Raw genomic sequence first — 72,089 nt, 5'->3', positions numbered from 1 at the left:
TCATCATTGCTCCTTGTATATTCTTCATCGTTCATTCTACAATGCTCATTGATCCTGTTTCATTCTTCATCGTTCATTGTTCATTGATCATTGATCCTTGTTCATTCTTCATCGTTCATTCTTCAATGCTCATTGATCCTTGTTCATTCTTCATCGTTCATTGTTCATTAATCATTGATCCTTGTTCATTCTTCATCGTCCATTCTTCATCGTTCATTGTTCATTGATCATTCATCCTTGTTCATTCTTCATCGTTCATTCTTCATCGTTCATTGATCCTTGTTCATTCTTCATCGTTCATTCTTTAATGATCATTGATCCATATTCATTCTTCATCGTTCATTCTTCAATGACAAATTATCCTTGTTCATTCTAAATCGTTCATTCATTATTCATCATTGATCCTTGTACATTCTTCATCGTTCATTCTACAATGCTCATTGATCCTGGTTCATTCTTCATCGTTCATTGTTCATTGATCATTGATCCTTGTTCATTCTTCATCGTTCATTCTTTAATGATCATTGATCCATATTCATTCTTCATCGTTCATTCTTCAATGATCATTGATCCTTGTTCATTCTTCATCGTTCATTCTTTAATGATCGTTGATCCATATTCATTCTTCATCGTTCATTCTTCAATGATCATTGATCCTTGTTCATTCTTCATCGTTCCATCTTCAATGATCATTGATTCTTGTTCATTCTAAATCGTTCATTCTTCAATGCTCATTGATCCTGGTTCATTCTTCATCGTTCATTGTTCATTGATCATTGATCCTTGTTCATTCTTCATCTTTCATTCTTCAATGATCATTGATCCTTGTTCATTCTTCATCGTTCATTCTTTAATGATCATTGATCCATATTCATTATTCATCGTTCATTCTTCAATGATCATTGATCCTTGTTCATTCTTCATCGTTCATTGTTCATTGATCATTGATCCTTGTTCATTCTTCATCGTTCATTCTTCAATGCTCATTGATCCTTGTTCATTCTTCATCGTTCATTGTTCATTAATCATTGATCCTTGTTCATTCTTCATCGTTCCATCTTCAATGATCATTGATCCTTGTTCATTCTAAATCGTTCATTCTTCAATGCTCATTGATCCTGGTTCATTCTTCATCGTTTATTGTTCATTGATCATTGATCCTTGTTCATTCTTCATCGTTCATTCTTCAATGACAAATTATCCTTGTTCATTCTAAATCGTTCATTCTTTAATGATCATTGATCCTTGTTCATTCTTCATCGTTCCATCTTCAATGATCATTGATCCTTGTTCATTCTAAATCGTTCATTCTTCAATGCTCATTGATCCTGGTTCATTCTTCATCGTTCATTGTTCATTGATCATTCATCCTTGTTCATTCTTCATCGTTCATTCTTCAATGATCATTGATCCTTGTTCATTCTTCATCGTTCATTCTTTAATGATCGTTGATCCATATTCATTCTTCATCGTTCATTCTTCAATGATCATTGATCCTTGTTCATTCTTCATCGTTCCATCTTCAATGATCATTGATTCTTGTTCATTCTAAATCGTTCATTCTTCAATGCTCATTGATCCTGGTTCATTCTTCATCGTTCATTGTTCATTGATCATTCATCCTTGTTCATTCTTCATCGTTCATTCTTGATGTAGGATCACCTACATCTGGTTCTGATGAACTAACACGGATCAATACCATGATTCATCATATGGAAGATGCTCAAATTCAAGGTTCAAATGTTAAGTCTTTTAATTTTGTAATCATGAACTAAATCTTCTTCTTTAATTTTTATTTTGTATTTTCATTTTTATAATGAAACAAAGTCTTAGAGATGATTAAGCCAGGTTTAGGATCAAGCTTAATCATGTCTCATGTTTAGTTAGTCGAGTTGTAATTTTTATTTTATTGAGTCTAATATTTATTTTGCTCATGGGACGTTTTTTACAAAATTAAAATGCATGGATCAAAACAACCTGATTTTTACATTCTGAATACAAAACAACCCTTGAGCAAATCCCTTTGTTCTCTCTTTGCAATTTACTTTAACTTGGATTGGTTTTAGTAAGTTGAAGTTCCTATGCTTTTCATTCTTTTGGCTTAAAGTTTGAATGTGTTCTTAGGAGCCCTTGGTTTTAATTTGTGGTGAATCTGTATCAAATTAATCCTTGGATCAGCCATTTTCAAGTTGTTCAATTCAACATATCTTTTCTTAGTTCTTCTTATTACAAAACCTACAAAAATCACAAAAAAAAACATTTTACAATATCACCTACGCTTTCAGCCTTAATTGCTGAAATTTCGAAACCTCAAAACATACGTGTGCATATAGTTTGGTCCTTGTTCAAAACATAGCCAACCTATATCATCTTGGTATCAGAGCCAAGGCTACGCTCCTTGCCCTAATTTCGTTCATTCACAAAGCTAAACACCATGTCTCAAAGTGGTGAAGGAGAAACAAGTGATTTGAGCAGAATTGTTGAAGAGCAAAATGCCACCATTAAATACCTACAAACCCAACTTAAAGAGTTTTTAGATCTAAAACGCACCTTAAGGGAAGGTGGGTATTATGAATCTGAAAGTCCTAAAGTTAATAGGCAAACAAGCCGTGGAGATGATCTTAAAGTCGACATTCCAGAATTTGAAGGAAGATTAGATGGAGATGAGTTCCTTGAATGGGTAAGAACTGTTGAAAGAGTATTTGATTACAAGAATACAGATGAAGAAAAGAAGGTAAAGATAGTAGCCTTAAAATTGCGCAAATATGCTTCTACTTGGTGGGCTAGCAAATGTGCAAAACGAGAAAGAGAAGGGAAAGACAAGATTAGATCATGGGAAAAGATGAAGAAGCAAATGAAGGAAAAGTTTCTGCCTTCATACTACATGCAAGAGAATTTCACCAAACTTCAACATCTACAACAAGATGGCAGGAGTGTAGAAGAGTATGGTCGAGAGTTCGAGACAATGATCATGAGATGCGACCTGAAGGAGGATGATCATCAAACTTTGGTAAGATTTTTAAATGGTTTAGATTCAAAAATCAGAAACATTGTTGAATTACAACCTTATGCTTGCCTTGATGATTTAATTAACCTTGCACATAAAGTGGATAAACAACAAAGAACTAAAATGAAGGAAACCTCACGTTTCACTTCAGCAAGAACTACCAATTTCAATTCCTACCAAGAGAACACTCCCTATTCCTATTCTAAAGCCCATTCACAAGATTCAACAGCTTTGCAAAACAATAATTCAAAGCAGCCCCTAAGCATGCCCAATACACCCAAACCAAACACCAATTCATTCACACCTAGGAGATGTTTTAAGTGTCAAGGCCTAGGACATATTTCTTCCGAATGCCCAAACCGAAAAATGGTGAACTTGGTTGAATTTGATGATCATCAAGAGGAAAACGAGGAGGATTTCTGTGACGATGCTGAACTTGATGAGGAAATAATATATCCGGATGAAGGAGAATTATTAGTTATGCGAAGAGCTCTTAGTGGGGTCAAAGCCAAAGATCCAAACCCACAAAGGGAAGCAATATTCCACACAAAATGTACAGTTAAAGGTAAGATCTGTTCGCTTATCATTGATGGAGGAAGTTGCACTAATGTCGCTTCAAAGACTATGGTGGACAAGCTTAATCTCACCGCCACTCCACACCCCAAGCCATACATGATTCAATGGTTGAATCAAAACAAAGGTATTCCTGTAAACTCTCAAGTTTTGCTTTCATTTTCCATTGGTAATAGCTATAAGGAGAGTCTTTTATGTGATGTTATACCTATGGATGCATGTCATGTTTTATTAGGTAGGCCGTGGCAGTATGATAGGAAAGTTATGCATGATGGTTTTAAAAACACACATACTTTTGTTTTAAATAACAAACAGATAACTTTAGCACCATATGCACCTAATGCTAATTCTAAATTGCAAGCAACTTTAACTAATTTTCATTCTTTAATTCCTATACTTAAAAGTGAACAACATGAACTTGAGGAACGAAAAGAATTGTTATTGCTAAATGATGAAACTGAATCTGTTTTGCATGATCACCCTTTAATTGAACCTGTGCTTGATGAATTTGCATATGTTTTTCCTAATGAAATACCAAATGGACTTCCACCTAAAAGGGATATACAACATAAAATTGATTTCATTCCCGGTTCCTCATTGCCTAACAAACCAGCCTATAGGACTAATCCTAAGGAAACCGAAGAAATTAGGAGACAAGTTGATGATTTGTTAGCTAAAGGTTTGATTAGAGGATCCATAAGTCCTTGTGCCGTTCCTACTTTACTTGTGCCAAAAAAGAATGGAGAAATGAGGATGTGTGTGGATAGTAGAGCCATCAATAGAATCACTATCAAGTATAGATTTCCCATGCCTAGACTTAATGATTTGTTAGATGACCTATATGGCTCTAAAGTTTTCTCTAAGATTGACCTGAGGAGTGGATATCACGAAGTTAGAATCCATGAGCGGGATGAGTGGAAAACCACATTTAAGAGTAAGGAAGGACTCTATGAATGGCTAGTTATGCCCGTTGGTTTATCTAATGCACCTTCTACCTTTATGAGACTTGTGAACCAAACCTTGAAGCCTTTCTTAGGTCACTTTGTAGTGGTTTATTTTGATGATATGTTACCAAGCTTGAGGTCAAGCTTCTCCAAAGAAGGGGAGGATGATGTAGGATCACCTACATCTGGTTCTGATGAACTAACACGGATCAATACCATGATTCATCATATGGAAGATGCTCAAATTCAAGGTTCAAATGTTAAGTCTTTTAATTTTGTAATCATGAACTAAATCTTCTTCTTTAATTTTTATTTTGTATTTTCATTTTTATAATGAAACAAAGTCTTAGAGATGATTAAGCCAGGTTTAGGATCAAGCTTAATCATGTCTCATGTTTAGTTAGTCGAGTTGTAATTTTTATTTTATTGAGTCTAATATTTATTTTGCTCATGGGACGTTTTTTACAAAATTAAAATGCATGGATCAAAACAACCTGATTTTTACATTCTGAATACAAAACAACCCTTGAGCAAATCCCTTTGTTCTCTCTTTGCAATTTACTTTAACTTGGATTGGTTTTAGTAAGTTGAAGTTCCTATGCTTTTCATTCTTTTGGCTTAAAGTTTGAATGTGTTCTTAGGAGCCCTTGGTTTTAATTTGTGGTGAATCTGTATCAAATTAATCCTTGGATCAGCCATTTTCAAGTTGTTCAATTCAACATATCTTTTCTTAGTTCTTCTTATTACAAAACCTACAAAAATCACAAAAAAAAACATTTTACAATATCACCTACGCTTTCAGCCTTAATTGCTGAAATTTCGAAACCTCAAAACATACGTGTGCATATAGTTTGGTCCTTGTTCAAAACATAGCCAACCTATATCAATTCTACAATGCACATTGATCCTCGTTCATTCTTCATCATTCATCATTCATTGTTCATTGATCATTGATCCTTGTTCATTCTTCATCATTCATTCTTCAATGCTCATTGATCCTTGTTCATTCTTCATCGTTCATTGTTCATTGATCATTGATCCTTGTTCATTCTTCATCGTTCATTCTTCAATGACAAATTATCCTTGTTCATTCTAAATCGTTCATTCTTTAATGATCATTGATCCTTGTTCATTCTTCATCGTTCCATCTTCAATGATCATTGATCCTTGTTCATTCTAAATCGTTCATTCTTCAATGCTCATTGATCCTGGTTCATTCTTCATCGTTCATTGTTCATTGATCATTCATCCTTGTTCATTCTTCATCGTTCATTCTTCAATGATCATTGATCCTTGTTCATTCTTCATCGTTCATTCTTTAATGATCGTTGATCCATATTCATTCTTCATCGTTCATTCTTCAATGATCATTGATCCTTGTTCATTCTTCATCGTTCCATCTTCAATGATCATTGATTCTTGTTCATTCTAAATCGTTCATTCTTCAATGCTCATTGATCCTGGTTCATTCTTCATCGTTCATTGTTCATTGATCATTCATCCTTGTTCATTCTTCATCGTTCATTGATCCTTGTTCATTCTTCATCGTTCATTCTTTAATGATCATTGATCCATATTCATTATTCATCGTTCATTCTTCAATGATCATTGATTCTTGTTCATTCTTCATCGTTCATTCATTATTCATCATTGATCCTTGTACATTCTTCATCGTTCATTCTACAATGCTCATTGATCCTCGTTCATTCTTCATCGTTCATTGTTCATTGATCATTGATCCTTGTTCATTCTTCATCATTCATTCTTCAATGCTCATTGATCCTTGTTCATTCTTCATCGTTCATTGTTCATTAATCATTGATCCTTGTTCATTCTTCATCGTTCCATCTTCAATGATCATTGATCCTTGTTCATTCTAAATCGTTCATTCTTCAATGCTCATTGATCCTGGTTCATTCTTCATCGTTCATTGTTCATTGATCATTGATCCTTGTTCATTCTTCATCGTTCATTCTTCAATGATCATTGATCCTTGTTCATTCTTCATCGTTCATTCTTCAATGATCATTCATCCTTGTTCATTCTTCATCGTTCATTCATTATTCATCATTGATCCTTGTACATTATTCATCGTTCATTCTACAATGCTCATTGATCCTGGTTCATTCTTCATCGTTCATTGTTCATTGATCATTGATCCTTGTTCATTCTTCATCGTTCATTCATTATTGATCATTGATCCTTGTTCAATCTTCATCGTTCATTCTTCAATGATCATTGAACCATATTCATTCTTCATCGTTCATTCTTCAATGATCATTGATCCTTGTTCATTCTTCATCGTTCATTCATTATTCATCATTGATCCTTGTTCATTCTTCATCGTTCCATCTTCAATGATCATTGATTCTTGTTCATTCTAAATCGTTCATTCTTCAATGCTCATTGATCCTGGTTCATTCTTCATCGTTCATTGTTCATTGATCATTGATCCTTGTTCATTCTTCATCGTTCATTCTTTAATGATCATTGAACCATATTCATTCTTCATCGTTCATTCTTCAATGATCATTGATCCTTGTTCATTCTTCATCGTTCATTCATTATTCATCATTGATCCTTGTATATTCTTCATCGTTCATTCTACAATGCTCATTGATCCTGTTTCATTCTTCATCGTTCATTGTTCATTGATCATTGATCCTTGTTCATTCTTCATCGTTCATTCTTCAATGCTCATTGATCCTGGTTCATTCTTCATCGTTCATTGTTCATTGATCATTCATCCTTGTTCATTCTTCATCGTTCATTCTACAATGCTCATTGATCCTCGTTCATTCTTCATCGTTCATTGTTCATTGATCATTGATCCTTGTTCATTCTTCATCATTCATTCTTCAATGCTCATTGATCCTTGTTCATTCTTCATCGTTCATTGTTCATTAATCATTGATCCTTGTTCATTCTTCATCGTTCATTCATTATTGATCATTGATCCTTGTTCATTCTTCATCGTTCATTCTTCAATGACAAATTATCCTTGTTCATTCTAAATCGTACATTCTTTAATGATCATTGATCCTTGTTCATTCTTCATCGTTCATTCTTTAATGATCATTGAACCATATTCATTCTTCATCGTTCATTCTTCAATGATCATTGATCCTTGTTCATTCTTTATCGTTCATTCATTATTCATCATTGGTCCTTGTATATTCTTCATCGTTCATTCTACAATGCTCATTGATCCTGTTTCATTCTTCATCGTTCATTGTTCATTGATCATTGATCCTTGTTCATTCTTCATCGTTCATTCTTCAATGCTCATTGATCCTTGTTCATTCTTCATCGTTCATTGTTCATTAATCATTGATCCTTGTTCATTCTAAATCGTTCATTCTTCATTGCTCATTGATCCTGGTTCATTCTTCATCGTTCATTCTTCAATGATCATTGATCCTTGTTCATTCTTCATCGTTCATTCTTTAATGATCATTGATCCATATTCATTCTTCATCGTTCATTCTTCAATGATCATTGATCCTTGTACATTCTTCATCGTTCCATCTTGAATGATCATTGATCCTTGTTCATTCTAAATCGTTCATTCTTCAATGCTCATTGATCCTGGTTCATTCTTCATCGTTCATTGTTCATTGATCATTGATCCTTGTTCATTCTTCATCGTTCATTCTTCAATGATCATTGATCCTTGTTCATTCTTCATCGTTCATTCTTTAATGATCATTGAACCATATTCATTCTTCATCGTTCATTCTTCAATGATCATTGATCCTTGTTCATTCTTCATCGTTCATTCATTATTCATCATTGATTCTTGTATATTCTTCATCGTTCATTCTACAATGCTCATTGATCCTGTTTCATTCTTCATCGTTCATTGTTCATTGATCATTGATTCTTGTTCATTCTTCATCGTTCATTCTTCAATGCTCATTGATCCTTGTTCATTCTTCATCGTTCATTGTTCATTAATCATTGATCCTTGTTCATTCTTCATCGTTCATTCATTATTGATCATTGATCCTTGTTCATTCTTCATCGTTCATTCTTCAATGCTCATTGATCCTGGTTCATTTTTCATCGTTCATTGTTCATTGATCATTCATCCTTGTTCATTCTTCATCGTTCATTCTACAATGCTCATTGATCCTCGTTCATTCTTCATCGTTCATTGTTCATTGATCATTGATTCTTGTTCATTCTTCATCATTCATTCTTCAATGCTCATTGATCCTTGTTCATTCTTCATCGTTCATTGTTCATTAATCATTGATCGTTGTTCATTCTTCATTGTTCCATCTTCAATGATCATTGATCCTTGTTCATTCTAAATCGTTCATTCTTCAATGCTCATTGATCCTGGTTCATTCTTCATCGTTCATTGTTCATTGATCAATTATCCTTGTTCATTCTTCATCGCTCATTCTTCAATGATCATTGATCCTTGTTCATTCTTCATCGTTCATTCTTTAATGATCATTGATCCATATTCATTCTTCATCGTTCATTCTTCAATGATCATTGATCCTTGTTCATTCTTCATCGTTCCATCTTGAATGATCATTGATCCTTGTTCATTCTAAATCGTTCATTCTTCAATGCTCATTGATCCTGGTTCATTCTTCATCGTTCATTGTTCATTGATCATTGATCCTTGTTCATTCTTCATCGTTCATTCTTCAATGATCATTGATCCTTGTTCATTCTTCATCGTTCATTCTTTAATGATCATTGAACCATATTCATTCTTCATCGTTCATTCTTCAATGATCATTGATCCTTGTTCATTCTTCATCGTTCATTCATTATTCATCATTGATCCTTGTATATTCTTCATCGTTCATTCTACAATGCTCATTGATCCTGTTTCATTCTTCATCGTTCATTGTTCATTGATCTTTGATCCTTGTTCATTCTTCATCGTTCATTCTTCAATGCTCATTGATCCTGGTTCATTTTTCATCGTTCATTGTTCATTGATCATTCATCCTTGTTCATTCTTCATCGTTCATTCTACAATGCTCATTGATCCTCGTTCATTCTTCATCGTTCATTGTTCATTGATCATTGATTCTTGTTCATTCTTCATCATTCATTCTTCAATGCTCATTGATCCTTGTTCATTCTTCATCGTTCATTGTTCATTAATCATTGATCGTTGTTCATTCTTCATTGTTCCATCTTCAATGATCATTGATCCTTGTTCATTCTAAATCGTTCATTCTTCAATGCTCATTGATCCTGGTTCATTCTTCATCGTTCATTGTTCATTGATCAATTATCCTTGTTCATTCTTCATCGCTCATTCTTCAATGATCATTGATCCTTGTTCATTCTTCATCGTTCATTCTTTAATGATCATTGATCCATATTCATTCTTCATCGTTCATTCTTCAATGATCATTGATCCTTGTTCATTCTTCATCGTTCCATCTTGAATGATCATTGATCCTTGTTCATTCTAAATCGTTCATTCTTCAATGCTCATTGATCCTGGTTCATTCTTCATCGTTCATTGTTCATTGATCATTGATCCTTGTTCATTCTTCATCGTTCATTCTTCAATGATCATTGATCCTTGTTCATTCTTCATCGTTCATTCTTTAATGATCATTGAACCATATTCATTCTTCATCGTTCATTCTTCAATGATCATTGATCCTTGTTCATTCTTCATCGTTCATTCATTATTCATCATTGATCCTTGTATATTCTTCATCGTTCATTCTACAATGCTCATTGATCCTGTTTCATTCTTCATCGTTCATTGTTCATTGATCATTGATCCTTGTTCATTCTTCATCGTTCATTCTTCAATGATCATTGATCCTTGTTCATTCTTCATCGTTCATTGTTCATTAATCATTGATCCTTGTTCATTCTTCATCGTTCATTCATTATTGATCATTGATCCTTGTTCATTCTTCATCGTTCATTCTTCAATGACAAATTATCCTTGTTCATTCTAAATCGTACATTCTTTAATGATCATTGATCCTTGTTCATTCTTCATCGTTCATTCTTTAATGATCATTGAACCATATTCATTCTTCATCGTTCATTCTTCAATGATCATTGATCCTTGTTCATTCTTTATCGTTCATTCATTATTCATCATTGGTCCTTGTATATTCTTCATCGTTCATTCTACAATGCTCATTGATCCTGTTTCATTCTTCATCGTTCATTGTTCATTGATCATTGATCCTTGTTCATTCTTCATCGTTCATTCTTCAATGCTCATTGATCCTTGTTCATTCTTCATCGTTCATTGTTCATTAATCATTGATCCTTGTTCATTCTAAATCGTTCATTCTTCATTGCTCATTGATCCTGGTTCATTCTTCATCGTTCATTCTTCAATGATCATTGATCCTTGTTCATTCTTCATCGTTCATTCTTTAATGATCATTGATCCATATTCATTCTTCATCGTTCATTCTTCAATGATCATTGATCCTTGTTCATTCTTCATCGTTCCATCTTGAATGATCATTGATCCTTGTTCATTCTAAATCGTTCATTCTTCAATGCTCATTGATCCTGGTTCATTCTTCATCATTCATTGTTCATTGATCATTGATCCTTGTTCATTCTTCATCGTTCATTCTTCAATGATCATTGATCCTTGTTCATTCTTCATCGTTCATTCTTTAATGATCATTGAACCATATTCATTCTTCATCGTTCATTCTTCAATGATCATTGATCCTTGTTCATTCTTCATCGTTCATTCATTATTCATCATTGATCCTTGTATATTCTTCATCGTTCATTCTACAATGCTCATTGATCCTGTTTCATTCTTCATCGTTCATTGTTCATTGATCATTGATCCTTGTTCATTCTTCATCGTTCATTCTTCAATGCTCATTGATCCTTGTTCATTCTTCATCGTTCATTGTTCATTAATCATTGATCCTTGTTCATTCTTCATCGTTCATTCATTATTGATCATTGATCCTTGTTCATTCTTCATCGTTCATTCTTCATCGTTCATTGTTCATTGATCATTCATCCTTGTTCATTCTTCATCGTTCATTCTTCATCGTTCATTGATCCTTGTTCATTCTTCATCGTTCATTCTTTAATGATCATTGATCCATATTCATTATTCATCGTTCATTCTTCAATGATCATTGATTCTTGTTCATTTTTCATCGTTCATTCATTATTCATCTTTGATCCTTGTACATTCTTCATTGTTCATTCTACAATGCTCATTGATCCTCGTTCATTCTTCATCGTTCATTGTTCATTGATCATTGATCCTTGTTCATTCTTCATCATTCATTCTTCAATGCTCATTGATCCTTGTTCATTCTTCATCGTTCATTGTTCATTAATCATTGATCCTTGTTCATTCTTCATCGTTCCATCTTCAATGATCATTGATCCTTGTTCATTCTAAATCGTTCATTCTTCAATGCTCATTGATCCTGGTTCATTCTTCATCGTTCATTGTTCATTGATCATTGATCCTTGTTCATTCTTCGTCGTTCATTCTTCAATGATCATTGATCCTTGTTCATTCTTCATCGTTCATTCTTCAATGATCATTCATCCTTGTTCATTCTTCATCGTTCATTCATTATTCATCATTGATCCTTGTACATTCTTCATCGTTCATTCTTCAATGCTCATTGATCCTGGTTCATTCTTCATCGTTCATTGTTCATTGATCATTCATCCTTGTTCATTCTTCATCGTTCATTCTACAATGCTCATTGATCCTCGTTCATTCTTCATCGTTCATTGTTCATTGATCATTGATGCTTGTTCATTCTTCATCATTCATTCTTCAATGCTCATTGATCCTTGTTCATTCTTCATCGTTCATTGTTCATTAATCATTGATCCTTGTTCATTCTTCATCGTTCATTCATTATTGATCATTGATCCTTGTTCATTCTTCATCGTTCATTCTTCAATGACAAATTATCCTTGTTCATTCTAAATCGTACATTCTTTAATGATCATTGATCCTTGTTCATTCTTCATCGTTCATTCTTTAATGATCATTGAACCATATTCATTCTTCATCGTTCATTCTTCAATGATCATTGATCCTTGTTCATTCTTTATCGTTCATTCATTATTCATCATTGGTCCTTGTATATTCTTCATCGTTCATTCTACAATGCTCATTGATCCTGTTTCATTCTTCATCGTTCATTGTTCATTGATCATTGATCCTTGTTCATTCTTCATCGTTCATTCTTCAATGCTCATTGATCCTTGTTCATTCTTCATCGTTCATTGTTCATTAATCATTGATCCTTGTTCATTCTAAATCGTTCATTCTTCATTGCTCATTGATCCTGGTTCATTCTTCATCGTTCATTCTTCAATGATCATTGATCCTTGTTCATTCTTCATCGTTCATTCTTTAATGATCATTGATCCATATTCATTCTTCATCGTTCATTCTTCAATGATCATTGATCCTTGTTCATTCTTCATCGTTCCATCTTGAATGATCATTGATCCTTGTTCATTCTAAATCGTTCATTCTTCAATGCTCATTGATCCTGGTTCATTCTTCATCATTCATTGTTCATTGATCATTGATCCTTGTTCATTCTTCATCGTTCATTCTTCAATGATCATTGATCCTTGTTCATTCTTCATCGTTCATTCTTTAATGATCATTGAACCATATTCATTCTTCATCGTTCATTCTTCAATGATCATTGATCCTTGTTCATTCTTCATCGTTCATTCATTATTCATCATTGATCCTTGTATATTCTTCATCGTTCATTCTACAATGCTCATTGATCCTGTTTCATTCTTCATCGTTCATTGTTCATTGATCATTGATCCTTGTTCATTCTTCATCGTTCATTCTTCAATGCTCATTGATCCTTGTTCATTCTTCATCGTTCATTGTTCATTAATCATTGATCCTTGTTCATTCTTCATCGTTCATTCATTATTGATCATTGATCCTTGTTCATTCTTCATCGTTCATTCTTCATCGTTCATTGTTCATTGATCATTCATCCTTGTTCATTCTTCATCGTTCATTCTTCATCGTTCATTGATCCTTGTTCATTCTTCATCGTTCATTCTTTAATGATCATTGATCCATATTCATTATTCATCGTTCATTCTTCAATGATCATTGATTCTTGTTCATTTTTCATCGTTCATTCATTATTCATCTTTGATCCTTGTACATTCTTCATTGTTCATTCTACAATGCTCATTGATCCTCGTTCATTCTTCATCGTTCATTGTTCATTGATCATTGATCCTTGTTCATTCTTCATCATTCATTCTTCAATGCTCATTGATCCTTGTTCATTCTTCATCGTTCATTGTTCATTAATCATTGATCCTTGTTCATTCTTCATCGTTCCATCTTCAATGATCATTGATCCTTGTTCATTCTAAATCGTTCATTCTTCAATGCTCATTGATCCTGGTTCATTCTTCATCGTTCATTGTTCATTGATCATTGATCCTTGTTCATTCTTCGTCGTTCATTCTTCAATGATCATTGATCCTTGTTCATTCTTCATCGTTCATTCTTCAATGATCATTCATCCTTGTTCATTCTTCATCGTTCATTCATTATTCATCATTGATCCTTGTACATTCTTCATCGTTCATTCTTCAATGCTCATTGATCCTGGTTCATTCTTCATCGTTCATTGTTCATTGATCATTCATCCTTGTTCATTCTTCATCGTTCATTCTACAATGCTCATTGATCCTCGTTCATTCTTCATCGTTCATTGTTCATTGATCATTGATGCTTGTTCATTCTTCATCATTCATTCTTCAATGCTCATTGATCCTTGTTCATTCTTCATCGTTCATTGTTCATTAATCATTGATCCTTGTTCATTCTTCATCGTTCATTCATTATTGATCATTGATCCTTGTTCATTCTTCATCGTTCATTCTTCAATGACAAATTATCCTTGTTCATTCTAAATCGTACATTCTTTAATGATCATTGATCCTTGTTCATTCTTCATCGTTCATTCTTTAATGATCATTGAACCATATTCATTCTTCATCGTTCATTCTTCAATGATCATTGATCCTTGTTCATTCTTTATCGTTCATTCATTATTCATCATTGGTCCTTGTATATTCTTCATCGTTCATTCTACAATGCTCATTGATCCTGTTTCATTCTTCATCGTTCATTGTTCATTGATCATTGATCATTGTTCATTCTTCATCGTTCATTCTTCAATGCTCATTGATCCTTGTTCATTCTTCATCGTTCATTGTTCATTAATCATTGATCCTTGTTCATTCTAAATCGTTCATTCTTCATTGCTCATTGATCCTGGTTCATTCTTCATCGTTCATTCTTCAATGATCATTGATCCTTGTTCATTCTTCATCGTTCATTCTTTAATGATCATTGATCCATATTCATTCTTCATCGTTCATTCTTCAATGATCATTGATCCTTGTTCATTCTTCATCGTTCCATCTTGAATGATCATTGATCCTTGTTCATTCTAAATCGTTCATTCTTCAATGCTCATTGATCCTGGTTCATTCTTCATCATTCATTGTTCATTGATCATTGATCCTTGTTCATTCTTCATCGTTCATTCTTCAATGATCATTGATCCTTGTTCATTCTTCATCGTTCATTCTTTAATGATCATTGAACCATATTCATTCTTCATCGTTCATTCTTCAATGATCATTGATCCTTGTTCATTCTTCATCGTTCATTCATTATTCATCATTGATCCTTGTATATTCTTCATCGTTCATTCTACAATGCTCATTGATCCTGTTTCATTCTTCATCGTTCATTGTTCATTGATCATTGATCCTTGTTCATTCTTCATCGTTCATTCTTCAATGCTCATTGATCCTTGTTCATTCTTCATCGTTCATTGTTCATTAATCATTGATCCTTGTTCATTCTTCATCGTTCATTCATTATTGATCATTGATCCTTGTTCATTCTTCATCGTTCATTCTTCATCGTTCATTGTTCATTGATCATTCATCCTTGTTCATTCTTCATCGTTCATTCTTCATCGTTCATTTATCCTTGTTCATTCTTCATCGTTCATTCTTTAATGATCATTGATCCATATTCATTATTCATCGTTCATTCTTCAATGATCATTGATTCTTGTTCATTTTTCATCGTTCATTCATTATTCATCTTTGATCCTTGTACATTCTTCATCGTTCATTCTACAATGCTCATTGATCCTCGTTCATTCTTCATCGTTCATTGTTCATTGATCATTGATCCTTGTTCATTCTTCATCATTCATTCTTCAATGCTCATTGATCCTTGTTCATTCTTCATCGTTCATTGTTCATTAATCATTGATCCTTGTTCATTCTTCATCGTTCCATCTTCAATGATCATTGATCCTTGTTCATTCTAAATCGTTCATTCTTCAATGCTCATTGATCCTGGTTCATTCTTCATCGTTCATTGTTCATTGATCATTGATCCTTGTTCATTCTTCATCGTTCATTCTTCAATGATCATTGATCCTTGTTCATTCTTCATCGTTCATTCTTCAATGATCATTCATCCTTGTTCATTCTTCATCGTTCATTCATTATTCATCATTGATCCTTGTACATTCTTCATCGTTCATTCTTCAATGCTCATTGATCCTGGTTCATTCTTCATCATTCATTGTTCATTGATCATTCATCCTTGTTCATTCTTCATCGTTCATTCTACAATGCTCATTGATCCTCGTTCATTCTTCATCGTTCATTGTTCATTGATCGTTGATGCTTGTTCATTCTTCATCATTCATTCTTCAATGCTCATTGATCCTTGTTCATTCTTCATCGTTCATTGTTCATTAATCATTGATCCTTGTTCATTCTTCATCGTTCATTCATTATTGATCATTGATCCTTGTTCATTCTTCATCGTTCATTCTTCAATGACAAATTATCCTTGTTCATTCTAAATCGTACATTCTTTAATGATCATTGATCCTTGTTCATTCTTCATCGTTCATTCTTTAATGATCATTGAACCATATTCATTCTTTATCGTTCATTCTTCAATGATCATTGATCCTTGTTCATTCTTTATCCTTCATTCCTTATTCATCATTGGTCCTTGTATATTCTTCATCGTTCATTCTACAATGCTCATTGATCCTGTTTCATTCTTCATCGTTCATTGTTCATTGATCATTGATCCTTGTTCATTCTTCATCGTTCATTCTTCAATGCTCATTGATCCTTGTTCATTCTTCATCGTTCATTGTTCATTAATCATTGATCCTTGTTCATTCTTCATCGTTCATTGTTCATTGATCATTCATCCTTGTTCATTCTTCATCGTTCATTCTTCATCGTTCATTGATCCTTGTTCATTCTTCATCGTTCATTCTTTAATGATCATTGAATCATATTCATTCTTCATCGTTCATTCTTCAATGACAAATTATCCTTGTTCATTCTAAATCGTTCATTCATTATTCATCATTGATCCTTGTACATTCTTCATCGTTCATTCTACAATGCTCATTGATCCTGTTTCATTCTTCATCGTTCATTGTTCATTGATCATTGATCCTTGTTCATTCTTCATCGTTCATTCTTCAATGACAAATTATCCTTGTTCATTCTAAATCGTACATTCTTTAATGATCATTGATCCTTGTTCATTCTTCATCGTTCATTCTTTAATGATCATTGAACCATATTCATTCTTCATCGTTCATTCTTCAATGATCATTGATCCTTGTTCATTCTTTATCGTTCATTCATTATTCATCATTGGTCCTTGTATATTCTTCATCGTTCATTCTACAATGCTCATTGATCCTGGTTCATTCTTCATCGTTCATTGTTCATTGATCATTGATCCTTGTTCATTCTTCATCGTTCATTGTTCATTAATCATTGATCCTTGTTCATTCTTCATCGTTCATTCATTATTGATCATTGATCCTTGTTCATTCTTCATCGTTCATTCTTCAATGATCATTGAACCATATTCATTCTTCATCGTTCATTCTTCAATGATCATTGATCCTTGTTCATTCTTCATCGTTCATTCATTATTCATCATTGATCCTTGTTCATTCTTCATCGTTCCATCTTCAATGATCATTGATTCTTGTTCATTCTAAATCGTTCATTCTTCAATGCTCATTGATCCTGGTTCATTCTTCATCGTTCATTGTTCATTGATCATTGATCCTTGTTCATTCTTCATCGTTCATTCTTCAATGATCATTGATCCTTGTTCATTCTTCATCGTTCATTCTTTAATGATCATTGAACCATATTCATTCTTCATCGTTCATTCTTCAATGATCATTGATCCTTGTTCATTCTTCATCGTTCATTCATTATTCATCATTGATCCTTGTATATTCTTCATCGTTCATTCTACAATGCTCATTGATCCTGTTTCATTCTTCATCGTTCATTGTTCATTGATCTTTGATCCTTGTTCATTCTTCATCGTTCATTCTTCAATGCTCATTGATCCTGGTTCATTTTTCATCGTTCATTGTTCATTGATTATTCATCCTTGTTCATTCTTCATCGTTCATTCTACAATGCTCATTGATCCTCGTTCATTCTTCATCGTTCATTGTTCATTGATCATTGATTCTTGTTCATTCTTCATCATTCATTCTTCAATGCTCATTGATCCTTGTTCATTCTTCATCGTTCATTGTTCATTAATCATTGATCGTTGTTCATTCTTCATTGTTCCATCTTCAATGATCATTGATCCTTGTTCATTCTAAATCGTTCATTCTTCAATGCTCATTGATCCTGGTTCATTCTTCATCGTTCATTGTTCATTGATCAATTATCCTTGTTCATTCTTCATCGCTCATTCTTCAATGATCATTGATCCTTGTTCATTCTTCATCGTTCATTCTTTAATGATCATTGATCCATATTCATTCTTCATCGTTCATTCTTCAATGATCATTGATCCTTGTTCATTCTTCATCGTTCCATCTTGAATGATCATTGATCCTTGTTCATTCTAAATCGTTCATTCTTCAATGCTCATTGATCCTGGTTCATTCTTCATCGTTCATTGTTCATTGATCATTGATCCTTGTTCATTCTTCATCGTTCATTCTTCAATGATCATTGATCCTTGTTCATTCTTCATCGTTCATTCTTTAATGATCATTGAACCATATTCATTCTTCATCGTTCATTCTTCAATGATCATTGATCCTTGTTCATTCTTCATCGTTCATTCATTATTCATCATTGATCCTTGTATATTCTTCATCGTTCATTCTACAATGCTCATTGATCCTTTTTCATTCTTCATCGTTCATTGTTCATTGATCATTGATCCTTGTTCATTCTTCATCGTTCATTCTTCAATGCTCATTGATCCTTGTTCATTCTTCATCGTTCATTGTTCATTAATCATTGATCCTTGTTCATTCTTCATCGTTCATTCATTATTGATCATTAATCCTTGTTCATTCTTCATCGTTCATTCTTCATCGTTCATTGTTCATTGATCATTCATCCTTGTTCATTCTTCATCGTTCATTCTTTAATGATCATTGATCCATATTCATTATTCATCGTTCATTCTTCAATGATCATTGATTCTTGTTCATTTTTCATCGTTCATTCATTATTCATCATTGATCCATATTCATTCTTCATCGTTCATTCTACAATGCTCATTGATCCTCGTTCATTCTTCATCGTTCATTGTTCATTGATCATTGATCCTTGTTCATTCTTCATCATTCATTCTTCAATGCTCATTGATCCTGGTTCATTCTTCATCGTTCATTGTTCATTAATCATTGATCCTTGTTCATTCTTCATCGTTCCATCTTCAATGATCATTGATCCTTGTTCATTCTAAATCGTTCATTCTTCAATGCTCATTGATCCTGGTTCATTCTTCATCGTTCATTGTTCATTGATCATTGATCCTTGTTCATTCTTCATCGTTCATTCTTCAATGATCATTGATCCTTGTTCATTCTTCATCGTTCATTCTTCAATGATCATTCATCCTTGTTCATTCTTCATCGTTCATTCATTATTCATCATTGATCCTTGTACATTCTTCATCGTTCATTCTACAATGCTCATTGATCCTGGTTCATTCTTCATCGTTCATTGTTCATTGATCATTGATCCTTGTTCATTCTTCATCGTTCATTGTTCATTAATCATTGATCCTTGTTCATTCTTCATCGTTCATTCATTATTGATCATTGATCCTTGTTCATTCTTCATCGTTCATTCTTCAATGATCATTGAACCATATTCATTCTTCATCGTTCATTCTTCAATGATCATTGATCCTTGTTCATTCTTCATCGTTCATTCATTATTCATCATTGATCCTTGTTCATTCTTCATCGTTCCATCTTCAATGATCATTGATTCTTGTTCATTCTAAATCGTTCATTCTTCAATGCTCATTGATCCTGGTTCATTCTTCATCGTTCATTGTTCATTGATCATTGATCCTTGTTCATTCTTCATCGTTCATTCTTCAATGATCATTGATCCTTGTTCATTCTTCATCGTTCATTCTTTAATGATCATTGAACCATATTCATTCTTCATCGTTCATTCTTCAATGATCATTGATCCTTGTTCATTCTTCATCGTTCATTCATTATTCATCATTGATCCTTGTATATTCTTCATCGTTCATTCTACAATGCTCATTGATCCTGTTTCATTCTTCATCGTTCATTGTTCATTGATCTTTGATCCTTGTTCATTCTTCATCGTTCATTCTTCAATGCTCATTGATCCTGGTTCATTTTTCATCGTTCATTGTTCATTGATTATTCATCCTTGTTCATTCTTCATCGTTCATTCTACAATGCTCATTGATCCTCGTTCATTCTTCATCGTTCATTGTTCATTGATCATTGATTCTTGTTCATTCTTCATCATTCATTCTTCAATGCTCATTGATCCTTGTTCATTCTTCATCGTTCATTGTTCATTAATCATTGATCGTTGTTCATTCTTCATTGTTCCATCTTCAATGATCATTGATCCTTGTTCATTCTAAATCGTTCATTCTTCAATGCTCATTGATCCTGGTTCATTCTTCATCGTTCATTGTTCATTGATCAATTATCCTTGTTCATTCTTCATCGCTCATTCTTCAATGATCATTGATCCTTGTTCATTCTTCATCGTTCATTCTTTAATGATCATTGATCCATATTCATTCTTCATCGTTCATTCTTCAATGATCATTGATCCTTGTTCATTCTTCATCGTTCCATCTTGAATGATCATTGATCCTTGTTCATTCTAAATCGTTCATTCTTCAATGCTCATTGATCCTGGTTCATTCTTCATCGTTCATTGTTCATTGATCATTGATCCTTGTTCATTCTTCATCGTTCATTCTTCAATGATCATTGATCCTTGTTCATTCTTCATCGTTCATTCTTTAATGATCATTGAACCATATTCATTCTTCATCGTTCATTCTTCAATGATCATTGATCCTTGTTCATTCTTCATCGTTCATTCATTATTCATCATTGATCCTTGTATATTCTTCATCGTTCATTCTACAATGCTCATTGATCCTTTTTCATTCTTCATCGTTCATTGTTCATTGATCATTGATCCTTGTTCATTCTTCATCGTTCATTCTTCAATGCTCATTGATCCTTGTTCATTCTTCATCGTTCATTGTTCATTAATCATTGATCCTTGTTCATTCTTCATCGTTCATTCATTATTGATCATTAATCCTTGTTCATTCTTCATCGTTCATTCTTCATCGTTCATTGTTCATTGATCATTCATCCTTGTTCATTCTTCATCGTTCATTCTTTAATGATCATTGATCCATATTCATTATTCATCGTTCATTCTTCAATGATCATTGATTCTTGTTCATTTTTCATCGTTCATTCATTATTCATCATTGATCCATATTCATTCTTCATCGTTCATTCTACAATGCTCATTGATCCTCGTTCATTCTTCATCGTTCATTGTTCATTGATCATTGATCCTTGTTCATTCTTCATCATTCATTCTTCAATGCTCATTGATCCTGGTTCATTCTTCATCGTTCATTGTTCATTAATCATTGATCCTTGTTCATTCTTCATCGTTCCATCTTCAATGATCATTGATCCTTGTTCATTCTAAATCGTTCATTCTTCAATGCTCATTGATCCTGGTTCATTCTTCATCGTTCATTGTTCATTGATCATTGATCCTTGTTCATTCTTCATCGTTCATTCTTCAATGATCATTGATCCTTGTTCATTCTTCATCGTTCATTCTTCAATGATCATTCATCCTTGTTCATTCTTCATCGTTCATTCATTATTCATCATTGATCCTTGTACATTCTTCATCGTTCATTCTACAATGCTCATTGATCCTGGTTCATTCTTCATCGTTCATTGTTCATTGATCATTGATCCTTGTTCATTCTTCATCGTTCATTGTTCATTAATCATTGATCCTTGTTCATTCTTCATCGTTCATTCATTATTGATCATTGATCCTTGTTCATTCTTCATCGTTCATTCTTCAATGATCATTGAACCATATTCATTCTTCATCGTTCATTCTTCAATGATCATTGATCCTTGTTCATTCTTCATCGTTCATTCATTATTCATCATTGATCCTTGTTCATTCTTCATCGTTCCATCTTCAATGATCATTGATTCTTGTTCATTCTAAATCGTTCATTCTTCAATGCTCATTGATCCTGGTTCATTCTTCATCGTTCATTGTTCATTGATCATTGATCCTTGTTCATTCTTCATCGTTCATTCTTCAATGATCATTGATCCTTGTTCATTCTTCATCGTTCATTCTTTAATGATCATTGAACCATATTCATTCTTCATCGTTCATTCTTCAATGATCATTGATCCTTGTTCATTCTTCATCGTTCATTCATTATTCATCATTGATCCTTGTATATTCTTCATCGTTCATTCTACAATGCTCATTGATCCTGTTTCATTCTTCATCGTTCATTGTTCATTGATCTTTGATCCTTGTTCATTCTTCATCGTTCATTCTTCAATGCTCATTGATCCTGGTTCATTTTTCATCGTTCATTGTTCATTGATTATTCATCCTTGTTCATTCTTCATCGTTCATTCTACAATGCTCATTGATCCTCGTTCATTCTTCATCGTTCATTGTTCATTGATCATTGATTCTTGTTCATTCTTCATCATTCATTCTTCAATGCTCATTGATCCTTGTTCATTCTTCATCGTTCATTGTTCATTAATCATTGATCGTTGTTCATTCTTCATTGTTCCATCTTCAATGATCATTGATCCTTGTTCATTCTAAATCGTTCATTCTTCAATGCTCATTGATCCTGGTTCATTCTTCATCGTTCATTGTTCATTGATCAATTATCCTTGTTCATTCTTCATCGCTCATTCTTCAATGATCATTGATCCTTGTTCATTCTTCATCGTTCATTCTTTAATGATCATTGATCCATATTCTTTCTTCATCGTTCATTCTTCAATGATCATTGATCCTTGTTCATTTTTCATCGTTCCATCTTGAATGATCATTGATCCTTGTTCATTCTAAATCGTTCATTCTTCAATGCTCATTGATCCTGGTTCATTCTTCATCGTTCATTGTTCATTGATCATTGATCCTTGTTCATTCTTCATCGTTCATTCTTCAATGATCATTGATCCTTGTTCATTCTTCATCGTTCATTCTTTAATGATCATTGAACCATATTCATTCTTCATCGTTCATTCTTCAATGATCATTGATCCTTGTTCATTCTTCATCGTTCATTCATTATTCATCATTGATCCTTGTATATTCTTCATCGTTCATTCTACAATGCTCATTGATCCTTTTTCATTCTTCATCGTTCATTGTTCATTGATCATTGATCCTTGTTCATTCTTCATCGTTCATTCTTCAATGCTCATTGATCCTTGTTCATTCTTCATCGTTCATTGTTCATTAATCATTGATCCTTGTTCATTCTTCATCGTTCATTCATTATTGATCATTAATCCTTGTTCATTCTTCATCGTTCATTCTTCATCGTTCATTGTTCATTGATCATTCATCCTTGTTCATTCTTCATCGTTCATTCTTTAATGATCATTGATCCATATTCATTATTCATCGTTCATTCTTCAATGATCATTGATTCTTGTTCATTTTTCATCGTTCATTCATTATTCATCATTGATCCATATTCATTCTTCATCGTTCATTCTACAATGCTCATTGATCCTCGTTCATTCTTCATCGTTCATTGTTCATTGATCATTGATCCTTGTTCATTCTTCATCATTCATTCTTCAATGCTCATTGATCCTGGTTCATTCTTCATCGTTCATTGTTCATTAATCATTGATCCTTGTTCATTCTTCATCGTTCCATCTTCAATGATCATTGATCCTTGTTCATTCTAAATCGTTCATTCTTCAATGCTCATTGATCCTGGTTCATTCTTCATCGTTCATTGTTCATTGATCATTGATCCTTGTTCATTCTTCATCGTTCATTCTTCAATGATCATTGATCCTTGTTCATTCTTCATCGTTCATTCTTCAATGATCATTCATCCTTGTTCATTCTTCATCGTTCATTCATTATTCATCATTGATCCTTGTACATTCTTCATCGTTCATTCTACAATGCTCATTGATCCTGGTTCATTCTTCATCGTTCATTGTTCATTGATCATTGATCCTTGTTCATTCTTCATCGTTCATTGTTCATTAATCATTGATCCTTGTTCATTCTTCATCGTTCATTCATTATTGATCATTGATCCTTGTTCATTCTTCATCGTTCATTCTTCAATGATCATTGAACCATATTCATTCTTCATCGTTCATTCTTCAATGATCATTGATCCTTGTTCATTCTTCATCGTTCATTCATTATTCATCATTGATCCTTGTTCATTCTTCATCGTTCCATCTTCAATGATCATTGATTCTTGTTCATTCTAAATTGTTCATTCTTCAATGCTCATTGATCCTGGTTCATTCTTCATCGTTCATTCTTTAATGTTCATTGAACCATATTCATTCTTCATCGTTCATTCTTCAATGATCATTGATCCTTGTTCATTCTTCATCGTTCATTCATTATTCATCATTGATCCTTGTATATTCTTCATCGTTCATTCTACAATGCTCATTAATCCTGTTTCATTCTTCATCGTTCATTGTTCATTGATCATTGATCCTTGTTCATTCTTCATCGTTCATTCTTCAATGCTCATTAATCCTGGTTCATTCTTCATCGTTCATTGTTCATTGATCATTCATCCTTGTTCATTCTTCATCGTTCATTCTACAATGCTCATTGATCCTCGTTCATTCTTCATCGTTCATTGTTCATTGATCATTGATCCTTGTTCATTCTTCATCATTCATTCTTCAATGCTCATTGATCCTTGTTCATTCTTCATCGTTCATTGTTCATTAATCATTGATCCTTGTTCATTCTTCATCGTTCATTCATTATTGATCATTGATCCTTGTTCATTCTTCATCGTTCATTCTTCAATGACAAATTATCCTTGTTCATTCTAAATCGTACATTCTTTAATGATCATTGATCCTTGTTCATTCTTCATCGTTCATTCTTTAATGATCATTGAACCATATTCATTCTTTATCGTTCATTCTTCAATGATCATTGATCCTTGTTCATTCTTTATCGTTCATTCATTATTCATCATTGGTCCTTGTATATTCTTCATCGTTCATTCTACAATGCTCATTGATCCTGTTTCATTCTTCATCGTTCATTGTTCATTGATCATTGATCCTTGTTCATTCTTCATCGTTCATTCTTCAATGCTCATTGATCGTTGTTCATTCTTCATCGTTCATTGTTCATTAATCATTGATCCTTGTTCAATCTTCATCGTTCATTGTTCATTGATCATTCATCCTTGTTCATTCTTCATCGTTCATTCTTCATCGTTCATTGATCCTTGTTCATTCTTCATCGTTCATTCTTTAATGATCATTGATCCATATTCATTCTTCATCGTTCATTCTTCAATGACAAATTATCCTTGTTCATTCTAAATCGTTCATTCATTATTCATCATTGATCCTTGTACATTCTTCATCGTTCATTCTACAATGCTCATTGATCCTGGTTCATTCTTCATCGTTCATTGTTCATTGATCATTGATCCTTGTTCATTCTTCATCGTTCATTCTTTAATGATCATTGATCCATATTCATTCTTCATCGTTCATTCTTCAATGATCATTGATCCTTGTTCATTCTTCATCGTTCCATCTTCAATGATCATTGATTCTTGTTCATTCTAAATCGTTCATTCTTCAATGCTCATTGATCCTGGTTCATTCTTCATCGTTCATTGTTCATTGATCATTGATCCTTGTTCATTCTTCATCGTTCATTCTTCAATGATCATTGATCCTTGTTCATTCTTCATCGTTCATTCTTTAATGATCATTGAACCATATTCATTCTTCATCGTTCATTCTTCAATGATCATTGATCCTTGTTCATTCTTCATCGTTCATTCATTATTCATCATTGATCCTTGTATATTCTTCGTCGTTCATTCTACAATGCTCATTGATCCTGTTTCATTCTTCATCGTTCATTGTTCATTGATCTTTGATCCTTGTTCATTCTTCATCGTTCATTCTTCAATGCTCATTGATCCTGGTTCATTTTTCATCGTTCATTGTTCATTGATCATTCATCCTTGTTCATTCTTCATCGTTCATTCTACAATGCTCATTGATCCTCGTTCATTCTTCATCGTTCATTGTTCATTGATCATTGATTCTTGATCATTCTTCATCATTCATTCTTCAATGCTCATTGATCCTTGTTCATTCTTCATCGTTCATTGTTCATTAATCATTGATCGTTGTTCATTCTTCATTGTTCCATCTTCAATGATCATTGATCCTTGTTCATTCTAAATCGTTCATTCTTCAATGCTCATTGATCCTGGTTCATTCTTCATCGTTCATTGTTCATTGATCAATTATCCTTGTTCATTCTTCATCGCTCATTCTTCAATGATCATTGATCCTTGTTCATTCTTCATCGTTCATTCTTTAATGATCATTGATCCATATTCATTCTTCATCGTTCATTCTTCAATGATCATTGATCCTTGTTCATTCTTCATCGTTCCATCTTGAATGATCATTGATCCTTGTTCATTCTAAATCGTTCATTCTTCAATGCTCATTGATCCTGGTTCATTCTTCATCGTTCATTGTTCATTGATCATTGATCCTTGTTCATTCTTCATCGTTCATTCTTCAATGATCATTGATCCTTGTTCATTCTTCATCGTTCATTCTTTAATGATCATTGAACCATATTCATTCTTCATCGTTCATTCTTCAATGATCATTGATCCTTGTTCATTCTTCATCGTTCATTCATTATTCATCATTGATACTTGTATATTCTTCATCGTTCATTCTACAATGCTCATTGATCCTGTTTCATTCTTCATCGTTCATTGTTCATTGATCATTGATCCTTGTTCATTCTTCATCGTTCATTCTTCAATGCTCATTGATCCTTGTTCATTCTTCATCGTTCATTGTTCATTAATCATTGATCCTTGTTCATTCTTCATCGTTCATTCATTATTGATCATTGATCCTTGTTCATTCTTCATCGTTCATTCTTCATCGTTCATTGTTCATTGATCATTCATCCTTGTTCATTCTTCATCGTTCATTCTTCATCGTTCATTGATCCTTGTTCATTCTTCATCGTTCATTCTTTAATGATCATTTGATCCATATTCATTATTCATCGTTCATTCTTCAATGATCATTGATTCTTGTTCATTCTTCATCGTTCATTCATTATTCATCATTGATCCTTGTACATTCTTCATCGTTCATTCTACAATGCTCATTGATCCTCGTTCATTCTTCATCGTTCATTGTTCATTGATCATTGATCCTTGTTCATTCTTCATCATTCATTCTTCAATGCTCATTGATCCTTGTTCATTCTTCATCGTTCATTGTTCATTAATCATTGATCCTTGTTCATTCTTCATCGTTCCATCTTCAATGATCATTGATCCTTGTTCATTCTAAATCGTTCATTCTTCAATGCTCATTGATCCTGGTTCATTCTTCATCGTTCATTGTTCATTGATCATTGATCCTTGTTCATTCTTCATCGTTCATTCTTCAATGATCATTGATCCTTGTTCATTCTTCATCGTTCATTCTTCAATGATCATTCATCCTTGTTCATTCTTCATCGTTCATTCATTATTCATCATTGATCCTTGTACATTCTTCATCGTTCATTCTACAATGCTCATTGATCCTGGTTCATTCTTCATCGTTCATTGTTCATTGATCATTGATCCTTCTTCATTCTTCATCGTTCATTGTTCATTAATCATTGATCCTTGTTCATTCTTCATCGTTCATTCATTATTGATCATTGATCCTTGTTCATTCTTCATCGTTCATTCTTCAATGATCATTGAACCATATTCATTCTTCATCGTTCATTCTTCAATGATCATTGATCCTTGTTCATTCTTCATCGTTCATTCATTATTCATCATTGATCCTTGTTCATTCTTCATCGTTCCATCTTCAATGATCATTGATTCTTGTTCATTCTAAATCGTTCATTCTTCAATGCTCATTGATCCTGGTTCATTCTTCATCGTTCATTGTTCATTGATCATTGATCCTTGTTCATTCTTCATCGTTCATTCTTCAATGCTCATTGATCCTGGTTCATTCTTCATCGTTCATTGTTCATTGTTCATTCATCCTTGTTCATTCTTCATCGTTCATTCTACAATGCTCATTGATCCTCGTTCATTCTTCATCGTTCATTGTTCATTGATCATTGATCCTTGTTCATTCTTCATCATTCATTCTTCAATGCTCATTGATCCTTGTTCATTCTTCATCGTTCATTGTTAATTAATCATTGATCCTTGTTCGTTCTTCATCGTTCATTCATTATTGATCATTGATCCTTGTTCATTCTTCATCGTTCATTCTTCAATGACAATTTATCCTTGTTCATTCTAAATCGTACATTCTTTAATGATCATTGATCCTTGTTCATTCTTCATCGTTCATTCTTTAATGATCATTGAACCATATTCATTCTTCATCGTTCATTCTTCAATGATCATTGATCCTTGTTCATTCTTTATCGTTCATTCATTATTCATCATTGGTCCTTGTATATTCTTCATCGTTCATTCTACAATGCTCATTGATCCTGTTTCATTCTTCATCGTTCATTGTTCATTGATCATTGATCCTTGTTCATTCTTCATCGTTCATTCTTCAATGCTCATTGATCCTTGTTCATTCTTCATCGTTCATTGTTCATTAATCATTGATCCTTGTTCATTCTTCATCGTTCATTGTTCATTGATCATTCATCCTTGTTCATTCTTCATCGTTCATTCTTCATCGTTCATTGATCCTTGTTCATTCTTCATCGTTCATTCTTTAATGATCACTGATCCATATTCATTCTTCATCGTTCATTCTTCAATGACAAATTATCCTTGTTCATTCTAAATCGTTCATTCATTATTCATCATTGATCCTTGTTCATTCTAAATCGTTCATTCTACAATGCTCATTGATCCTGGTTCATTCTTCATCGTTCATTGTTCATTGATCATTGATCCTTGTTCATTCTTCATCGTTCATTCTTTAATGATCATTGATCCATATTCATTCTTCATCGTTCATTCTTCAATGATCATTGATCCTTGTTCATTCTTCATCGTTCATTCATTATTCATCATTGATCCTTGTATATTCTTCATCGTTCATTCTACAATGCTCATTGATCCTGTTTCATTCTTCATCGTTCATTGTTCATTGATCTTTGATCCTTGTTCATTCTTCATCGTTCATTCTTCAATGCTCATTGATCCTGGTTCATTTTTCATCGTTCATTGTTCATTGATCATTCATCCTTGTTCATTCTTCATCGTTCATTCTACAATGCTCATTGATCCTCGTTCATTCTTCATCGTTCATTGTTCATTGATCATTGATTCTTGTTCATTCTTCATCATTCATTCTTCAATGCTCATTGATCCTTGTTCATTCTTCATCGTTCATTGTTCATTAATCATTGATCGTTGTTCATTCTTCATTGTTCCATCTTCAATGATCATTGATCCTTGTTCATTCTAAATCGTTCATTCTTCAATGCTCATTGATCCTGGTTCATTCTTCATCGTTCATTGTTCATTGATCAATTATCCTTGTTCATTCTTCATCGCTCATTCTTCAATGATCATTGATCCTTGTTCATTCTTCATCGTTCATTCTTTAATGATCATTGATCCATATTCATTCTTCATCGTTCATTCTTCAATGATCATTGATCCTTGTTCATTCTTCATCGTTCCATCTTGAATGATCATTGATCCTTGTTCATTCTAAATCGTTCATTCTTCAATGCTCATTGATCCTGGTTCATTCTTCATCGTTCATTGTTCATTGATCATTGATCCTTGTTCATTCTTCATCGTTCATTCTTCAATGATCATTGATCCTTGTTCATTCTTCATCGTTCATTCTTTAATGATCATTGAACCATATTCATTCTTCATCGTTCATTCTTCAATGATCATTGATCCTTGTTCATTCTTCATCGTTCATTCATTATTCATCATTGATCCTTGTATATTCTTCATCGTTCATTCTACAATGCTCATTGATCCTGTTTCATTCTTCATCGTTCATTGTTCATTGATCATTGATCCTTGTTCATTCTTCATCGTTCATTCTTCAATGCTCATTGATCCTTGTTCATTCTTCATCGTTCATTGTTCATTAATCATTGATCCTTGTTCATTCTTCATCGTTCATTCATTATTGATCATTGATCCTTGTTCATTCTTCATCGTTCATTCTTCAATGACAAATTATCCTTGTTCATTCTAAATCGTACATTCTTTAATGATCATTGATCCTTGTTCATTCTTCATCGTTCATTCTTTAATGATCATTGAACCATATTCATTCTTCATCGTTCATTCTTCAATGATCATTGATCCTTGTTCATTCTTTATCGTTCATTCATTATTCATCATTGGTCCTTGTATATTCTTCATCGTTCATTCTACAATGCTCATTGATCCTGTTTCATTCTTCATCGTTCATTGTTCATTGATCATTGATCCTTGTTCATTCTTCATCGTTCATTCTTCAATGCTCATTGTTCCTTGTTCATTCTTCATCGTTCATTGTTCATTAATCATTGATCCTTGTTCATTCTTCATCGTTCATTGTTCATTGATCATTCATCCTTGTTCATTCTTCATCGTTCATTCTTCATCGTTCATTGATCCTTGTTCATTCTTCATCGTTCATTCTTTAATGATCACTGATCCATATTCATTCTTCATCGTTCATTCTTCAATGACAAATTATCCTTGTTCATTCTAAATCGTTCATTCATTATTCATCATTGATCCTTGTTCATTCTAAATCGTTCATTCTACAATGCTCATTGATCCTGGTTCATTCTTCATCGTTCATTGTTCATTGATCATTGATCCTTGTTCATTCTTCATCGTTCATTCTTTAATGATCATTGATCCATATTCATTCTTCATCGTTCATTCTTCAATGATCATTGATCCTTGTTCATTCTTCATCGTTCATTCATTATTCATCATTGATCCTTGTATATTCTTCATCGTTCATTCTACAATGCTCATTGATCCTGTTTCATTCTTCATCGTTCATTGTTCATTGATCTTTGATCCTTGTTCATTCTTCATCGTTCATTCTTCAATGCTCATTGATCCTGGTTCATTTTTCATCGTTCATTGTTCATTGATCATTCATCCTTGTTCATTCTTCATCGTTCATTCTACAATGCTCATTGATCCTCGTTCATTCTTCATCGTTCATTGTTCATTGATCATTGATTGTTGTTCATTCTTCATCATTCATTCTTCAATGCTCATTGATCCTTGTTCATTCTTCATCGTTCATTGTTCATTAATCATTGATCGTTGTTCATTCTTCATTGTTCCATCTTCAATGATCATTGATCCTTGTTCATTCTAAATCGTTCATTCTTCAATGCTCATTGATCCTGGTTCATTCTTCATCGTTCATTGTTCATTGATCAATTATCCTTGTTCATTCTTCATCGCTCATTCTTCAATGATCATTGATCCTTGTTCATTCTTCATCGTTCATTCTTTAATGATCATTGATCCATATTCATTCTTCATCGTTCATTCTTCAATGATCATTGATCCTTGTTCATTCTTCATCGTTCCATCTTGAATGATCATTGATCCTTGTTCATTCTAAATCGTTCATTCTTCAATGCTCATTGATCCTGGTTCATTCTTCATCGTTCATTGTTCATTGATCATTGATCCTTGTTCATTCTTCATCGTTCATTCTTCAATGATCATTGATCCTTGTTCATTCTTCATCGTTCATTCTTTAATGATCATTGAACCATATTCATTCTTCATCGTTCATTCTTCAATGATCATTGATCCTTGTTCATTCTTCATCGTTCATTCATTATTCATCATTGATCCTTGTATATTCTTCATCGTTCATTCTACAATGCTCATTGATCCTGTTTCATTCTTCATCGTTCATTGTTCATTGATCATTGATCCTTGTTCATTCTTCATCGTTCATTCTTCAATGCTCATTGATCCTTGTTCATTCTTCATCGTTCATTGTTCATTAATCATTGATCCTTGTTCATTCTTCATCGTTCATTCATTATTGATCATTGATCCTTGTTCATTCTTCATCGTTCATTCTTCAATGACAAATTATCCTTGTTCATTCTAAATCGTACATTCTTTAATGATCATTGATCCATGTTCATTCTTCATCGTTCATTCTTTAATGATCATTGAACCATATTCATTCTTCATCGTTCATTCTTCAATGATCATTGATCCTTGTTCATTCTTTATCGTTCATTCATTATTCATCATTGGTCCTTGTATATTCTTCATCGTTCATTCTACAATGCTCATTGATCCTGTTTCATTCTTCATCGTTCATTGTTCATTGATCATTGATCCTTGTTCATTCTTCATCGTTCATTCTTCAATGCTCATTGATCCTTGTTCATTCTTCATCGTTCATTGTTCATTAATCATTGATCCTTGTTCATTCTTCATCGTTCATTGTTCATTGATCATTCATCCTTGTTCATTCTTCATCGTTCATTCTTCATCGTTCATTGATCCTTGTTCATTCTTCATCGTTCATTCTTTAATGATCACTGATCCATATTCATTCTTCATCGTTCATTCTTCAATGACAAATTATCCTTGTTCATTCTAAATCGTTCATTCATTATTCATCATTGATCCTTGTTCATTCTAAATCGTTCATTCTACAATGCTCATTGATCCTGGTTCATTCTTCATCGTTCATTGTTCATTGATCATTGATCCTTGTTCATTCTTCATCGTTCATTCTTTAATGATCATTGATCCATATTCATTCTTCATCGTTCATTCTTCAATGATCATTGATCCTTGTTCATTCTTCATCGTTCATTCATTATTCATCATTGATCCTTGTATATTCTTCATCGTTCATTCTACAATGCTCATTGATCCTGTTTCATTCTTCATCGTTCATTGTTCATTGATCTTTGATCCTTGTTCATTCTTCATCGTTCATTCTTCAATGCTCATTGATCCTGGTTCATTTTTCATCGTTCATTGTTCATTGATCATTCATCCTTGTTCATTCTTCATCGTTCATTCTACAATGCTCATTGATCCTCGTTCATTCTTCATCGTTCATTGTTCATTGATCATTGATTCTTGTTCATTCTTCATCATTCATTCTTCAATGCTCATTGATCCTTGTTCATTCTTCATCGTTCATTGTTCATTAATCATTGATCGTTGTTCATTCTTCATTGTTCCATCTTCAATGATCATTGATCCTTGTTCATTCTAAATCGTTCATTCTTCAATGCTCATTGATCCTGGTTCATTCTTCATCGTTCATTGTTCATTGATCAATTATCCTTGTTCATTCTTCATCGCTCATTCTTCAATGATCATTGATCCTTGTTCATTCTTCATCGTTCATTCTTTAATGATCATTGATCCATATTCATTCTTCATCGTTCATTCTTCAATGATCATTGATCCTTGTTCATTCTTCATCGTTCCATCTTGAATGATCATTGATCCTTGTTCATTCTAAATCGTTCATTCTTCAATGCTCATTGATCCTGGTTCATTCTTCATCGTTCATTGTTCATTGATCATTGATCCTTGTTCATTCTTCATCGTTCATTCTTCAATGATCATTGATCCTTGTTCATTCTTCATCGTTCATTCTTTAATGATCATTGAACCATATTCATTCTTCATCGTTCATTCTTCAATGATCATTGATCCTTGTTCATTCTTCATCGTTCATTCATTATTCATCATTGATCCTTGTATATTCTTCATCGTTCATTCTACAATGCTCATTGATCCTGTTTCATTCTTCATCGTTCATTGTTCATTGATCATTGATCCTTGTTCATTCTTCATCGTTCATTCTTCAATGCTCATTGATCCTTGTTCATTCTTCATCGTTCATTGTTCATTAATCATTGATCCTTGTTCATTCTTCATCGTTCATTCATTATTGATCATTGATCCTTGTTCATTCTTCATCGTTCATTCTTCAATGACAAATTATCCTTGTTCATTCTAAATCGTACATTCTTTAATGATCATTGATCCTTGTTCATTCTTCATCGTTCATTCTTTAATGATCATTGAACCATATTCATTCTTCATCGTTCATTCTTCAATGATCATTGATCCTTGTTCATTCTTTATCGTTCATTCATTATTCATCATTGGTCCTTGTATATTCTTCATCGTTCATTCTACAATGCTCATTGATCCTGTTTCATTCTTCATCGTTCATTGTTCATTGATCATTGATCCTTGTTCATTCTTAATCGTTCATTCTTCAATGCTCATTGATCCTTGTTCATTCTTCATCGTTCATTGTTCATTAATCATTGATCCTTGTTCATTCTAAATCGTTCATTCTTCATTGCTCATTGATCCTGGTTCATTCTTCATCGTTCATTCTTCAATGATCATTGATCCTTGTTCATTCTTCATCGTTCATTCTTTAATGATCATTGATCCATATTCATTCTTCATCGTTCATTCTTCAATGATCATTGATCCTTGTTCATTCTTCATCGTTCCATCTTGAATGATCATTGATCCTTGTTCATTCTAAATCGTTCATTCTTCAATGCTCATTGATCCTGGTTCATTCTTCATCATTCATTGTTCATTGATCATTGATCCTTGTTCATTCTTCATCGTTCATTCTTCAATGATCATTGATCCTTGTTCATTCTTCATCGTTCATTCTTTAATGATCATTGATCCATATTCATTATTCATCGTTCATTCTTCAATGATCATTGATTCTTGTTCATTTTTCATCGTTCATTCATTATTCATCTTTGATCCTTGTACATTCTTCATCGTTCATTCTACAATGCTCATTGATCCTCGTTCATTCTTCATCGTTCATTGTTCATTGATCATTGATCCTTGTTCATTCTTCATCATTCATTCTTCAATGCTCATTGATCCTTGTTCATTCTTCATCGTTCATTGTTCATTAATCATTGATCCTTGTTCATTCTTCATCGTTCCATCTTCAATGATCATTGATCCTTGTTCATTCTAAATCGTTCATTCTTCAATGCTCATTGATCCTGGTTCATTCTTCATCGTTCATTGTTCATTGATCATTGATCCTTGTTCATTCTTCATCGTTCATTCTTCAATGATCATTGATCCTTGTTCATTCTTCATCGTTCATTCTTCAATGATCATTCATCCTTGTTCATTCTTCATCGTTCATTCATTATTCATCATTGATCCTTGTACATTCTTCATCGTTCATTCTTCAATGCTCATTGATCCTGGTTCATTCTTCATCGTTCATTGTTCATTGATCATTCATCCTTGTTCATTCTTCATCGTTCATTCTACAATGCTCATTGATCCTCGTTCATTCTTCATCGTTCATTGTTCATTGATCGTTGATGCTTGTTCATTCTTCATCATTCATTCTTCAATGCTCATTGATCCTTGTTCATTCTTCATCGTTCATTGTTCATTAATCATTGATCCTTGTTCATTCTTCATCGTTCATTCATTATTGATCATTGATCCTTGTTCATTCTTCATCGTTCATTCTTCAATGACAAATTATCCTTGTTCATTCTAAATCGTACATTCTTTAATGATCATTGATCCTTGTTCATTCTTCATCGTTCATTCTTTAATGATCATTGAACCATATTCATTCTTTATCGTTCATTCTTCAATGATCATTGATCCTTGTTCATTCTTTATCCTTCATTCCTTATTCATCATTGGTCCTTGTATATTCTTCATCGTTAATTCTACAATGCTCATTGATCCTGTTTCATTCTTCATCGTTCATTGTTCATTGATCATTGATCCTTGTTCATTCTTCATCGTTCATTCTTCAATGCTCATTGATCCTTGTTCATTCTTCATCGTTCATTGTTCATTAATCATTGATCCTTGTTCATTCTTCATCATTCATTGTTCATTGATCATTCATCCTTGTTCATTCTTCATCGTTCATTCTTCATCGTTCATTGATCCTTGTTCATTCTTCATTGTTCATTCTTTAATGATCATTGAATCATATTCATTCTTCATCGTTCATTCTTCAATGACAAATTATCCTTGTTCATTCTAAATCGTTCATTCATTATTCATCATTGATCCTTGTACATTCTTCATCGTTCATTCTACAATGCTCAATTATCCTGTTTCATTCTTCATCGTTCATTGTTCATTGATCATTGATCCTTGTTCATTCTTCATCGTTCATTCTTCAATGACAAATTATCCTTGTTCATTCTAAATCGTACATTCTTTAATGATCATTGATCCTTGTTCATTCTTCATCGTTCATTCTTTAATGATCATTGAACCATATTCATTCTTCATCGTTCATTCTTCAATGATCATTGATCCTTGTTCATTCTTTATCGTTCATTCATTATTCATCATTGGTCCTTGTATATTCTTCATCGTTCATTCTACAATGCTCATTGATCCTGGTTCATTCTTCATCGTTCATTGTTCATTGATCATTGATCCTTGTTCATTCTTCATCGTTCATTGTTCATTAATCATTGATCCTTGTTCATTCTTCATCGTTCATTCATTATTGATCATTGATCCTTGTTCATTCTTCATCGTTCATTCTTCAATGATCATTGAACCATATTCATTCTTCATCGTTCATTCTTCAATGATCATTGATCCTTGTTCATTCTTCATCGTTCATTCATTATTCATCATTGATCCTTGTTCATTCTTCATCGTTCCATCTTCAATGATCATTGATTCTTGTTCATTCTAAATCGTTCATTCTTCAATGCTCATTGATCCTGGTTCATTCTTCATCGTTCATTGTTCATTGATCATTGATCCTTGTTCATTCTTCATCGTTCATTCTTCAATGATCATTGATCCTTGTTCATTCTTCATCGTTCATTCTTTAATGATCATTGAACCATATTCATTCTTCATCGTTCATTCTTCAATGATCATTGATCCTTGTTCATTCTTCATCGTTCATTCATTATTCATCATTGATCCTTGTATATTCTTCATCGTTCATTCTACAATGCTCATTGATCCTGTTTCATTCTTCATCGTTCATTGTTCATTGATCTTTGATCCTTGTTCATTCTTCATCGTTCATTCTTCAATGCTCATTGATCCTGGTTCATTTTTCATCGTTCATTGTTCATTGATCATTCATCCTTGTTCATTCTTCATCGTTCATTCTACAATGCTCATTGATCCTCGTTCATTCTTCATCGTTCATTGTTCATTGATCATTGATTCTTGTTCATTCTTCATCATTCATTCTTCAATGCTCATTGATCCTTGTTCATTCTTCATCGTTCATTGTTCATTAATCATTGATCGTTGTTCATTCTTCATTGTTCCATCTTCAATGATCATTGATCCTTGTTCATTCTAAATCGTTCATTCTTCAATGCTCATTGATCCTGGTTCATTCTTCATCGTTCATTGTTCATTGATCAATTATCCTTGTTCATTCTTCATCGCTCATTCTTCAATGATCATTGATCCTTGTTCATTCTTCATCGTTCATTCTTTAATGATCATTGATCCATATTCATTCTTCATCGTTCATTCTTCAATGATCATTGATCCTTGTTCATTCTTCATCGTTCCATCTTGAATGATCATTGATCCTTGTTCATTCTAAATCGTTCATTCTTCAATGCTCATTAATCCTGGTTCATTCTTCATCGTTCATTGTTCATTGATCATTGATCCTTGTTCATTCTTCATCGTTCATTCTTCAATGATCATTGATCCTTGTTCATTCTTCATCGTTCATTCTTTAATGATCATTGAACCATATTCATTCTTCATCGTTCATTCTTCAATGATCATTGATCCTTGTTCATTCTTCATCGTTCATTCATTATTCATCATTGATCCTTGTATATTCTTCATCGTTCATTCTACAATGCTCATTGATCCTTTTTCATTCTTCATCGTTCATTGTTCATTGATCATTGATCCTTGTTCATTCTTCATCGTTCATTCTTCAATGCTCATTGATCCTTGTTCATTCTTCATCGTTCATTGTTCATTAATCATTGATCCTTGTTCATTCTTCATCGTTCATTCATTATTGATCATTAATCCTTGTTCATTCTTCATCGTTCATTCTTCATCGTTCATTGTTCATTGATCATTCATCCTTGTTCATTCTTCATCGTTCATTCTTCATCGTTCATTGATCCTTGTTCATTCTTCATCGTTCATTCTTTAATGATCATTGATCCATATTCATTATTCATCGTTCATTCTTCAATGATCATTGATTCTTGTTCATTTTTCATCGTTCATTCATTATTCATCATTGATCCATATTCATTCTTCATCGTTCATTCTACAATGCTCATTGATCCTCGTTCATTCTTCATCGTTCATTGTTCATTGATCATTGATCCTTGTTCATTCTTCATCATTCATTCTTCAATGCTCATTGATCCTTGTTCATTCTTCATCGTTCATTGTTCATTAATCATTGATCCTTGTTCATTCTTCATCGTTCCATCTTCAATGATCATTGATCCTTGTTCATTCTAAATCGTTCATTCTTCAATGCTCATTGATCCTGGTTCATTCTTCATCGTTCATTGTTCATTGATCATTGATCCTTGTTCATTCTTCATCGTTCATTCTTCAATGATCATTGATCCTTGTTCTTTCTTCATCGTTCATTCTTCAATGATCATTCATCCTTGTTCATTCTTCATCGTTCATTCATTATTCATCATTGATCCTTGTACATTCTTCATCGTTCATTCTACAATGCTCATTGATCCTGGTTCATTCTTCATCGTTCATTGTTCATTGATCATTGATCCTTGTTCATTCTTCATCGTTCATTGTTCATTAATCATTGATCCTTGTTCATTCTTCATCGTTCATTCATTATTGATCATTGATCCTTGTTCATTCTTCATCGTTCATTCTTCAATGATCATTGAACCATATTCATTCTTCATCGTTCATTCTTCAATGATCATTGATCCTTGTTCATTCTTCATCGTTCATTCATTATTCATCATTGATCCTTGTTCATTCTTCATCGTTCCATCTTCAATGATCATTGATTCTTGTTCATTCTAAATTGTTCATTCTTCAATGCTCATTGATCCTGGTTCATTCTTCATCGTTCATTGTTCATTGATCATTGATCCTTGTTCATTCTTCATCGTTCATTCTTTAATGTTCATTGAACCATATTCATTCTTCATCGTTCATTCTTCAATGATCATTGATCCTTGTTCATTCTTCATCGTTCATTCATTATTCATCATTGATCCTTGTATATTCTTCATCGTTCATTCTACAATGCTCATTGATCCTGTTTCATTCTTCATCGTTCATTGTTCATTGATCATTGATCCTTGTTCATTCTTCATCGTTCATTCTTCAATGCTCATTAATCCTGGTTCATTCTTCATCGTTCATTGTTCATTGATCATTCATCCTTGTTCATTCTTCATCGTTCATTCTACAATGCTCATTGATCCTCGTTCATTCTTCATCGTTCATTGTTCATTGATCATTGATCCTTGTTCATTCTTCATCGTTCATTGTTCATTAATCATTGATCCTTGTTCATTCTTCATCGTTCATTCATTATTGATCATTGATCCTTGTTCATTCTTCATCGTTCATTCTTCAATGACAAATTATCCTTGTTCATTCTAAATCGTACATTCTTTAATGATCATTGATCCTTGTTCATTCTTCATCGTTCATTCTTTAATGATCATTGAACCATATTCATTCTTTATCGTTCATTCTTCAATGATCATTGATCCTTGTTCATTCTTTATCGTTCATTCATTATTCATCATTGGTCCTTGTATATTCTTCATCGTTCATTCTACAATGCTCATTGATCCTGTTTCATTCTTCATCGTTCATTGTTCATTGATCATTGATCCTTGTTCATTCTTCATCGTTCATTCTTCAATGCTCATTGATCCTTGTTCATTCTTCATCGTTCATTGTTCATTAATCATTGATCCTTGTTCAATCTTCATCGTTCATTGTTCATTGATCATTCATCCTTGTTCATTCTTCATCGTTCATTGATCCTTGTTCATTCTTCATCGTTCATTCTTTAATGATCATTGATCCATATTCATTCTTCATCGTTCATTCTTCAATGACAAATTATCCTTGTTCATTCTAAATCGTTCATTCATTATTCATCATTGATCCTTGTACATTCTTCATCGTTCATTCTACAATGCTCATTGATCCTGGTTCATTCTTCATCGTTCATTGTTCATTGATCATTGATCCTTGTTCATTCTTCATCGTTCATTCTTTAATGATCATTGATCCATATTCATTCTTCATCGTTCATTCTTCAATGATCATTGATCCTTGTTCATTCTTCATCGTTCCATCTTCAATGATCATTGATTCTTGTTCATTCTAAATCGTTCATTCTTCAATGCTCATTGATCCTGGTTCATTCTTCATCGTTCATTGTTCATTGATCATTGATCCTTCTTCATTCTTCATCGTTCATTCTTCAATGATCATTGATCCTTGTTCATTCTTCATCGTTCATTCTTTAATGATCATTGAACCATATTCATTCTTCATCGTTCATTCTTCAATGATCATTGATCCTTGTTCATTCTTCATCGTTCATTCATTATTCATCATTGATCCTTGTATATTCTTCATCGTTCATTCTACAATGCTCATTGATCCTGTTTCATTCTTCATCGTTCATTGTTCATTGATCTTTGATCCTTGTTCATTCTTCATCGTTCATTCTTCAATGCTCATTGATCCTGGTTCATTTTTCATCGTTCATTGTTCATTGATCATTCATCCTTGTTCATTCTTCATCGTTCATTCTACAATGCTCATTGATCCTCGTTCATTCTTCATCGTTCATTGTTCATTGATCATTGATTCTTGATCATTCTTCATCATTCATTCTTCAATGCTCATTGATCCTTGTTCATTCTTCATCGTTCATTGTTCATTAATCATTGATCGTTGTTCATTCTTCATTGTTCCATCTTCAATGATCATTGATCCTTGTTCATTCTAAATCGTTCATTCTTCAATGCTCATTGATCCTGGTTCATTCTTCATCGTTCAATGTTCATTGATCAATTATCCTTGTTCATTCTTCATCGCTCATTCTTCAATGATCATTGATCCTTGTTCATTCTTCATCGTTCATTCTTTAATGATCATTGATCCATATTCATTCTTCATCGTTCATTCTTCAATGATCATTGATCCTTGTTCATTCTTTATCGTTCATTCATTATTCATCATTGGTCCTTGTATATTCTTCATCGTTCATTCTACAATGCTCATTGATCCTGTTTCATTCTTCATCGTTCATTGTTCATTGATCATTGATCCTTGTTCATTCTTCATCGTTCATTCTTGAATGATCATTGATCCTTGTTCATTCTAAATCGTTCATTCTTCAATGCTCATTGATCCTGGTTCATTCTTCATCGTTCATTGTTCATTGATCATTGATCCTTGTTCATTCTAAATCGTACATTCTTTAATGATCATTGATCCTTGTTCATTCTTCATCGTTCATTCTTTAATGATCATTGAACCATATTCATTCTTCATCGTTCATTCTTCAATGATCATTGATCCTTGTTCATTCTTTATCGTTCATTCATTATTCATCATTGGTCCTTGTATATTCTTCATCGTTCATTCTACAATGCTCATTGATCCTGTTTCATTCTTCATCGTTCATTGTTCATTGATCATTGATCCTTGTTCATTCTTCATCGTTCATTCTTCAATGCTCATTGATCCTTGTTCATTCTTCATCGTTCATTGTTCATTAATCATTGATCCTTGTTCATTCTTCATCGTTCATTGTTCATTGATCATTCATCCTTGTTCATTCTTCATCGTTCATTCTTCATCGTTCATTGATCCTTGTTCATTCTTCATCGTTCATTCTTTAATGATCACTGATCCATATTCATTCTTCATCGTTCATTCTTCAATGACAAATTATCCTTGTTCATTCTAAATCGTTCATTCATTATTCATCATTGATCCTTGTACATTCTTCATCGTTCATTCTACAATGCTCATTGATCCTGGTTCATTCTTCATCGTTCATTGTTCATTGATCATTGATCCTTGTTCATTCTTCATCGTTCATTCTTTAATGATCATTGATCCATATTCATTCTTCATCGTTCATTCTTCATTGATCTTTGATCCTTGTTCATTCTTCATCGTTCATTCTTCAATGCTCATTGATCCTGGTTCATTTTTCATCGTTCATTGTTCATTGATCATTCATCCTTGTTCATTCTTCATCGTTCATTCTACAATGCTCATTGATCCTCGTTCATTCTTCATCGTTCATTGTTCATTGATCATTGATTCTTGTTCATTCTTCATCATTCATTCTTCAATGCTCATTGATCCTTGTTCATTCTTCATCGTTCATTGTTCATTAATCATTGATCGTTGTTCATTCTTCATTGTTCCATCTTCAATGATCATTGATCCTTGTTCATTCTAAATCGTTCATTCTTCAACGCTCATTGATCCTGGTTCATTCTTCATCGTTCATTGTTCATTGATCAATTATCCTTGATCATTCTTCATCGCTCATTCTTCAATGATCATTGATCCTTGTTCATTCTTCATCGTTCATTCTTTAATGATCATTGATCCATATTCATTCTTCATCGTTCATTCTTCAATGATCATTGATCCTTGTTCATTCTTCATCGTTCCATCTTGAATGATCATTGATCCTTGTTCATTCTAAATCGTTCATTCTTCAATGCTCATTGATCCTGGTTCATTCTTCATCGTTCATTGATCATTGATCCTTGTTCATTCTTCATCGTTCATTCTTCAATGATCATTGATCCTTGTTCATTCTTCATCGTTCATTCTTTAATGATCACTGAACCATATTCATTCTTCATCGTTCATTCTTCAATGATCATTGATCCTTGTTCATTCTTCATCGTTCATTCATTATTCATCATTGATCCTTGTATATTCTTCATCGTTCATTCTACAATGCTCATTGATCCTGTTTCATTCTTCATCGTTCATTGTTCATTGATCATTGATCCTTGTTCATTCTTCATCGTTCATTCTTCAATGCTCATTGATCCTTGTTCATTCTTCATCGTTCATTGTTCATTAATCATTGATCCTTGTTCATTCTTCATCGTTCATTCATTATTGATCATTGATCCTTGTTCATTCTTCATCGTTCATTCTTCATCGTTCATTGTTCATTGATCATTCATCCTTGTTCATTCTTCATCGTTCATTCTTCATCGTTCATTGATCCTTGTTCATTCTTCATCGTTCATTCTTTAATGATCATTGATCCATATTCATTATTCATCGTTCATTCTTCAATGATCATTGATTCTTGTTCATTCTTCATCGTTCATTCATTATTCATCATTGATCCTTGTACATTCTTCATCGTTCATTCTACAATGCTCATTGATCCTCGTTCATTCTTCATCGTTCATTGTTCATTGATCATTGATCCTTGTTCATTCTTCATCATTCATTCTTCAATGCTCATTGATCCTTGTTCATACTTCATCGTTCATTGTTCATTAATCATTGATCCTTGTTCATTCTTCATCGTTCCATCTTCAATGATCATTGATCCTTGTTCATTCTAAATCGTTCATTCTTCAATGCTCATTGATCCTGGTTCATTCTTCATCGTTCATTGTTCATTGATCATTGATCCTTGTTCATTCTTCATCGTTCATTCTTCAATGATCATTGATCCTTGTTCATTCTTCATCGTTCATTCTTCAATGATCATTCATCCTTGTTCATTCTTCATCGTTCATTCATTATTCATCATTGATCCTTGTACATTCTTCATCGTTCATTCTACAATGCTCATTGATCCTGGTTCATTCTTCATCGTTCATTGTTCATTGATCATTGATCCTTGTTCATTCTTCATCGTTCATTGTTCATTAATCATTGATCCTTGTTCATTCTTCATCGTTCATTCATTATTGATCATTGATCCTTGTTCATTCTTCATCGTTCATTCTTCAATGATCATTGAACCATATTCATTCTTCATCGTTCATTCTTCAATGATCATTGATCCTTGTTCATTCTTCATCGTTCATTCATTATTCATCATTGATCCTTGTTCATTCTTCATCGTTCCATCTTCAATGATCATTGATCCTTGTTCATTCTAAATCGTTCATTCTTCAATGCTCATTGATCCTGGTTCATTCTTCATCGTTCATTGTTCATTGATCATTGATCCTTGTTCATTCTTCATCGTTCATTCTTCAATGATCATTGATCCTTGTTCTTTCTTCATCGTTCATTCTTCAATGATCATTCATCCTTGTTCATTCTTCATCGTTCATTCATTATTCATCATTGATCCTTGTACATTCTTCATCGTTCATTCTACAATGCTCATTGATCCTGGTTCATTCTTCATCGTTCATTGTTCATTGATCATTGATCCTTGTTCATTCTTCATCGTTCATTGTTCATTAATCATTGATCCTTGTTCATTCTTCATCGTTCATTCATTATTGATCATTGATCCTTGTTCATTCTTCATCGTTCATTCTTCAATGATCATTGAACCATATTCATTCTTCATCGTTCATTCTTCAATGATCATTGATCCTTGTTCATTCTTCATCGTTCATTCATTATTCATCATTGATCCTTGTTCATTCTTCATCGTTCCATCTTCAATGATCATTGATTCTTGTTCATTCTAAATTGTTCATTCTTCAATGCTCATTGATCCTGGTTCATTCTTCATCGTTCATTGTTCATTGATCATTGATCCTTGTTCATTCTTCATCGTTCATTCTTTAATGTTCATTGAACCATATTCATTCTTCATCGTTCATTCTTCAATGATCATTGATCCTTGTTCATTCTTCATCGTTCATTCATTATTCATCATTGATCCTTGTATATTCTTCATCGTTCATTCTACAATGCTCATTGATCCTGTTTCATTCTTCATCGTTCATTGTTCATTGATCATTGATCCTTGTTCATTCTTCATCGTTCATTCTTCAATGCTCATTAATCCTGGTTCATTCTTCATCGTTCATTGTTCATTGATCATTCATCCTTGTTCATTCTTCATCGTTCATTCTACAATGCTCATTGATCCTCGTTCATTCTTCATCGTTCATTGTTCATTGATCATTGATCCTTGTTCATTCTTCATCATTCATTCTTCAATGCTCATTGATCCTTGTTCATTCTTCATCGTTCATTGTTCATTAATCATTGATCCTTGTTCATTCTTCATCGTTCATTCATTATTGATCATTGATCCTTGTTCATTCTTCATCGTTCATTCTTCAATGACAAATTATCCTTGTTCATTCTAAATCGTACATTCTTTAATGATCATTGATCCTTGTTCATTCTTCATCGTTCATTCTTTAATGATCATTGAACCATATTCATTCTTTATCGTTCATTCTTCAATGATCATTGATCCTTGTTCATTCTTTATCGTTCATTCATTATTCATCATTGGTCCTTGTATATTCTTCATCGTTCATTCTACAATGCTCATTGATCCTGTTTCATTCTTCATCGTTCATTGTTCATTGATCATTGATCCTTGTTCATTCTTCATCGTTCATTCTTCAATGCTCATTGATCCTTGTTCATTCTTCATCGTTCATTGTTCATTAATCATTGATCCTTGTTCAATCTTCATCGTTCATTGTTCATTGATCATTCATCCTTGTTCATTCTTCATCGTTCATTGATCCTTGTTCATTCTTCATCGTTCATTCTTTAATGATCATTGATCCATATTCATTCTTCATCGTTCATTCTTCAATGACAAATTATCCTTGTTCATTCTAAATCGTTCATTCATTATTCATCATTGATCCTTGTACATTCTTCATCGTTCATTCTACAATGCTCATTGATCCTGGTTCATTCTTCATCGTTCATTGTTCATTGATCATTGATCCTTGTTCATTCTTCATCGTTCATTCTTTAATGATCATTGATCCATATTCATTCTTCATCGTTCATTCTTCAATGATCATTGATCCTTGTTCATTCTTCATCGTTCCATCTTCAATGATCATTGATTCTTGTTCATTCTAAATCGTTCATTCTTCAATGCTCATTGATCCTGGTTCATTCTTCATCGTTCATTGTTCATTGATCATTGATCCTTGTTCATTCTTCATCGTTCATTCTTCAATGATCATTGATCCTTGTTCATTCTTCATCGTTCATTCTTTAATGATCATTGAACCATATTCATTCTTCATCGTTCATTCTTCAATGATCATTGATCCTTGTTCATTCTTCATCGTTCATTCATTATTCATCATTGATCCTTGTATATTCTTCATCGTTCATTCTACAATGCTCATTGATCCTGTTTCATTCTTCATCGTTCATTGTTCATTGATCTTTGATCCTTGTTCATTCTTCATCGTTCATTCTTCAATGCTCATTGATCCTGGTTCATTTTTCATCGTTCATTGTTCATTGATCATTCATCCTTGTTCATTCTTCATCGTTCATTCTACAATGCTCATTGATCCTCGTTCATTCTTCATCGTTCATTGTTCATTGATCATTGATTCTTGATCATTCTTCATCATTCATTCTTCAATGCTCATTGATCCTTGTTCATTCTTCATCGTTCATTGTTCATTAATCATTGATCGTTGTTCATTCTTCATTGTTCCATCTTCAATGATCATTGATCCTTGTTCATTCTAAATCGTTCATTCTTCAATGCTCATTGATCCTGGTTCATTCTTCATCGTTCAATGTTCATTGATCAATTATCCTTGTTCATTCTTCATCGCTCATTCTTCAATGATCATTGATCCTTGTTCATTCTTCATCGTTCATTCTTTAATGATCATTGATCCATATTCATTCTTCATCGTTCATTCTTCAATGATCATTGATCCTTGTTCATTCTTTATCGTTCATTCATTATTCATCATTGGTCCTTGTATATTCTTCATCGTTCATTCTACAATGCTCATTGATCCTGTTTCATTCTTCATCGTTCATTGTTCATTGATCATTGATCCTTGTTCATTCTTCATCGTTCATTCTTGAATGATCATTGATCCTTGTTCATTCTAAATCGTTCATTCTTCAATGCTCATTGATCCTGGTTCATTCTTCATCGTTCATTGTTCATTGATCATTGATCCTTGTTCATTCTAAATCGTACATTCTTTAATGATCATTGATCCTTGTTCATTCTTCATCGTTCATTCTTTAATGATCATTGAACCATATTCATTCTTCATCGTTCATTCTTCAATGATCATTGATCCTTGTTCATTCTTTATCGTTCATTCATTATTCATCATTGGTCCTTGTATATTCTTCATCGTTCATTCTACAATGCTCATTGATCCTGTTTCATTCTTCATCGTTCATTGTTCATTGATCATTGATCCTTGTTCATTCTTCATCGTTCATTCTTCAATGCTCATTGATCCTTGTTCATTCTTCATCGTTCATTGTTCATTAATCATTGATCCTTGTTCATTCTTCATCGTTCATTGTTCATTGATCATTCATCCTTGTTCATTCTTCATCGTTCATTCTTCATCGTTCATTGATCCTTGTTCATTCTTCATCGTTCATTCTTTAATGATCACTGATCCATATTCGTTCTTCATCGTTCATTCTTCAATGACAAATTATCCTTGTTCATTCTAAATCGTTCATTCATTATTCATCATTGATCCTTGTACATTCTTCATCGTTCATTCTACAATGCTCATTGATCCTGGTTCATTCTTCATCGTTCATTGTTCATTGATCATTGATCCTTGTTCATTCTTCATCGTTCATTCTTTAATGATCATTGATCCATATTCATTCTTCATCGTTCATTCTTCATTGATCTTTGATCCTTGTTCATTCTTCATCGTTCATTCTTCAATGCTCATTGATCCTGGTTCATTTTTCATCGTTCATTGTTCATTGATCATTCATCCTTGTTCATTCTTCATCGTTCATTCTACAATGCTCATTGATCCTCGTTCATTCTTCATCGTTCATTGTTCATTGATCATTGATTCTTGTTCATTCTTCATCATTCATTCTTCAATGCTCATTGATCCTTGTTCATTCTTCATCGTTCATTGTTCATTAATCATTGATCGTTGTTCATTCTTCATTGTTCCATCTTCAATGATCATTGATCCTTGTTCATTCTAAATCGTTCATTCTTCAACGCTCATTGATCCTGGTTCATTCTTCATCGTTCATTGTTCATTGATCAATTATCCTTGATCATTCTTCATCGCTCATTCTTCAATGATCATTGATCCTTGTTCATTCTTCATCGTTCATTCTTTAATGATCATTGATCCATATTCATTCTTCATCGTTCATTCTTCAATGATCATTGATCCTTGTTCATTCTTCATCGTTCCATCTTGAATGATCATTGATCCTTGTTCATTCTAAATCGTTCATTCTTCAATGCTCATTGATCCTGGTTCATTCTTCATCGTTCATTGTTCATTGATCATTGATCCTTGTTCATTCTTCATCGTTCATTCTTCAATGATCATTGATCCTTGTTCATTCTTCATCGTTCATTCTTTAATGATCACTGAACCATATTCATTCTTCATCGTTCATTCTTCAATGATCATTGATCCTTGTTCATTCTTCATCGTTCATTCATTATTCATCATTGATCCTTGTATATTCTTCATCGTTCATTCTACAATGCTCATTGATCCTGTTTCATTCTTCATCGTTCATTGTTCATTGATCATTGATCCTTGTTCATTCTTCATCGTTCATTCTTCAATGCTCATTGATCCTTGTTCATTCTTCATCGTTCATTGTTCATTAATCATTGATCCTTGTTCATTCTTCATCGTTCATTCATTATTGATCATTGATCCTTGTTCATTCTTCATCGTTCATTCTTCATCGTTCATTGTTCATTGATCATTCATCCTTGTTCATTCTTCATCGTTCATTCTTCATCGTTCATTGATCCTTGTTCATTCTTCATCGTTCATTCTTTAATGATCATTGATCCATATTCATTATTCATCGTTCATTCTTCAATGATCATTGATTCTTGTTCATTCTTCATCGTTAATTCATTATTCATCATTGATCCTTGTACATTCTTGATCGTTCATTCTACAATGCTCATTGATCCTCGTTCATTCTTCATCGTTCATTGTTCATTGATCATTGATCCTTGTTCATTCTTCATCATTCATTCTTCAATGCTCATTGATCCTTGTTCATTCTTCATCGTTCATTGTTCATTAATCATTGATCCTTGTTCATTCTTCATCGTTCCATCTTCAATGATCATTGATCCTTGTTCATTCTAAATCGTTCATTCTTCAATGCTCATTGATCCTGGTTCATTCTTCATCGTTCATTGTTCATTGATCATTGATCCTTGTTCATTCTTCATCGTTCATTCTTCAATGATCATTGATCCTTGTTCATTCTTCATCGTTCATTCTTCAATGATCATTCATCCTTGTTCATTCTTCATCGTTCATTCATTATTCATCATTGATCCTTGTACATTCTTCATCGTTCATTCTACAATGCTCATTGATCCTGGTTCATTCTTCATCGTTCATTGTTCATTGATCATTGATCCTTGTTCATTCTTCATCGTTCATTGTTCATTAATCATTGATCCTTGTTCATTCTTCATCGTTCATTCATTATTGATCATTGATCCTTGTTCATTCTTCATTGTTCATTCTTCAATGATCATTGAACCATATTCATTCTTCATCGTTCATTCTTCAATGATCATTGATCCTTGTTCATTCTTCATCGTTCATTCATTATTCATCATTGATCCTTGTTCATTCCTCATCGTTCCATCTTCAATGATCATTGATTCTTGTTCATTCTAAATCGTTCATTCTTCAATGCTCATTGATCCTGGTTCATTCTTCATCGTTCATTGTTCATTGATCATTGATCCTTGTTCATTCTTCATCGTTCATTCTTTAATGATCATTGAACCATATTCATTCTTCATCGTTCATTCTTCAATGATCATTGATCCTTGTTCATTCTTCATCGTTCATTCATTATTCATCATTGATCCTTGTATATTCTTCATCGTTCATTCTACAATGCTCATTGATCCTGTTTCATTCTTCATCGTTCATTGTTCATTGATCATTGATCCTTGTTCATTCTTCATCGTTCATTCTTCAATGCTCATTGATCCTGGTTCATTCTTCATCGTTCATTGTTCATTGATCATTCATCCTTGTTCATTCTTCATCGTTCATTCTACAATGCTCATTGATCCTCGTTCATTCTTCATCGTTCATTGTTCATTGATCATTGATCCTTGTTCATTCTTCATCATTCATTCTTCAATGCTCATTGATCCTTGTTCATTCTTCATCGTTCATTGTTAATTAATCATTGATCCTTGTTCATTCTTCATCGTTCATTCATTATTGATCATTGATCCTTGTTCATTCTTCATCGTTCATTCTTCAATGACAAATTATCCTTGTTCATTCTAAATCGTACATTCTTTAATGATCATTGATCCTTGTTCATTCTTCATCGTTCATTCTTTAATGATCATTGAACCATATTCATTCTTCATCGTTCATTCTTCAATGATCATTGATCCTTGTTCATTCTTTATCGTTCATTCATTATTCATCATTGGTCCTTGTATATTCTTCATCGTTCATTCTACAATGCTCATTGATCCTGTTTCATTCTTCATCGTTCATTGTTCATTGATCATTGATCCTTGTTCATTCTTCATCGTTCATTCTTCAATGCTCATTGATCCTTGTTCATTCTTCATCGTTCATTGTTCATTAATCATTGATCCTTGTTCATTCTTCATCGTTCATTGTTCATTGATCATTCATCCTTGTTCATTCTTCATCGTTCATTCTTCATCGTTCATTGATCCTTGTTCATTCTTCATCGTTCATTCTTTAATGATCACTGATCCATATTCATTCTTCATCGTTCATTCTTCAATGACAAATTATCCTTGTTCATTCTAAATCGTTCATTCATTATTCATCATTGATCCTTGTACATTCTTCATCGTTCATTCTACAATGCTCATTGATCCTGGTTCATTCTTCATCGTTCATTGTTCATTGATCATTGATCCTTGTTCATTCTTCATCGTTCATTCTTTAATGATCATTGATCCATATTCATTCTTCATCGTTCATTCTTCAATGATCATTGATCCTTGTTCATTCTTCATCGTTCCATCTTCAATGATCATTGATTCTTGTTCATTCTAAATCGTTCATTCTTCAATGCTCATTGATCCTAGTTCATTCTTCATCGTTCATTGTTCATTGATCATTGATCCTTGTTCATTCTTCATCGTTCATTCTTCAATGATCATTGATCCTTGTTCATTCTTCATCGTTCATTCTTTAATGATCATTGAACCATATTCATTCTTCATCGTTCATTCTTCAATGATCATTGATCCTTGTTCATTCTTCATCGTTCATTCATTATTCATCATTGATCCTTGTATATTCTTCATCGTTCATTCTACAATGCTCATTGATCCTGTTTCATTCTTCATCGTTCATTGTTCATTGATCTTTGATCCTTGTTCATTCTTCATCGTTCATTCTTCAATGCTCATTGATCCTTGTTCATTCTTCATCGTTCATTCATTATTCATCATTGATCCTTGTTCATTCCTCATCGTTCCATCTTCAATGATCATTGATTCTTGTTCATTCTAAATCGTTCATTCTTCAATGCTCATTGATCCTGGTTCATTCTTCATCGTTCATTGTTCATTGATCATTGATCCTTGTTCATTCTTCATCGTTCATTCTTTAATGATCATTGAACCATATTCATTCTTCATCGTTCATTCTTCAATGATCATTGATCCTTGTTCATTCTTCATCGTTCATTCATTATTCATCATTGATCCTTGTATATTCTTCATCGTTCATTCTACAATGCTCATTGATCCTGTTTCATTCTTCATCGTTCATTGTTCATTGATCATTGATCCTTGTTCATTCTTCATCGTTCATTCTTCAATGCTCATTGATCCTGGTTCATTCTTCATCGTTCATTGTTCATTGATCATTCATCCTTGTTCATTCTTCATCGTTCATTCTACAATGCTCATTGATCCTCGTTCATTCTTCATCGTTCATTGTTCATTGATCATTGATCCTTGTTCATTCTTCATCATTCATTCTTCAATGCTCATTGATCCTTGTTCATTCTTCATCGTTCATTGTTAATTAATCATTGATCCTTGTTCATTCTTCATCGTTCATTCATTATTGATCATTGATCCTTGTTCATTCTTCATCGTTCATTCTTCAATGACAAATTATCCTTGTTCATTCTAAATCGTACATTCTTTAATGATCATTGATCCTTGTTCATTCTTCATCGTTCATTCTTTAATGATCATTGAACCATATTCATTCTTCATCGTTCATTCTTCAATGATCATTGATCCTTGTTCATTCTTTATCGTTCATTCATTATTCATCATTGGTCCTTGTATATTCTTCATCGTTCATTCTACAATGCTCATTGATCCTGTTTCATTCTTCATCGTTCATTGTTCATTGATCATTGATCCTTGTTCATTCTTCATCGTTCATTCTTCAATGCTCATTGATCCTTGTTCATTCTTCATCGTTCATTGTTCATTAATCATTGATCCTTGTTCATTCTTCATCGTTCATTGTTCATTGATCATTCATCCTTGTTCATTCTTCATCGTTCATTCTTCATCGTTCATTGATCCTTGTTCATTCTTCATCGTTCATTCTTTAATGATCACTGATCCATATTCATTCTTCATCGTTCATTCTTCAATGACAAATTATCCTTGTTCATTCTAAATCGTTCATTCATTATTCATCATTGATCCTTGTACATTCTTCATCGTTCATTCTACAATGCTCATTGATCCTGGTTCATTCTTCATCGTTCATTGTTCATTGATCATTGATCCTTGTTCATTCTTCATCGTTCATTCTTTAATGATCATTGATCCATATTCATTCTTCATCGTTCATTCTTCAACGATCATTGATCCTTGTTCATTCTTCATCGTTCCATCTTCAATGATCATTGATTCTTGTTCATTCTAAATCGTTCATTCTTCAATGCTCATTGATCCTAGTTCATTCTTCATCGTTCATTGTTCATTGATCATTGATCCTTGTTCATTCTTCATCGTTCATTCTTCAATGATCATTGATCCTTGTTCATTCTTCATCGTTCATTCTTTAATGATCATTGAACCATATTCATTCTTCATCGTTCAATCTTCAATGATCATTGATCCTTGTTCATTCTTCATCGTTCATTCTTCAATGCTCATTGATCCTTGTTCATTCTTCATCGTTCATTGTTCATTAATCATTGATCCTTGTTCATTCTTCATCGTTCATTGTTCATTGATCATTCATCCTTGTTCATTCTTCATCGTTCATTCTTCATCGTTCATTGATCCTTGTTCATTCTTCATCGTTCATTCTTTAATGATCACTGATCCATATTCATTCTTCATCGTTCATTCTTCAATGACAAATTATCCTTGTTCATTCTAAATCGTTCATTCATTATTCATCATTGATCCTTGTACATTCTTCATCGTTCATTCTACAATGCTCATTGATCCTGGTTCATTCTTCATCGTTCATTGTTCATTGATCATTGATCCTTGTTCATTCTTCATCGTTCATTCTTTAATGATCATTGATCCATATTCATTCTTCATCGTTCATTCTTCAACGATCATTGATCCTTGTTCATTCTTCATCGTTCCATCTTCAATGATCATTGATTCTTGTTCATTCTAAATCGTTCATTCTTCAATGCTCATTGATCCTAGTTCATTCTTCATCGTTCATTGTTCATTGATCATTGATCCTTGTTCATTCTTCATCGTTCATTCTTCAATGATCATTGATCCTTGTTCATTCTTCATCGTTCATTCTTTAATGATCATTGAACCATATTCATTCTTCATCGTTCATTCTTCAATGATCATTGATCCTTGTTCATTCTTCATCGTTCATTCATTATTCATCATTGATCCTTGTATATTCTTCATCGTTCATTCTACAATGCTCATTGATCCTGTTTCATTCTTCATCGTTCATTGTTCATTGATCTTTGATCCTTGTTCATTCTTCATCGTTCATTCTTCAATGCTCATTGATCCTGGTTCATTTTTCATCGTTCATTGTTCATTGATCATTCATCCTTGTTCATTCTTCATCGTTCATTCTACAATGCTCATTGATCCTCGTTCATTCTTCATCGTTCATTGTTCATTGATCATTGATTCTTGTTCATTCTTCATCATTCATTCTTCAATGCTCATTGATCCTTGTTCATTCTTCATCGTTCATTGTTCATTAATCATTGATCGTTGTTCATTCTTCATTGTTCCATCTTCAATGATCATTGATCCTTGTTCATTCTAAATCGTTCATTCTTCAATGCTCATTGATCCTGGTTCATTCTTCATCGTTCATTGTTCATTGATCAATTATCCTTGTTCATTCTTCATCGCTCATTCTTCAATGATCATTGATCCTTGTTCATTCTTCATCGTTCATTCTTTAATGATCATTGATCCATATTCATTCTTCATCGTTCATTCTTCAATGATCATTGATCCTTGTTCATTCTTCATCGTTCCATCTTGAATGATCATTGATCCTTGTTCATTCTAAATCGTTCATTCTTCAATGCTCATTGATCCTGGTTCATTCTTCATCGTTCATTGTTCATTGATCATTGATCCTTGTTCATTCTTCATCGTTCATTCTTCAATGATCATTGATCCTTATTCATTCTTCATCGTTCATTCTTTAATGATCATTGAACCATATTCATTCTTCATCGTTCATTCTTCAATGATCATTGATCCTTGTTCATTCTTCATCGTTCATTCATTATTCATCATTGATCCTTGTATATTCTTCATCGTTCATTCTACAATGCTCATTGATCCTGTTTCATTCTTCATCGTTCATTGTTCATTGATCATTGATCCTTGTTCATTCTTCATCGTTCATTCTTCAATGCTCATTGATCCTTGTTCATTCTTCATCGTTCATTGTTCATTAATCATTGATCCTTGTTCATTCTTCATCGTTCATTCATTATTGATCATTGATCCTTGTTCATTCTTCATCGTTCATTCTTCATCGTTCATTGTTCATTGATCATTCATCCTTGTTCATTCTTCATCGTTCATTCTTCATCGTTCATTGATCCTTGTTCATTCTTCATCGTTCATTCTTTAATGATCATTGATCCATATTCATTATTCATCGTTCATTCTTCAATGATCATTGATTCTTGTTCATTCTTCATCGTTCATTCATTATTCATCATTGATCCTTGTACATTCTTCATCGTTCATTCTACAATGCTCATTGATCCTCGTTCATTCTTCATCGTTCATTGTTCATTGATCATTGATCCTTGTTCATTCTTCATCATTCATTCTTCAATGCTCATTGATCCTTGTTCATTCTTCATCGTTCATTGTTCATTAATCTTTGATCCTTGTTCATTCTTCATCGTTCCATCTTCAATGATCATTGATCCTTGTTCATTCTAAATCGTTCATTCTTCAATGCTCATTGATCCTGGTTCATTCTTCATCGTTCATTGTTCATTGATCATTGATCCTTGTTCATTCTTCATCGTTCATTCTTCAATGATCATTCATCCTTGTTCATTCTTCATCGTTCATTCTTCAATGATCATTCATCCTTGTTCATTCTTCATCGTTCATTCATTATTCATCATTGATCCTTGTACATTCTTCATCGTTCATTCTACAATGCTCATTGATCCTGGTTCATTCTTCATCGTTCATTGTTCATTGATCATTGATCCTTGTTCATTCTTCATCGTTCATTGTTCATTAATCATTGATCCTTGTTCATTCTTCATCGTTCATTCATTATTGATCGTTGATCCTTGTTCATTCTTCATCGTTCATTCTTCAATGATCATTGAACCATATTCATTCTTCATCGTTCATTCTTCAATGATCATTGATCCTTGTTCATTCTTCATCGTTCATTCATTATTCATCATTGATCCTTGTTCATTCTTCATCGTTCCATCTTCAATGATCATTGATTCTTGTTCATTCTAAATCGTTCATTCTTCAATGCTCATTGATCCTGGTTCATTCTTCATCGTTCATTGTTCATTGATCATTGATCCTTGTTCATTCTTCATCGTTCATTCTTCAATGATCATTGATCCTTGTTCATTCTTCATCGTTCATTCTTTAATGATCATTGAACCATATTCATTCTTCATCTTTCATTCTTCAATGATCATTGATCCTTGTTCATTCTTCATCGTTCATTCATTATTCATCATTGATCCTTGTATATTCTTCATCGTTCATTCTACAATGCTCATTGATCCTGTTTCATTCTTCATCGTTCATTGTTCATTGATCTTTGATCATCGTTCGTTCTTCAATGCTCATTGATCCTGGTTCATTTTTCATCGTTCATTGTTCATTGATCATTCATCCTTGTTCATTCTTCATCGTTCATTCTACAATGCTCATTGATCCTCGTTCATTCTTCATCGTTCATTGTTCATTGATCATTGATTCTTGTTCATTCTTCATCATTCATTCTTCAATGCTCATTGATCCTTGTTCATTCTTCATCGTTCATTGTTCATTAATCATTGATCGTTGTTCATTCTTCATTGTTCCATCTTCAATGATCATTGATCCTTGTTCATTCTAAATCGTTCATTCTTCAATGCTCATTGATCCTGGTTCATTCTTCATCGTTCATTGTTCATTGATCAATTATCCTTGTTCATTCTTCATCGCTCATTCTTCAATGATCATTGATCCTTGTTCATTCTTCATCGTTCATTCTTTAATGATCATTGATCCATATTCATTCTTCATCGTTCATTCTTCAATGATCATTGATCCTTGTTCATTCTTCATCGTTCCATCTTGAATGATCATTGATCCTTGTTCATTCTAAATCGTTCATTCTTCAATGCTCATTGATCCTGGTTCATTCTTCATCGTTCATTGTTCATTGATCATTGATCCTTGTTCATTCTTCATCGTTCATTCTTCAATGATCATTGATCCTTGTTCATTCTTCATCGTTCATTCTTTAATGATCATTGAACCATATTCATTCTTCATCGTTCATTCTTCAATGATCATTGATCCTTGTTCATTCTTCATCGTTCATTCATTATTCATCATTGATCCTTGTATATTCTTCATCGTTCATTCTACAATGCTCATTGATCCTGTTTCATTCTTCATCGTTCATTGTTCATTGATCATTGATCCTTGTTCATTCTTCATCGTTCATTCATTATTGATCATTGATCCTTGTTCATTCTTCATCGTTCATTCTTCATCGTTCATTGTTCATTGATCATTCATCCTTGTTCATTCTTCATCGTTCATTCTTCATCGTTCATTGATCCTTGTTCATTCTTCATCGTTCATTCTTTAATGATCATTGATCCATATTCATTATTCATCGTTCATTCTTCAATGATCATTGATTCTTGTTCATTCTTCATCGTTCATTCATTATTCATCATTGATCCTTGTACATTCTTCATCGTTCATTCTACAATGCTCATTGATCCTCGTTCATTCTTCATCGTTCATTGTTCATTGATCATTGATCCTTGTTCATTCTTCATCATTCATTCTTCAATGCTCATTGATCCTTGTTCATTCTTCATTGTTCATTGTTCATTAATCATTGATCCTTGTTCATTCTTCATCGTTCCATCTTCAATGATCATTGATCCTTGTTCATTCTAAATCGTTCATTCTTCAATGCTCATTGATCCTGGTTCAATCTTCATCGTTCATTGTTCATTGATCATTGATCCTTGTTCATTCTTCATCGTTCATTCTTCAATGATCATTGATCCTTGTTCATTCTTCATCGTTCATTCTTCAATGATCATTCATCCTTGTTCATTCTTCATCGTTCATTCATTATTCATCATTGATCCTTGTACATTCTTCATCGTTCATTCTAAATTGCTCATTGATCCTGGTTCATTCTTCATCGTTCATTGTTCATTGATCATTGATCCTTGTTCATTCTTCATCGTTCATTGTTCATTAATCATTGATCCTTGTTCATTCTTCATCGTTCATTAATTATTGATCATTGATCCTTGTTCATTCTTCATCGTTCATTCTTCAATGATCATTGAACCATATTCATTCTTCATCGTTCATTCTTCAATGATCATTGATCCTTGTTCATTCTTCATCGTTCATTCATTATTCATCATTGATCCTTGTTCATTCTTCATCGTTCCATCTTCAATGATCATTGATTCTTGTTCATTCTAAATCGTTCATTCTTCAATGCTCATTGATCCTGGTTCATTCTTCATCGTTCATTGTTCATTGATCATTGATCCTTGTTCATTCTTCATCGTTCATTCTTTAATGATCATTGAACCATATTCATTCTTCATCGTTCATTCTTCAATGATCATTGATCCTTGTTCATTCTTCATCGTTCATTCATTATTCATCATTGATCCTTGTATATTCTTCATCGTTCATTCTACAATGCTCATTGATCATGTTTCATTCTTCATCGTTCATTGTTCATTGATCATTGATCCTTGTTCATTCTTCATCGTTCATTCTTCAATGCTCATTGATCCTGGTTCATTCTTCATCGTTCATTGTTCATTGATCATTCATGCTTGTTCATTCTTCATCGTTCATTCTACAATGCTCATTGATCCTCGTTCATTCTTCATCGTTCATTGTTCATTGATCATTGATCCTTGTTCATTCTTCATCATTCATTATTCAATGCTCATTGATCCTTGTTCATTCTTCATCGTTCATTGTTCATTAATCATTGATCCTTGTTCATTCTTCATCGTTCATTCATTATTGATCATTGATCCTTGTTCATTCTTCATTGTTCATTCTTCAATGACAAATTATCCTTGTTCATTCTAAATCGTACATTCTTTAATGATCATTGATCCTTGTTCATTCTTTATCGTTCATTCATTATTCATCATTGGTCCTTGTATATTCTTCATTGTTCATTCTACAATGCTCATTGATCCTGTTTCATTCTTCATCGTTCATTGTTCATTGATCATTGATCCTTGTTCATTCTTCATCGTTCATTCTTCAATGCTCATTGATCCTTGTTCATTCTTCATCGTTCATTGTTCATTAATCATTGATCCTTGTTCATTCTTCATCGTTCATTGTTCATTGATCATTCATCCTTGTTCATTCTTCATCGTTCATTCTTTATCGTTCATTGATCCTTGTTCATTCTTCATCGTTCATTCTTTAATGATCATTGATCCATATTCATTCTTCATCGTTCATTCTTCAATGACAAATTATCCTTGTTCATTCTAAATCGTTCATTCATTATTCATCATTGATCCTTGTACATTCTTCATTGTTGAAACAAGTACGCCTTCTACATATGATCAGCACAAGAGTATTACTGGGAACAGTACAGAGGAACAGCGTGCTGAACCCAAAACAGTCCAAGATCAGGGAGTTGATACACAAGGAACAGGAACTGAGGAACAGCTACTGACTAATATGGATGTACATGGTCCAACCTCGAGAAAAGCATACATAGCTTTGCATATAAAAGAGGAAGGATAAGGAACAGCTAAATAAGGAACAGTTAGGTGTTCCCAAACCCTGACAGAAAGATTAGCGCGTTTTTTATTAGTCTTCTGTTATAACCGTTAGGACTTAGGCGCCTTTTCTTGTTTTCTAGCCGTTAAAAGGAGAAAGCCAATTCTATAAATAAGGCCCTCCACCAGATTGTAAACATATCATGTATTCCTATTTTCAGATTTGATAATTCATATTCAGAGTTTCATTCAGAAAACAAGTGTTTGTTCCTGTTTGTTCTTCTTTTTCAGTTGAGAGTTTGAAAGCGTTCAAGCCTTTCACGGATTCATACTTCTCCAAGATTACGTTGATCTTTGTGAGAATTGTGAGGATTAAGGCCTTGTATTCCTTAGGGGAATCAGTGTCTTCTTCCAGGATAAGTAGTCTCCCAAGATTACTTAGAAATCGCCCTAAAACGACCCATTTTAATCGAGATAACCTTTACTATTTGATTGTCTGATTGATGATCGAATAATCAAAGAAGTCATAAACAAATCTTCCGCTGCAAACTTGTTCCAACTTGGTATCAGAGCCGTGTTCTGAGGAGGGACACAAGGAGATACGAGGTAATAGGTAACATTGCGTTTTCTGTGAAGGAGAGTAATCAGAGGATCAGGTATCGTTTGTATTTTGTTTCGATTGGAAATCACAGGTATAAATTCAATTCTTCTTTGTTATTAATTTCTGTGATTAAGATTTGTAGAGTTCAAATTGAATCATATTACACCATTGACCGTGAAAAAAGATTTCTGAAATCTGAGTTTATTGTCATTGCATGCGTATCAATTTGGTGTTTGATAATCGAATTTTTTGAGTTTTCGTATAAATTGGTTAGTATAAGTCAATTCTTGATTGTTTTAATTGTGTTCTTTGATGAGAAGTTAATCGCCTTCACTTACAAAATTGGATACATTGCGTTATCTTCTAAAATTGTTGGTTTTGATAATCGGATTTTTGAAAATTGTTTTGTGAAATTAGGGTTTATACATCAGTGCATCCCTTGTGGTTTTTGGAAATTTGTTGCTGAGAAAATTTCTTGCAAGATTGGGCTGGTGAATATTTGAGTTGTGTGTTTGTTTTGGTTTTTGGAAAAATTGTTGTGAAGATCGTTTTGCAGGTCTTGATTGTTAACGACTATAACATTGTGTTGTTTGTGAATTTCTTGGGTAATATGGACATGGATGAAAGATTAGAGACCCTTACCAATATAGTCCAGCAGTTAGCCTTGACTGTAGCCAATAACATGGGGAACCAGGGGGAAAGACCACAGCAGCCTCTTCAAAACAAGAGGAACAATGAGGATAAAACCTTGAAAATTGATTTACCTAGTTTTGATGGACAGTCTCCAGACCCTGAGATGTATCTGGATTGGGAAGCCAATTTGGAAAGATATTTTGACTTTAGGGAAACCACACCTGAACAGCAGTTTAAGCTAGCTAAGATCAAACTGACCAAGCTTGCTGCAATATGGCTGGAAGGAGTGCAAAAGCAAAGAAGGAGGGAGGATAGAGAGAGAATCAATACTTGGGAAAAATTGAGAAAGCATTTAAGAAGGAAATATGTCCCACGCAATTATAGACAGCAGTTGTACATGAAATGGGGAACATTAAGACAAGACCATAGGACTGTGGCAGATTATATTCAAGAATGGGAACGGTTGTCTGTTGTTTGTGACACCAATGAAACTGAGGAAATGAAGGTTGGGAAATTCATAGGGGGACTGAGGGAAGATCTAAGAAAAAAATTGGAGTTGACCCCAAATCTTACCTTTAGCTTGGCTTGTAGTAATGCCCTCACCTTAGAAAAATATTCTAAGAAGAAATCAAGCATGGGCAGCACCTACAATAGACCAGTGAGGAGTTATAACCCAAAGAATGTTGTTACACCAACACCCACTGTGACTCAGACCAATGCACCAGATAGGGTTCCACCCTTGACCAATATCACTAAGGATAAGAATCCCAGGGACTTGAAGGGAGTTGTTTGTTTTAAATGTCATGGACATGGTCACATTAAGAGTGAGTGCCCAAATGCTAGAGCCTTCACTGTGCAAGAATACATAGGAAGACCTAGGGCCATGATGGTTAGCAGGAATGGTAGGGAGGAGTTAGTTTGGCCTTCAACATCTGAGAAGGACCCTGATGGTACTTACTGTGTTAATGATGAGGGAGTCCTGGAAACTTTTGAGGGAACAAAAGATAGTGAGGAAGAAGGGGATAGAGAGGAAGTGTATCCTGAGCCTGATTTGCAAAATTTGTTGATTAGGAGGAACTTTCATGCTACCCCAAAGACCAAACCAAATGATCAAAGAGAAAACATCTTCCAAACCAAATGCAAGATTAAGAACAAAGTGTGTGACCTAATCATAGATGGGGGAAGTGAAACTAACTGTGTCAGCAAGGATTCAGTTCAGACCTTGGACTTAGAGACTAAACCACACCCACATCCCTATAAGCTGAAATGGTTGGATAGCAAAGCAAGTGGTTTTGTTAAGAAGAGGTGTTTGATTCAGTTTGCTATAGGATCATTCAAAGATAAAGTGCTCTGTGATGTGTTAGACATGACTGCCTGTCATGTGCTCTTAGGTAGGCCCTGGCAGCATGACAGAAGGACCTTGCATGATGGCTATACTAATGTTTATACCTTGAAACATGAGGGAAAGATTAAGGACCTTATGCCCTTGCCACCCCACAAGACTTTGCCTCCACAGCAGTTAGTAGGCAGTGACTTTACCTTACCTTCACAAAAGGCAGTAGGCACTTCATTTCCACAGAGACCTATAGGTAATGTATCTTTAATAAATAGAAAGGTGAGCATTAAGGAGATCAGGAGGGAGGGACTAGCCTTTCTTTTGTTCAGTAAGGAAGTAACACCAGAGAGTAATCAACCAGACCCCAGGATTGCTAATTTGTTGGATCAATTTGCTGATATATTTCCTGTAGAATTACCAGTAGGGTTACCTCCATTAAGGGGTATTGAGCATCAAATAGATCTTATGCCAGGAACAGCACTGCCCAATAAGCCTGCATATAGAACTAGCCCTGAGGAAACCAAGGAGTTGCAAAGACAAATACAGGAGCTTATGGACAGAGGGTATGTCAGAGAGAGTATGAGTCCATGTGCTGTTCCCACCTTGCTTGTTCCTAAAAAGGATGGAACATGGCGTATGTGTGTTGATAGCAGGAGCATGAACAACATTACTATCAAATATAGGTTTCCCATTCCTCGAATAGATGACATGTTGGATGAATTATCAGGATCTCAATGGTTTAGTAAGATAGACTTGAGAAGCGGGTATCATCAAATTAGAATGAGAGAGGGGGATGAATGGAAGACAGCCTTCAAAACCAAATATGGCTTGTATGAATGGATGGTTATGCCATTTGGTCTAACTGGAGCCCCTAGTACCTTCATGAGATTAATGAATGAGGTCCTAAGACCATTTTTAGGAAGGTTTATTGTGGTATACCTTGATGACATACTAGTGTACAGCAGAAGTGTAGAGGAACACCTGGACCATTTGAAGCAGCTATTCCAGACTCTTAGGGAACAGAGACTATTTGGGAAACTAGAGAAGTGTTCCTTCTTGCTAACTGAGGTTTATTTCTTAGGATTTATAGTAGGAAGACAGGGAGTGCAGGTAGACCCCTCAAAGATAGAAGCCATTAAGACTTGGCCAGTACCCACTAGTATCACTCAGGTAAGATCTTTTCATGGCCTAGCCTCTTTTTACAGGAGGTTCATTAAAGGTTTCAGCACCATTATGACACCTATCACAGACTGCACAAAAGGGAACACCTTCAAGTGGACCACAGAGGCACAATTAGCTTTTGAGAAAATTAAGAAAGCCATGTGTAACCCTCCTATTCTGAGATTACCAGACTTTAGTAAACCATTTGAGGTAGAATGTGATGCCAGCAACACAGGGATTGGAGCTGTTTTAATTCAAGAAGGTAGACCTGTAGCATACTTTAGTGAAAAGTTAAATAAGAGCAGGATGAATTATTCAGCCTATGATAAGGAATTCTATGCTATGGTTAGAGCCCTAGAACACTGGTCCCATTACCTTAAGGGACAGCCCTTTGTTTTGCATTCTGACCATGAGTCCCTCAAACATATCAGTGGGCAAAACAAACTTAGTACCAAACATGCTAGATGGGTTGAATTTATGCAAAGCTTTAACTTTGTTGCTAAGTATAAGGCTGGGAAAACTAACATTGTGGCAGATGCTCTAAGTAGGAGAGCACATTTACTAGCTATCTTGGATGCCAAAGTATTAGGTTTTGAGATGATTAAGGAACAGTACAAAACTGATCCAGACTTCAGTACTCTTTACCAGCAGTGCAGCCAACAACCACAAGGCCCATTTAGTATCCAACAGGGGTTTCTTTTCAAAGGGAACAGGCTGTGTATTCCTAGAACATCTTTAAGAACAGCCTTAGTAAGAGAGATACATGAGGGAAGCTTAGCAGGACACTTTGGTATACAGAAAACCTTGGATATGTTAGCCAAACACTTTTATTGGCCAAAGATGTTGGGAACAGTAGGCAAGATTATTTTGAGGTGTGAGCCTTGTATCAAGGCAAAAATAACATTCCATAGAGGGGAATACAAACCCCTACCCATTGCACAAAGACCATGGGAACATGTGAGTATGGACTTTATAGTTGCCCTACCTAAAACACAGAGGGGCAAAGATGCAGTCATGGTTGTGGTAGACAGGTTCTCCAAAATGAGCCATTTCATAGCATGTAATAAGGTGAATGATGCTAATCAAATAGCCAAGCTTTACTTTGCAGAAATTGTACGGCTGCATGGGGTCCCTAGAACTATAGTATCAGACAGGGATAGCAAGTTTTTAAGCTCTTTCTGGAGCACCCTTTGGAGACTGCTCAACACTAAGCTTCTGTACAGCACCTCTCATCACCCACAAACTGACGGGCAGACAGAGGTTACCAACAAAACATTAGGGTCAATCCTTAGAACTTTGGTAAAGAAAAATCTAAGAGATTGGGACCAGAAGCTGTGTCATGCAGAGTTCGCCTACAATATGAGTCCAAGCTGGGCAACTAAGATATCACCTTTTGAATGTGTGTATGGAATGAATCCTATAATACCTGTTTCATTAATTGATCTTCCTTCACATTGCAGACCACATGGGGATGCTAAGCAGCATGCTGAGGACATGATGACAATCCATAGACAAACCCAAAAACACATTGAACAAGCTACTGCAAAGTACCAGCAAAAAGTTAACTCAAGCACGTCAGCTCCACATAAGTTCAAAATTGGAGACTGGGTATGGATTCACCTAAGAAAGGAACGGTTCCCAAGACAGAGGAAGAACAAATTAATGCCAAGAGCCGATGGACCATTCCAAATTACTGAAAAATATGGAGACAATGCGTTCAAAGTAGACCTGCCTGATCGATATGGAGTCTCCCCCATATTCAACATAGGAGATTTACAGCCTTACTATGCTGAGTCTGAATTGGGGACAATTCGAGCTGAAGAAGGAGGGAATGAAACAAGTACGCCTTCTACATATGATCAGCACAAGAGTATTACTGGGAACAGTACAGAGGAACAGCGTGCTGAACCCAAAACAGTCCAAGATCAGGGAGTTGATACACAAGGAACAGGAACTGAGGAACAGCTACTGACTAATATTGATGTACATGGTCCAACCTCGAGAAAAGCATACATAGCTTTGCATATAAAAGAGGAAGGATAAGGAACAGCTAAATAAGGAACAGTTAGGTGTTCCCAAACCCTGACAGAAAGATTAGCGCGTTTTTTATTAGTCTTCTGTTATAACCGTTAGGACTTAGGCGCCTTTTCTTGTTTTCTAGCCGTTAAAAGGAGAAAGCCAATTCTATAAATAAGGCCCTCCACCAGATTGTAAACATATCATGTATTCCTATTTTCAGATTTGATAATTCATATTCAGAGTTTCATTCAGAAAACAAGTGTTTGTTCCTGTTTGTTCTTCTTTTTCAGTTGAGAGTTTGAAAGCGTTCAAGCCTTTCACGGATTCATACTTCTCCAAGATTACGTTGATCTTTGTGAGAATTGTGAGGATTAAGGCCTTGTATTCCTTAGGGGAATCAGTGTCTTCTTCCAGGATAAGTAGTCTCCCAAGATTACTTAGAAATCGCCCTAAAACGACCCATTTTAATCGAGATAACCTTTACTATTTGATTGTCTGATTGATGATCGAATAATCAAAGAAGTCATAAACAAATCTTCCGCTGCAAACTTGTTCCAACTTGGTATCAGAGCCGTGTTCTGAGGAGGGACACAAGGAGATACGAGGTAATAGGTAACATTGCGTTTTCTGTGAAGGAGAGTAATCAGAGGATCAGGTATCGTTTGTATTTTGTTTCGATTGGAAATCACAGGTATAAATTCAATTCTTCTTTGTTATTAATTTCTGTGATTAAGATTTGTAGAGTTCAAATTGAATCATATTACACCATTGACCGTGAAAAAAGATTTCTGAAATCTGAGTTTATTGTCATTGCATGCGTATCAATTTGGTGTTTGATAATCGAATTTTTTGAGTTTTCGTATAAATTGGTTAGTATAAGTCAATTCTTGATTGTTTTAATTGTGTTCTTTGATGAGAAGTTAATCGCCTTCACTTACAAAATTGGATACATTGCGTTATCTTCTAAAATTGTTGGTTTTGATAATCGGATTTTTGAAAATTGTTTTGTGAAATTAGGGTTTATACATCAGTGCATCCCTTGTGGTTTTTGGAAATTTGTTGCTGAGAAAATTTCTTGCAAGATTGGGCTGGTGAATATTTGAGTTGTGTGTTTGTTTTGGTTTTTGGAAAAATTGTTGTGAAGATCGTTTTGCAGGTCTTGATTGTTAACGACTATAACATTGTGTTGTTTGTGAATTTCTTGGGTAATATGGACATGGATGAAAGATTAGAGACCCTTACCAATATAGTCCAGCAGTTAGCCTTGACTGTAGCCAATAACATGGGGAACCAGGGGGAAAGACCACAGCAGCCTCTTCAAAACAAGAGGAACAATGAGGATAAAACCTTGAAAATTGATTTACCTAGTTTTGATGGACAGTCTCCAGACCCTGAGATGTATCTGGATTGGGAAGCCAATTTGGAAAGATATTTTGACTTTAGGGAAACCACACCTGAACAGCAGTTTAAGCTAGCTAAGATCAAACTGACCAAGCTTGCTGCAATATGGCTGGAAGGAGTGCAAAAGCAAAGAAGGAGGGAGGATAGAGAGAGAATCAATACTTGGGAAAAATTGAGAAAGCATTTAAGAAGGAAATATGTCCCACGCAATTATAGACAGCAGTTGTACATGAAATGGGGAACATTAAGACAAGACCATAGGACTGTGGCAGATTATATTCAAGAATGGGAACGGTTGTCTGTTGTTTGTGACACCAATGAAACTGAGGAAATGAAGGTTGGGAAATTCATAGGGGGACTGAGGGAAGATCTAAGAAAAAAATTGGAGTTGACCCCAAATCTTACCTTTAGCTTGGCTTGTAGTAATGCCCTCACCTTAGAAAAATATTCTAAGAAGAAATCAAGCATGGGCAGCACCTACAATAGACCAGTGAGGAGTTATAACCCAAAGAATGTTGTTACACCAACACCCACTGTGACTCAGACCAATGCACCAGATAGGGTTCCACCCTTGACCAATATCACTAAGGATAAGAATCCCAGGGACTTGAAGGGAGTTGTTTGTTTTAAATGTCATGGACATGGTCACATTAAGAGTGAGTGCCCAAATGCTAGAGCCTTCACTGTGCAAGAATACATAGGAAGACCTAGGGCCATGATGGTTAGCAGGAATGGTAGGGAGGAGTTAGTTTGGCCTTCAACATCTGAGAAGGACCCTGATGGTACTTACTGTGTTAATGATGAGGGAGTCCTGGAAACTTTTGAGGGAACAAAAGATAGTGAGGAAGAAGGGGATAGAGAGGAAGTGTATCCTGAGCCTGATTTGCAAAATTTGTTGATTAGGAGGAACTTTCATGCTACCCCAAAGACCAAACCAAATGATCAAAGAGAAAACATCTTCCAAACCAAATGCAAGATTAAGAACAAAGTGTGTGACCTAATCATAGATGGGGGAAGTGAAACTAACTGTGTCAGCAAGGATTCAGTTCAGACCTTGGACTTAGAGACTAAACCACACCCACATCCCTATAAGCTGAAATGGTTGGATAGCAAAGCAAGTGGTTTTGTTAAGAAGAGGTGTTTGATTCAGTTTGCTATAGGATCATTCAAAGACAAAGTGCTCTGTGATGTGTTAGACATGACTGCCTGTCATGTGCTCTTAGGTAGGCCCTGGCAGCATGACAGAAGGACCTTGCATGATGGCTATACTAATGTTTATACCTTGAAACATGAGGGAAAGATTAAGGACCTTATGCCCTTGCCACCCCACAAGACTTTGCCTCCACAGCAGTTAGTAGGCAGTGACTTTACCTTACCTTCACAAAAGGCAGTAGGCACTTCATTTCCACAGAGACCTATAGGTAATGTATCTTTAATAAATAGAAAGGTGAGCATTAAGGAGATCAGGAGGGAGGGACTAGCCTTTCTTTTGTTCAGTAAGGAAGTAACACCAGAGAGTAATCAACCAGACCCCAGGATTGCTAATTTGTTGGATCAATTTGCTGATATATTTCCTGTAGAATTACCAGTAGGGTTACCTCCATTAAGGGGTATTGAGCATCAAATAGATCTTATGCCAGGAACAGCACTGCCCAATAAGCCTGCATATAGAACTAGCCCTGAGGAAACCAAGGAGTTGCAAAGACAAATACAGGAGCTTATGGACAGAGGGTATGTCAGAGAGAGTATGAGTCCATGTGCTGTTCCCACCTTGCTTGTTCCTAAAAAGGATGGAACATGGCGTATGTGTGTTGATAGCAGGAGCATGAACAACATTACTATCAAATATAGGTTTCCCATTCCTCGAATAGATGACATGTTGGATGAATTATCAGGATCTCAATGGTTTAGTAAGATAGACTTGAGAAGCGGGTATCATCAAATTAGAATGAGAGAGGGGGATGAATGGAAGACAGCCTTCAAAACCAAATATGGCTTGTATGAATGGATGGTTATGCCATTTGGTCTAACTGGAGCCCCTAGTACCTTCATGAGATTAATGAATGAGGTCCTAAGACCATTTTTAGGAAGTTTTATTGTGGTATACCTTGATGACATACTAGTGTACAGCAGAAGTGTAGAGGAACACCTGGACCATTTGAAGCAGCTATTCCAGACTCTTAGGGAACAGAGACTATTTGGGAAACTAGAGAAGTGTTCCTTCTTGCTAACTGAGGTTTATTTCTTAGGATTTATAGTAGGAAGACAGGGAGTGCAGGTAGACCCCTCAAAGATAGAAGCCATTAAGACTTGGCCAGTACCCACTAGTATCACTCAGGTAAGATCTTTTCATGGCCTAGCCTCTTTTTACAGGAGGTTCATTAAAGGTTTCAGCACCATTATGACACCTATCACAGACTGCACAAAAGGGAACACCTTCAAGTGGACCACAGAGGCACAATTAGCTTTTGAGAAAATTAAGAAAGCCATGTGTAACCCTCCTATTCTGAGATTACCAGACTTTAGTAAACCATTTGAGGTAGAATGTGATGCCAGCAACACAGGGATTGGAGCTGTTTTAATTCAAGAAGGTAGACCTGTAGCATACTTTAGTGAAAAGTTAAATAAGAGCAGGATGAATTATTCAGCCTATGATAAGGAATTCTATGCTATGGTTAGAGCCCTAGAACACTGGTCCCATTACCTTAAGGGACAGCCCTTTGTTTTGCATTCTGACCATGAGTCCCTCAAACATATCAGTGGGCAAAACAAACTTAGTACCAAACATGCTAGATGGGTTGAATTTATGCAAAGCTTTAACTTTGTTGCTAAGTATAAGGCTGGGAAAACTAACATTGTGGCAGATGCTCTAAGTAGGAGAGCACATTTACTAGCTATCTTGGATGCCAAAGTATTAGGTTTTGAGATGATTAAGGAACAGTACAAAACTGATCCAGACTTCAGTACTCTTTACCAGCAGTGCAGCCAACAACCACAAGGCCCATTTAGTATCCAACAGGGGTTTCTTTTCAAAGGGAACAGGCTGTGTATTCCTAGAACATCTTTAAGAACAGCCTTAGTAAGAGAGATACATGAGGGAAGCTTAGCAGGACACTTTGGTATACAGAAAACCTTGGATATGTTAGCCAAACACTTTTATTGGCCAAAGATGTTGGGAACAGTAGGCAAGATTATTTTGAGGTGTGAGCCTTGTATCAAGGCAAAAATAACATTCCATAGAGGGGAATACAAACCCCTACCCATTGCACAAAGACCATGGGAACATGTGAGTATGGACTTTATAGTTGCCCTACCTAAAACACAGAGGGGCAAAGATGCAGTCATGGTTGTGGTAGACAGGTTCTCCAAAATGAGCCATTTCATAGCATGTAATAAGGTGAATGATGCTAATCAAATAGCCAAGCTTTACTTTGCAGAAATTGTACGGCTGCATGGGGTCCCTAGAACTATAGTATCAGACAGGGATAGCAAGTTTTTAAGCTCTTTCTGGAGCACCCTTTGGAGACTGCTCAACACTAAGCTTCTGTACAGCACCTCTCATCACCCACAAACTGACGGGCAGACAGAGGTTACCAACAAAACATTAGGGTCAATCCTTAGAACTTTGGTAAAGAAAAATCTAAGAGATTGGGACCAGAAGCTGTGTCATGCAGAGTTCGCCTACAATATGAGTCCAAGCTGGGCAACTAAGATATCACCTTTTGAATGTGTGTATGGAATGAATCCTATAATACCTGTTTCATTAATTGATCTTCCTTCACATTGCAGACCACATGGGGATGCTAAGCAGCATGCTGAGGACATGATGACAATCCATAGACAAACCCAAAAACACATTGAACAAGCTACTGCAAAGTACCAGCAAAAAGTTAACTCAAGCACGTCAGCTCCACATAAGTTCAAAATTGGAGACTGGGTATGGATTCACCTAAGAAAGGAACGGTTCCCAAGACAGAGGAAGAACAAATTAATGCCAAGAGCCGATGGACCATTCCAAATTACTGAAAAATATGGAGACAATGCGTTCAAAGTAGACCTGCCTGATCGATATGGAGTCTCCCCCATATTCAACATAGGAGATTTACAGCCTTACTATGCTGAGTCTGAATTGGGGACAATTCGAGCTGAAGAAGGAGGGAATGAAACAAGTACGCCTTCTACATATGATCAGCACAAGAGTATTACTGGGAACAGTACAGAGGAACAGCGTGCTGAACCCAAAACAGTCCAAGATCAGGGAGTTGATACACAAGGAACAGGAACTGAGGAACAGCTACTGACTAATATTGATGTACATGGTCCAACCTCGAGAAAAGCATACATAGCTTTGCATATAAAAGAGGAAGGATAAGGAACAGCTAAATAAGGAACAGTTAGGTGTTCCCAAACCCTGACAGAAAGATTAGCGCGTTTTTTATTAGTCTTCTGTTATAACCGTTAGGACTTAGGCGCCTTTTCTTGTTTTCTAGCCGTTAAAAGGAGAAAGCCAATTCTATAAATAAGGCCCTCCACCAGATTGTAAACATATCATGTATTCCTATTTTCAGATTTGATAATTCATATTCAGAGTTTCATTCAGAAAACAAGTGTTTGTTCCTGTTTGTTCTTCTTTTTCAGTTGAGAGTTTGAAAGCGTTCAAGCCTTTCACGGATTCATACTTCTCCAAGATTACGTTGATCTTTGTGAGAATTGTGAGGATTAAGGCCTTGTATTCCTTAGGGGAATCAGTGTCTTCTTCCAGGATAAGTAGTCTCCCAAGATTACTTAGAAATCGCCCTAAAACGACCCATTTTAATCGAGATAACCTTTACTATTTGATTGTCTGATTGATGATCGAATAATCAAAGAAGTCATAAACAAATCTTCCGCTGCAAACTTGTTCCAACTTGGTATCAGAGCCGTGTTCTGAGGAGGGACACAAGGAGATACGAGGTAATAGGTAACATTGCGTTTTCTGTGAAGGAGAGTAATCAGAGGATCAGGTATCGTTTGTATTTTGTTTCGATTGGAAATCACAGGTATAAATTCAA

Source organism: Amaranthus tricolor, chromosome 7 (genome assembly GCF_026212465.1).
Source record: "Amaranthus tricolor cultivar Red isolate AtriRed21 chromosome 7, ASM2621246v1, whole genome shotgun sequence".
NCBI classification, from domain to species: domain Eukaryota; kingdom Viridiplantae; phylum Streptophyta; class Magnoliopsida; order Caryophyllales; family Amaranthaceae; genus Amaranthus; species Amaranthus tricolor.
This window is presented reverse-complemented; position numbering follows the sequence as displayed.